At 29.6% G+C, this 72,089-nt stretch overlaps 1 long non-coding RNA gene and 1 other non-coding gene across 5 annotated transcripts; both read left to right on the top strand.

Moving 5' to 3' along the window:
- The first annotated feature begins 16,730 nt into the window (after positions 1–16,730).
- On the top strand, positions 16,731–19,760 carry LOC129316204 (uncharacterized). 4 transcript variants are annotated; one of them, XR_008594705.1, is made up of 7 exons: positions 16,731–17,033; positions 17,261–17,395; positions 18,175–18,250; positions 18,394–18,543; positions 18,708–18,833; positions 18,927–18,983; positions 19,286–19,760. It is a non-coding gene; the product is annotated as an uncharacterized LOC129316204 (long non-coding RNA). The 4 variants fall into 4 exon arrangements; XR_008594703.1 differs by lacking the exon at positions 18,927–18,983 and having other exon boundaries at positions 16,731–16,949; XR_008594704.1 differs by lacking the exon at positions 18,927–18,983 and having other exon boundaries at positions 18,404–18,543.
- An 11,847-nt stretch (positions 19,761–31,607) lies between these two features.
- LOC129316905 (small nucleolar RNA R71) lies at positions 31,608–31,712 on the top strand. Its single transcript, XR_008594832.1, has one exon. It is a non-coding gene; the product is annotated as a small nucleolar RNA R71 (small nucleolar RNA).
- Positions 31,713–72,089: the final 40,377 nt, after the last annotated feature.

Here is a 72,089-nt window from a genome sequence, read left to right as displayed (position 1 = left end):
TAAAAGGGCGGGTGGAAGAAAAGAAGCTAGGTCCGACAAGCTAGGTCTAGATCAAATATTTTAATTTTAATTTTAATTTTATATTTATTAAAGTAAAAAATTATAAAATATTTTATTAAATTTGATCAATAATCTTGACTGTCATATTTTGTATACAAAGTCTAAATTTAATATTAAAATTTTTTATAATTTTAATATTAAATTTGTATTTTTCATAGTATATCAGGATAATTAATTTATAAAAATTATGAAAATAATTAGTATATCTAATCACTAGTATGTATAATCCATATTTAATATAAACAATTCAAATTTAATATTAAAATTTTTTATAATTTTAATATTAAATCTGTACTATCTAGTATTTATCTAGATAGTCAATTTATATAACTTATGAAAAATTTGAATATTAAATTTGGATAACTCATATTAAATTTAGACTATTTAAATTATTGATCAAACTTAATAAAAAAATTATAATTTTTTATTTTAATAAATATAAATATAAAAATTAAATTAAATTAAACTAAATCATTTCATCGGACCGTTTAAATTATACGAATTTAACAAGGATGGGAGGAGAGTGGGTGACTCCCAAGGAACTTGTTCAAGTTTCTCCAACTTGGCTTCCCTCCTCCTACCCTTCTTCCCATCCCCTAGTAAATATAGTTCATTTAGATTTAATATAGTACATTCTTGATGATTTATTATTTTAATTCCTTTTTATATTATAAATTTGATAAGATAAAGATAAACATAGAAAATATTAAAGTATCCTATAAATAAGATTAAAATTAATTTTCTTTATTTATTCTAAGAGGAGTATGAGAAATTCTTACTCATTTCCTCAGATTATAGATGATAGGGGATTTGAAAACAGTATTATATTATTGAAATACTTTTTTCATTTTATAATTTTTTAAACTCTTATACAAAGTCAGACGTTTGGATGTACTCTCTCTGTCTCTATATATAAGAAGTTTTTTAAAAAAGTTATTTCTAAATATAAGAGGTTATAAGTATATTTTTAATAAATGAATCATTATACTTTTATTACATTGGAAAGGAAAAGAGATAAGTATTCATAAATTTTCTTTAAAAAAAGAAATTTATTTTCTATTTACAATATTGAGGGATAAAATTGAAATATTATTATGTTTTTAAGTAGATAATTAATTTTTATTGATTCATGTAATTTGGTTAAAAATATTTTATATATAAGGATGAAAGGAGTATGTGCCTGTTTGGATTGCTTCACTAATCTATTTTTGAGGCCAAAAATTGATTAATAAAAAAAGTTATCCAAACACCAAGTTTTGTGATTAATCAATTTTTGGGGGAAAATTGATTTTTTCCAGAAGCTGCCAATCCGAGCTTTTATCGGAAATCTTATCAAAAGGTGTTAGGAAAAAATTATAAAGAAAGGCTCAAGAAAAAATTATAAAAAAGTACATAATTTAATAAAAATAAAATCAAACTCTCTTCTCTTCTCTTTTTCTTTTGATAAAATTCAAAATTTTTATCCTCGAAAAAATTGCTAGCATAAGTTCCTGTTAACTATCACCCTCCACTCAGCACTTACTATAAAACTAATTCAAATAAAATGGTAATTGATGGAGAAAAATTAATTTAAAATTTAGAGTCATGACAAATATTATTGCAAAGATCTAGAGAGAGAGATTTTGTATCATTTGTGACATTGCTATATTTTCTATGTTACCAAAATTTTAAGAATTAATCATATATGTAATTTAAATAATATATTTTATTTCTTAAATAAAATTTAACAAATTTAATAATATTTGATACAAATATATTAATAATTTAATTTGAAAAGTAATGTTCTTTGTAGTAATTTATATAGCTAAAATTAATTTTAATTAAATTATCCAAACATCTTAAATTCTATTAAAATTAATTTTAAAAAATGATATCCAAACAAATTACGTTGTAATATAATTAATTATAATTATAATTTATTATTTAATTAATTATTTTTATAATCTATTATGTTCAACTAAAATCAAACAGCACTATGTTCTTTTGCATAATTTAAATAGTAGTCCCTCCAGGTGTTGACGTCTCCACTTTAATTTGAAGAATGTGAAGACCGGGTCCCACAAAAATTGCTCATTCTTTCCTACTACTTTCAAAAAGCTAATGAACAAGGTTAAAGGTAGGAAAGAATGAGATTATACAATTTAGTGTACCTCAAGTCTTAAATTTTTTACTCATTCATTTACTCCATATAACAATTTTTGAGATAATTGTAATATAAAGGGCGCTATATAGTGGAATATAAAAAAAGTGTCTGAAACACATGTCATATATAATAATAATGCATAATATAAATTTTTTTAATATTTTTATATATAGTAATGATGCATAATATAAATTTTTTTAATATTTTTAAAAGCAAGAAACTAAAAGGTATGTTATATGACAAGTGCTTTAAACACCCGTTATCTATATTAATATTAATTTATATTTTTATGAAGGTGCCTAATTTAAAGTGTTATATGATGGGTTTGTTAATACCCTTCATATGTTCTTAACTAAATAAATGATGGGGGTTTTAAACACCCATCATTTATTTTATAAGCATCACCCAACCTCTCAAATATATATTTTAATCATTTTTCTTAGTATCATATATATAGATTTTTGTAGTGATGTTTACATGTTAAATTATCTAACATTACGTGGTAACTTGTAACTCAATTAGGTACTTGTTAAAAGCATATAGTTGCTTGTTAGTATATATACTTTACATGTAATTTACTAACATTGCTTGATAACTGTTAACTCAATTACTATATTTGTTAAATGTGTAATGCTTATTAATTTCCTATAGTTACTTGTTAAAATATTTACCTTACATGTTAATAAGGTTATTTTAGTCATTTTGCCTTACATTTTAATTTCAGTTGATGTTTAAATTCCTACGGTAAAATTTTGGATTAATTTGAGCTTCATTTTTAGTAATGTCACATCTATGGTCTTCTAAATGAAATTTTGCCAATAATCTAATTCTGAAGAAATATTTCACAAAACTTCGAAGAATTTTCTTAAAAATGAAACCATGTTGTATGTGATGCAATGTGAAAAGTGCTAATTGAAAGAAAGATAGAAAGGATGAATTATAATGGCAGGCTTTATATGGAGAGCCTCAAAAAAGTCTTTCATTATTGTGAAAATGTCCCCACGAGTGAAAAGGGTCAAATATTTGACCATAAATTTTCAATGTTGATATAAAACTTGTAGTAGCTATGAGCTTGGAAAGACAATCTATATCTCATCAGCAAAAATACTAAAATACTCCTCTTCATTTTGCACTCATCATCCTTAGAATATAAATTATTAAAGATTCATGTATGATTTTTGAATTGCAATACATTTTGGTCCTTGTGACCAATTTTTCCAAAATTACTTACAATAATAACATACTTTATATGGATTATTAGTTATTACTTTTTTTATCGACAAGTATCCTCTTATTATTGGAGGCAATGCTGTTCAAGGTACTATCAAGCACAAAATGTTGGCATGTCTCCTAGTGAAAATTCAAACTTTTATTCATCATGTTGTAAAGAACTAACTTCTTCAAGTAGATCCAACCCCATTAATCCTTATTGTTTTAGATTAGCATGTTTTGGAATGATGGAATGGATAATAAGTATTAATGAGGATGCATGATTGGAAATGGATGAATTATAAGAATGAAAAAAGATATAATAATGAAAATATCATGCCGTTCTTAATAACAAGCTTGGGTATTTTAGAAAAAAAAATATGATAGATATTTTTTTTGGGGGATTAATTGCCCTTAAAAATCCAAGCATATTTGAAAAAAAAGGAGTTTGGATACATTTATACCTAGTGACAACAACAGGAGTACTATTTATGGGACAAAAGTTTACAACTAAAATAATATTTACAATTATTTACCACTCAAACAACTTAAATTTAATTATAAGTAGAATTATGAGTATTTATCATTAGGAATAAATAATTTTAAAATTTGGTCCTTAAAATGTTCATGACAAATATAATCATTAAATTTTATTAATTTAAAGTTAATAATTATCATTAACATGAATTTCAAATTTTTAATAATAACTTTTTTAAGATAAGTACATTAATTTTTTAGGGCTTTAAAAAAATAAGAAATTTCAAGCCATCAACCATGTGAACCAGCTGGATGCACCAACGCTATTATGTGACTTTATATCTGGCATTGGCAATAATTTTTTCTATTTTTTGAAGAAAAATTATAAGAATTTTTTCTAAACCATGCATTTTGTTTTGAAAAGATTATCAGAAAGCATCACTTTTTTTTTGGGATAAAGCATACATTAGTCAGAAGCAATTACAAAACAGAATCATCATTTGAATTTACATTTTCATCCACCACCGCCTCCTGTGAAATAGCATCACTTTTTTGACTCCAACATTTTGCAGCACTTCATACGGAAGCCCCAGTGAAGACAGGCATATACCACGAGAAGCACTTTAAAGATTGTAATTGATCTCTTTGTCTAGTTAATTTTAGTTATTTTTAATCACATATTGTATATTTTTATATGAAATATAATTAGATAAGTCTATTACTCTTTATATTAGGTAAGTATTGTTAGAAATTTATGTGTGGGCTTACATTATTTATTTTATGATTTGTTTAAAATGACTAAAATGTGCGTGGACCATTAACCTTACTAAAGCCTATAGTGGGTGGGCCCAGTAAGGATTATTAAATAGGCTAAGTCCATTCTCTAACCCATGTGTGCTTCCCGTACAGAAAGAAAGACCTAGGTCGATAAACTCATGTGACTTAGAGATTATCACTACAAAAAGAAAAAAAGACTTTTAGCGGTGATAAATCCAAAAGTTACTAGTAAAGGTTTTTAGTGGCGACTTTTTGTTGTCAAAAGGCTACAATTAAAACTTTCATTGCTAACAGTTTTTTGTGATAATAAAAATAGCCGTTGCTAAAAGTAAAGTTTTTCTTTTAGCAATGACAAAAGTTTATTTTAGAAAAAAAAAAGAACCATATCTTGTCATGTCACCTACCAAGTGTGCACCTCCTCATGTCACATCACCTGACACTTCCAAAGCCAAAGCCAAAATTTGAGCCCTTAACCTGTACCTCTAAAGCCTTAAGTCTTTCTTCTTTAGTAGTTGAGTTGAAATGCACCTATAATTATTATATACAAAATTACATATATGTGATTTAACTATATACACACATATCAAATAATGTACTATTAAAAAGATATACATATATTTTATTTTATTTTCAATTATTAATATGGTAATTTATAAGGAAATTGCTAATAAAAGGCTGGCCAAATTTAAATTTGCTGAGAAGGACTTGGATGTGATTCCAAATTGAGGTCCTTTATTGGCATTAATTTGAAATGTCAAATAACTATAATGCCTTGACTAAATTCTCTTCTCTCCCAATCTCTCCTCTCCGCATCCATGGCAATTTCAATATGTAATGTATACCACTAGGCCAAGCATCAAGTACGTAATTTATCAAGTAGTTTGTTATGCCAGTTGCATCTTGCCACATTTGTACAACTTTAATATTCTAATGCCTTTTATGTATTTGCATGTAAGTAAATATTTATGTATAATTTAGCTAAATTATAATTGAAAGTAATTAACCATTAAGATTTAAATTATATCCTATTAAAATACTAGCCTAATAATATGAATTTTTCATAACCATGCATTTTGTTTTGAAAACATTATTGTAAAGCATCACTTTTTTTGACTTCACCATGCTTTTCTAATGGACCACACATAAAGCATGGCCCACGTAAGGAGAAAGAGGTCGTACTTAAGGCCCAAGAGGAGCTAGTAGGTGTGCCAAGCCTAGAGGTAGTCCAAGAGTTTAAGTCTAATGTGCCTAAGGATCCATTACAAAGCATAGGAGGCCCAATAATTAAAACCCGAACCAAAGCTATGAAGGAGGCCCTAACTTGTCTCATTAAAGAAGACCAAAAGCTTGAGCCCATGTTCTTTAATGAGTTACATATGTCCAACAAGCCCAATGAAGAAGGTCAATACTTGCTCAATATCTTAAAGATCTAAGTCCATGAAAATGCAAGCCCAATTGGTAAAGACTAAAGCCCATTTAATTCACTATGTGCTAGCTTGAGGGCTATTTTAGACAAGAGGAGCATGCCATCTATGATTAGATTCAAAGAGAGAGAAGGCCTGATTCTCATCATCTTCAAGCTTTCAATGCGAATTTGAATTGTTTCTTACTTTAACTTGAGTTTGAATTTCAAGACTCAATTAGTTTTCATTTTTATTTTTAGCTTTAATGCCGATTCCTTTTCATTATTGTGGCTTTTATTAGATGATTTTACTTAGCAATAAAGACTTTAGTTATTAGGAAATTTTTTGAATTCTTTCATCTAGCTTTTTTTACTGAATCTCCAAGAGTTAGGGAATCTTCCTAATTTGTAAAGAGGAAGCGCCACTTTTGGAGGGAGTCATCTAGGGTTAGGGTTTCTAGAGTCTTCTATTCTCTTACCTATAAATAGGCTTCCTTATGTACTCTTCCAACTTGTTATGAATAAGAATTTTCTCTTGAGTTTGGTAAAACTCTTTGTGCAAGTTGTGTTTACTTGTGGGAATCCTTAGGTGAATATGGACATGATCAAGAGTTTGATCAACTCTTGTGGTGTCTTGAAGGCTAAGATTCCTAAAAGCAAGTGTTCTAATTATCTTTTTCCCTGATCCTTATCTTCCTTTGTCATTCCATTTATCTTTACTTTCATCCCTTATCATATTTTCATCTCTATATTTCTTTGTTTCAATTTTATTTCTTATTCCTGTTTTGAGTTTTGTCTCGAACTAGCACAATTTCATTTCCACCCACGTATCAGTCGATGAGAGAGTGGATGAATAAGGGGGTGAGGTTGAGGGTGAAATAGAGGAGAGGGGAATTAGGGATTGGTTGGAGTGAGCAAAACCAAACACAAACTGAAAATAAAATAGAATCAAATTGAGCTTGGGCTAATTACTCAAATAAGAAACCAGTTGAATCAAACATTTTATTTTTTAATTCATATTTCTAAAATATAATTTATACATATTTATATCTAATAAATATTATGAAATGAAAAAAATGCAAAAAATATGTATGAATTATGTATATATGTATATATTTTAAAATTATAAATTATAAATTATGAAATAATTATATATTTTTTGGATGAAAATGATGTAATATTGATGGATATTATCTTTTTTATTGTATATTATTTTGTTTGCAACTTAAATATTCATTATTCTTACTATATGTGATTATTTCTTTTTACTTTAAACATATAGTATTTAAAATATATTAATTTATTTATAACCGGTTGGACCATGATTTAGATTGCAGTCTGACCATTGAATGGTGAATTGATACCTTGACTGATTCAATAACTTGTCTAGTTTTCATAATATTGCTTAGAAGAGTATATGAGATTTTAAACTTATTTTTTATAGTACCCTTCAAATTTCTTTCTTTCTTCTTCTTCTTCTTCTTTTTTTTTGGGGCCAAATTCCCATTCAACTTTCTAAAATACAATTTTAACTAGCTACTTTAATCATTTACCATTAACTTCAAATGATATATTTGTTTTAATAATATCTTATTAAAATATTAATCATTATATATAAAATAATAATGTAAATATTATTATTATTTACAAATTTTTGCACACAATGTATAAGTTAACTTTTGAGAATAATGGCATTTTGACGATCACCTGGTAACTAGTCAAAATTGAATTATAATCAGTGTAACTTTTTATATGGTGCATTATTTGTAATTTTTAAGTCATTTTTTAGAATTTTTTTGTTAACTAATCATCAAAGTTAACAGTTATTAATAGTTCATGTGATATTACACTATTTTCAAAAGTTATAAAAAAACATGGTACCAAAAATGTGTTTAGTGTTTTAGATGCTCCTAGACCTATAATTTAGAAATAAAATTACCCACTAACAAATAAAAAATAAAAAGAAAGGGGAAAATTAAGTCAAGTTGAAAGAGATTATTTTTTATAAAAAAAGTTAAAATCTTTAGGGTAAGAGGTAAATATTAACTTGTTAACTTGATCGTTTCAAAAAAAAAAAATATTTTTATACATTTTGCTAGAGAATGATTAAAATACTAATTTGTCTCAGAACTTTTCTTTGCATAAGAGCAGTGTAACTTAAAGTAGATGTAATTTCACCCTTCAAGCATTAAACAATGGACCAGTATTGTTACTCCATTAAATATCTGCTAATTTAATAATTAGTTGAGCAAAAAAATTATAAAAAATGATCTAAAATATTTTAGAGAAGAACACAAAAAATTACAAAAAAGAACCGTATAAGAAAATGAATACTACTGATTAAGTTACTTAAATTATAAATAAATTTTAATAGACTAATGTTATTTCTTACCCATTTAAAATTTGAAAATAAATCAACCACTGTGACTTACTAGTAGGTGATTATCAGATTTTTTTTTTCACTTTATTTTTTATTTTTGTTATTTAAATGTTTCAAAAAAAATTTAAAAAGAAAGGCAAGCATGTGATGAACTAATCGGAAGCTTGAAGGAAAAAGAAAATTTGGTCATAGTGGCCATTTCACCTAAATAATTTGTTGCAATTCCTTGGTTTCCTCAAATTTCAAACCGTAACTATTCCCTGGACAAATTGTTAATTGCCTCTTGAATCCTACTCAACTTGTTGTGACTAGCTACTACACAATTCCAGCCGTGCCTTAGTTGCTTCTATGTCAGCTGAAAGAAGGATCACTTAATAAAATAAGTTAGTTTACGGTACATAAGTTTGCAAGAATTCTAAAGTAAAGAGGTTGAAGAGTTTTAAATTAGTTTACTATACTAGATATTTATATTAAATGTTAGTCTACTTAAATTAAATTATTTAGAAGCAATGATTAATAAATTGAGCGTTTACATGACTATAGCATTATAGCGTTTCAAATCATCAATATATAATGGTATAAAACAGATATTGGAAATATTAAGATACTTAATTTTTTTTGGGTGAAAAAGATACTTAAATTTAACCATGAGATACGATTTTTCCTTAAAATTAATATATCAGATATATAATTACACGCTATATGTTTTTAGTTCCTTAAGATATATATTCGTAACATTATACATAATTATCTTTTAATTATATTTTTAAATTATAAAATTATTTCTTAAAAAATAATTATGATAACTATTAAGAAATGTATATATATTTCTAATTGTTGTATGGGGTATTGCTATTGTAACATGAATCCTCCTTTTTAGTTTTGTCAGATACCAGAAAATTAAACTCTGACATTCATATTGCTACCTTATTTCACTTACATAATGTGAGGCAATATTTTATGACTTGAAAGAATTTTTTGACAAATAAAAAAGCAGCAACACCAAGGAAAGTATGAAATCGCATGTGATGCATTTGTGGAATGTGTTTATTGAAAGATAAAAAGGAGGGTCTACTTTACATCTATTGCATTGGCACGTCTCACACTGTCTCATTGCAGTCCAACTTTTTCCGGCATAGCATTTTCTGGGAAGCCATGTTTTGGGGCTTTTCCAGTAAAAAATATGGAAAAAATTCCAACATTTTATTCCTTCAATAAATTAATTAATAAAAAAGAGTTAAACAATAATTCTATCCTTAAACTATTTGTTGGGTGTCTAAAATTTTAAACTTATTTTTGATGTAAAGTTTCATTTCAACCTCCCAAAATACAATTTTAACTAGCTGCATTAATCGGCTACCATTTAAAAAAAAATTATATTTGTTCTAATTAGATTTATTAAAATATTAATAATTTAATTATATATATTATATAATTATTTAAATATTATCATTATTTACCAATCTTCACACACAATTTACAAGTCAATTTTTGAGATAATAGTGATCTAATAATCCCCCGCTAACTAGTCAAAAATAAATTTTATTTGGTATACTTTTTTATATGGTACATTATTTATAATTTTTTGGATCATTTTTTATAATTTTTGATCAATCAAGGATCAAAGTTAATGCTTTTTTTTTCAATGGTAGAAGTGAGATTGTACTATTTGTAAAAGTTGTAAAGGAATATTATATTAAAAATAATTTTAATATTCTAAATGCTTGTGAACTTATAGTTTAAGAGTAAAATTACACTTTAGCTAATCAAAAAAAATGAAAGAAACTCACATAGGGCCTGTTAGCACAAAGTTTTGCATTTAAGGCCTAATACAATATGGAAACTCTGTGCAAGCCCAAGGGCCTAAAGTGAAAATAATTTTTAACAAAAAAGGACGCATTTAACCTTGGATATTTTGTTGTCAATTAGAGGACATTATGTTAAAAATTTATAAATATTATATTATACATTCATGAATATTTTATTGTTATTTCATCTTGGTTAACTTATACATTTCAAATTAAACCATGTTCATTAGACCAATTATATATCATAGGACATTGTGTTGAGATTTTATGGATATGTTGTGTATTTATGGACATTTGTTGTCCTTTCATTTTGCACAACTTATGCATTTCAAATTAACCCATTTCCACTAGACCAATTATACATTATAGGATATTATATTAAGAATTTATGGATATTATATTGTACATTCATAGAGAAAGGAAGGGCAAATATATCTTTTCTCATTAAAATATATTTCTTCTACTTATGGCCCTTTGACCTGTAGAGAGTTTCAAATTGTATTAGGTTTCACATACAAACTATTTTTGCTTCGTGGGCCTTAAGAGAGATTCTCCCCATAAAAATAGAAAATAAGTTAAAATGTTTTACGAAAGTTTATTATCTTTTGTTTATATGAAAATATCACAATTATCTTCTATCATATTTTAAATGAGCTAAAATACTAGATTAAAGTTTCCTTGATTAAGACTTAAGGGATGTATATTGTATATATATCCCGTGCCAGTCACTCCCATATTACGAGACGTGACACAAGTATTCTTTAAAAAGTTCAATCATTTACCCCCTTTCAAAATTATCTACCATTTTTAGCTCTTTCTTATCTTCAATAGTCCCCATGTTTATTATCTCAATTATTTCTTCATGTGGGGAGATTCGTTTTTCGTCTGACTCCATGATTTTTGTGTATGCTTAGATTATATCATCGTTATCATACTCATAATTATACATGTCAGAGGTGATTAATGAACCAACATTTAAGAGCTTCAAAACTTACACATTGGGCAAGTGTTCTAAGGAATTTGGTTTCCTGGAATAAAGTCAAACTTGTCATCAATCTCCCAATTTTCCAATGTAATTTTAGGAGTGCCATTGAGATCCATGCGTGAGCCCTTTCATCAACTAGAGCGGTTATTGCAATGATTGGCTTATTTAGGATTTTAGTTAGTGTTAAGAAAGTATTTCTAAGTTGAGGGATTTCTTGACCTTCAACCTTCTTTTTCCTTACCAAGCTTACTTGTTTCCTTAGTTGTTCTTCTAAAGGAGGTTCATACCCTAATCCTTGACATTTATGATTCTCAAGTAATTTGATCGGGGATTTGATGCCTTGGAGGTGTGCACCTAATTCTTTCCCTTGCTCAAAACCACTCCTTTCCATTATCTTTATTGCAATGGAGTTGACATTCTTATTACCCTCCATTTTTCCACTTCAAATGCCTAGAATGATTCACAAATTATATTTTTTTCACTCCTTGTTTTTTTGTTTTATAAAGTATTTCCCCCCCCCCAACGGACCCTTATTGTATCTCGTAGGAATGGAATAAAACCATAAATCTTGGGTGACTAGGCCACTCTATGATTAGGGATAAAAAAAATCTATGTTAACTACTCCAAGCCCATTATTAATTATTTTGGTGATATACAAAAATATTAATAATGTGCATAAAAAGATTTAGTGTACTTTATATAATATGATAGTCCAATAGGGTTAAGAACCCTTCAACTTGAGGAAAGGTACTAGTCCAAATACCTTCATTGTGGCACATTTTAGATGTAATGATATTAAAAAGGCCACCATGGTTTATAGTTTGTTACTCCTAATTTAAGAATTTTAATGTAACAAAAATAATGCATGAAGAAAAGTATATTCTCTTTTGTGCCTTATAGGAGGCATGTCTAAAGGTAGGATATCATGTATTGGCTCTTATGGTGGCTACTAGATTCATGTAACGTGCAAAGTTCTTAGGGTAGATTTAATATATCCTAAACAAGGCCCCCAAGCCACTTCCATAAGAGAGATGAAAAATCTACTTAACTATTATAACCCTATGAGAGTTTAATAACCCTTCAAGGATTAAATTTGTAAAATAAATATCGATTTAGGTGAAGTATTCACGATGCCTTCAAGGGACTTTAAAGTCCCTCAGGGAAATCGTTACTAACTTTTATTAACTTAGGATACTCTCAAACCCAGGTATAAGGCCTAACATGTGTGTGAGGTTGGATGTGTGAGTGCTCAATGTGTGTGGAGAACGTATAAATTTGTTAACCAAGAAACTACAAGATATCACGAAAGTTAAATAATCTAATCAAGAGAGTAAAGAATACAAAAAAGTTTAAATAAAAAAATAAAAAAAGGATAATTAAAATAAAAAAAGGCCAAATAAATTCACACAGTTAACTTGAATAGGCTTGACTTTTTTATGTAAGTCCCCAGTGGAGTCGCCAAATTGTCACGCTCGATCTGGAATTTCTTGAGAAGGAAAATTGAATAAACATATAAATATTTTAGGAGTTGCCATCAAAATTTTACAAGTAATTTTGGAACCCTTTTTAACGCGTGGTCTACGTATAGGGAAAAGGGTAAGGAAGTCGATTGTATGTAGGGAAAGTGTTAAGAACCCCACAATATCCATTCATGTGAATGGTTACCTTAAGTTAACCATATAAATTTAAGTGGCCTTAAAAATATTAATTATCCTTAAAAATAAGATTAAAAAATAATAAAATTAAAAAGGAAAAATTTTATTTATTTATAAGTTGGACTTGACTTAAGATGAAACCTTAAGGCCTATGTACCCTTTTGAAAGATCAAAGTTTATGTAGTTTGGGATAAAAATGCATGTCTCTTGGTTGAGATTTTTTAGGAAAAATATTAATTTGTTATAAAATAATTTTTAATGTTGGTTTTTAGTTTTTTATTTATGAAAAATATTTTATTTCTTTATTTGTGACAAAATATTAAGGGATAATTTTGTGAAAAATATTTTAATAAGATTTAAGAAAAGCTTCATACTTTCACCTTTCAAAAAAATATTTTATTTTATTTTATTTTTTTTTAGGAAAATATTTTTTACTTAAGGATAAAATGTTTTAAAATGTACTTGTGATAATTTATCACTGTGTAGGATAAATTATTTAATTTATAAATCTACGGGGATTCTGAAAGTCTCACACAATTGATAATTTTAAAATTATGTACATGCAATAATTTATCGTTATGCATTAAATAGATATAAATTTGGAAGGCTACCAAAATATTAATAAAAATTATTGATGAAATAAAATTGAATATGTGTAGATGCCCATGCCTTATTCACCAAGAGAGTGAATAATTTTATCTAGTTATGGGATCATGCACATGAAGACAAAGGAATAGGATTCAAGATCAGATGAGAAAAAGAAAAGAAATACATAGGGATTATAACAAGTTCACATCATGTTATCATTAGGAGAGAAAAGAATTCCAATACACATAGTAGTTAGCAGAGATTAAAATCAAGCTTGTAAGCAAAGGTTTAAATTCCTAAAGTGCTAAGGCCTAATGGAAGGTAAGCTTACATCTATGAATCTCAGTTGACTTGAATCTTTATCGTTTCCTCTTTCCTTCCTTGAGTTTCTCTCTCACTCCCATATGCTCTACCGTTTCTTTCCTTTATATAGACCCATTCATCTAGGGTTTTTCTCATATCTCAATCCTATCGTGATCAATATTAGTATTTTATATATTATTATTATTATTATTTAGAGATTGAATATTAATTGTTATCTTTCCTATTATTATATCTTGATTATTATCTTGTTTTGAAATCTTCTAATCTTAATATTAGATATTAAGTTATCTTGAAATCTTCAAATTATAATATCATATTATATTATATTCTGATTATTTCAATTATTATATTGTGATCTAGCTTGAATATTTTTTTTATCTTTATACCCAACTTATATATATATATATATTTTCTTGTTGTTAAATATTATTTTTTATTCTTATTATTTTCATTTTTATTTATTTTACTATGGATATTATCTTATTTATTTATTAGGACTCGAACAAAATATGGTATTCACAATAATAATATAACTGTCAAATATATACTAAATACTTGACAATTGTTTTGAAACAACAATCAAGTATTTAACACTTTTTTATTTGTCATTTTTAACTTATAACTGTCAGATATATGACATCATATTTAACTTATTCTGTTATAATGAGTTTTCACTTGACCTCCCATTAAACTTAAGTTCACCACTTGTGTTGCTCGTCTCTAACTCTCGAGCTCAACCTCTCCAATCCACTCTCCTCTTATTGTCACTTATCAACACTCTCATCACCAACATTACAATATGAAGTTGAAGATTGAAGCTAAAGGCTTGACTCTGCCCTACTAGTGACTCTTCTCCCTCTCCCTTGTGCCATGATCTCCTTCCACTCCAAATCCAAAGTTGAGGCTAGCAGAGTTGTCATCACCATTGCCTCAAACTCAAGAAGCCCCAATCATTGCCTCTGCTTCTCTTTGCATGCTACTTTTCCAAGTAAATTCTTAAAATTTGCATGTAATTTTTTTATATTTCTTTGTTAAAACATTAATCATATTTTGTTCTCCTTAAAGGATCAAGTTCCATTATAATAATAAAATCACATCATGATTCTACATGGAAGGGGTAAATATATAGCATTGTTAAAAAAATAGAGAATAACATATAAGACCTCTTGCAAAAAAGAGAAAAACTAAACAATTTATTGTCCTTGAAAGTTAAAACTTGTTAACCTCCAGAATTTTATGGCATTTCATCACATTTTTCTTAGATTCTGATATATTTTATCTTATTTGTATATATTTTAATTATCCAAATTAAAAAAATGTGCATCTTGTTTTGGGTTTACACACTTGGCTTTAATTCGAAACTTTGGAGTTAAGTTTATGTTATTTTGGTTTAAAGTTTAATTAGATATATTTTTGGACATTTGTTGATGCCTTTGAAAGGCTTTTGGATGAAGAAATCAATTGCTTAAAGGTTAAGTTTCATTAACAGTGAAAACAATGCAAAATTGCAAAGTCGTCCTAATGTTGTGATTTTCGTTCGTGACTTTTACCTCTATTAGTAAAACGCTCCATTTTATTTATCTGAAAATGCTTGGGTAGGATGCATGTATATTGAGAGCTCAACCCAAAATGTATTCTACACACTTGAAGACACTTTGGGAGCTTAGTTGTGCTAGGATTTAAGATTTGGATAAGTTGAGTCCAAGGGTTGAAGCTTTAAAAATATTTGAAGCTTCATTTCTTTGATTCCTATATTTCTTCTCCATTTCTCTCCTTGTAATCTAATATGGCTGTGAATATTTTCTATATTTATAGCTTTTTGATATTTATGATTAGCTAAACTTTTTGATTTAGGATTATTTTAAACCTTTATATGAATTAATACTAAGTTCCTCCTTTCTTTTTGTGATTAATGATATATATGTATTTATTTTACTTCTTCATTAATGCTTATAAGCATTTAGCCACCATTTAGATATTTGGTTAAATTGATTGATACTTGAGAGGATTAGGTCAAGTATAGAACTTGAGTAAAATAGTACAAGAACTTAATATTGGCATGTTAAATGGATAGTTTTGCTAGTAAGATAGAGATATATTTGCTAATATTGCATAGCCGTGTTAGGGTTGGTGTTTAAAATTGGGTTTTCTTGATTGCAACAAGAGATCGAGCAATTAATTTAACTAAATACTTGTTCATGACTTGAGAGAGCTTGTTCGAGTGTTTTTAGAATCCTAGGTTAGCATTTATTTTCATTTAAAACATTTATGAGAGGAGGTAATTTTGGAGTAATGAAATGTAAGCGAGATAAATAATCTTATGTCCCAATTTATTCTTAAAATTTGTGAATCATTCTGTTTTCTTTATTTTCTAGTGTAAATTAATTTGAAAATAAACTTCACCTAATTATATTTTGCTCAATATAAATGTACCATTAAACATGATAATGATATAAAGCAATCCAAAATTCATCACTTATCAAGCAAGCAGGAAAATATGTTTCAATGAATTCTATTAAAAAAGAAGAGCAAAAAACAATCTCTAAAAAGAAATGTCAATGTGTTTACTACTAAAAAAATAGGTTATGAGAGTGCCCATACAAGAACATTTTAAAGATAAAACGTTCTTAAAACATGAGGCGGAACATACCAGAGTATTTCTAAATAAAAAAGCTCTAACAGACTATTGTCTTCGAGAGCATTTACGGGTTGAAAAGCACTTGTAGGTGTTTTTAAATTTTTTTTTTGGACAAGCTTATAAGAGCTTTTTGGATAAAAAATGCCCTTGTAGATCAAAGCTTATGGGAGCGTTTTTTTAGTTTAAACGCTCCCATAAGCCCAATATGTTTTTTAATTTCAGATTTTTTTAACATTTTGATGCTTCAGTTTTTACCCCAGTGCCCGCTCTATTCGAAACCCTTATTCAACTTCACTTCAGTAATTTCCTCGCTATTCTTCTCGTCCTTTGCTGCTCAAGCTCGATGCCTTCCCCCAAACTAGATCTGCGACCCAAACCAGATCTACTGCACTAAGCTCGCCATCGGTCGTCTTCCTTTAGCTCGATGTTGCTGCTGCTCGTCGAAGACTTGCCATCGTGTCGCTACCGTGTTCTGCTGAAGCTTGTCTCTGATGCCATTTCTGGTGAAGCTCTTCTTCCCTAGCTCGTAGAACACCTGTCATGTAGCTCTTCTTCCAAATTCGGTCATCTATTCACCATTTCTTCAGGTTCAGATTTAGTCACCGTGCTCTTTTTTGTCTTCTCTTCTACTTGCCTTGGCCCTCAGAATTTGTAAGGACCTAAGGATTGGTTGAAAGAGCAAAAGAAAAACGTAAGAAAAAAAATTATAGCCATAGCTTAGCAGAAAGAGTAAGAACCCGAAAATGACCGATCCTTTTCTTTGTGGGCTTTTCTTCCGGTAATTAAACAATGCAAGCTCTGTTTCGTCTTGCAGGTTAGAAGGGAAAAGATTAGAGAGAGAATGAAATACTTGCAAGGTTTAGTACCAGATTGTAACAAAATCACAGGAAAAGCAGGCATGCTCAATGAAATCATCAATTATGTTCAATCTCTTCAATGACAAGTAGAGGTTAGACATTACCCACTTCATCATTTTCCGTTAGGTTGAAGCTACAAGCAAAGACACTACACAGATCCAAAGGGCATGTGACTCATTATTCTGGATCTCGTTTCATTTTTTAACTTTATTTCCTAGAACATTCTTTTTTTATTGACTGACTTCCTAGAACATTCATTGGCTAGTTTCCCATGAAATTTCGTTAGACAATTTATTTTCTTGTTTGCTTCCAAGCTTAAAAATGTGTGCATGCTGTGTTACTTTTGTAAATGAGCCGTTTTTTTTTTTTTTTTGTGAGAAAGGACCTGTTGATCATGAGATATGCCTTTCATGCTCATTGATAGATACCGACTTCTCAATTGATAGTAAATAGATTTTGACATGGGATTTTATATGGAACATTGCTTTATCAAAACTTGGTGGCTTCATCTGATTAAAGGTGGACGATGTTCTTCATTTTAATTTCTATGAATAGAGAGGGTTAAGACCATGTAGATGTAAGAGTGATTTTCTGCTTAAAATATGCCCTTTTCTGTAATGGCAGGAAATGATGAAACATTGAACTTTTTGAACAAATGTTGTTGGATCATGTTGCTTCTATAGTTGAGTTTTCCTACTTAGGTGTAGTCGCCAGAAAGCTTTTGTTTTCGCATTTTGTTTGTGAAAAATGCCCTTGTTTGTAGTTACTCTTGCATTGCTATATTCAAGTGACCACCTCTTCCCCTTTAGCGTTGTTGGCTATTCATGAGGTGCTCATTTCAATTAAATTTATTGGGTATACTTTCATGCAGGAATTTCACCAAAAGACAATTGACATGGTTTCAAAATGAACATATATACCACTAGCTTAATGCTTCTAAACCACTGGTATATTCATTTAATTTTAGTTTATTGCCATTTTGCTTTTTCTCTTATAGTTGCGGGACAAACAATAAACTATCATGATAAAATCTTTCATCTTATTTATCTCAGAGATTTACAAAACTGGTTCATAATCTTGTATTGAATAGCTTATTGCAGGACACTATTGTAGACTTTATCTATGAATCTTACCATGATAAGAGTGGAACTCTCATTGTTCCTGAACAGTTGAGAATGTCTAGAGATGTTTCTAATGGTCGAGAAGCTAATGACCTCAAGGTCCACTGCTCCAAAAATAGGTATATTTTTAAGAAGATGAAATGATGACGACGTCCCCTTGCCTTGACTCCTCTGATCTTGACATTGAATTTGTTGCGTAGGCTTTTGAATAATGAAGATTGCTTTATTCAAGAAAAGCTTATACATTTTCAACCCATTCTCATTGAATTTGTATGGATTGCAGCAAATTCTTCCATTTTCATTATGTAAAGCTGATTTGCTGAACCTGTACAATGTGGCTTTTGATCAAGCCAGAACAACCCTGACGTCCTTTCCTTCTCAACCATTAACAAGTAGCTACAAAATTCATGTACTGTCAAATCACTTTTTTCCCTCTATAACCTGATATCTTAGAACTTGAAAGTAAATATAAAGTAGGAAGGATTTTTTAATGTTGTGACAGAGACATGAGACTAAGAGCGGAGAGCCCTCCACTGATATTGATGAGTGCATATGAATTGTGAGACCTTTTTTTAATCTTTCTGACTCTTCTTTCCCTTTCCCACTTCTTTCTCTCATAGAAATAGCAAGTAAAGGTGGTGTAGACTTTTTGACCCAATGCACGCAGTATTTAATGCTTCTTGGTGTTTTTGCATAGCATGACAAAAGATATACTTAGCATATGAATATCACATTAATTAATAATTTTTCAATACATCATAATCATGGGGTTAGGATTAAGCATCTGGAATAGAAAATTGATCTTTGACTTGCTTAACATAGACTTGTTTCTGAATGTCTTGTCATGGTATATACGTGCAGGCGTAATTGAAGCTAGCAATCTAAAGATGGAGATGTGAAAAAGCTGATGTTATGCTCCAGCTTGTTGGATGAGATAAGTGAATCTGAATTTAGTCCTAGCCTTCACAAAAAGGATGTTTTTTGCATCTTTGAGAAAAAAATACAGGCTCAAAGTAATATGCCTAATGTTATACATTTTTTTTGAAAAAATTTATCTCAATGGGACATGAACAGAGAGGTATGGACTTTGAATGATGTGTTTTATTCATAATTAATATGATATTTATGGTTTAACTAATTTATTTTTCTTTATATTTTGCAGATAGAATGTGAACGAGTACTTTGCAATTAAGTAAGAATAGTGTTAGATGTATTTATTTGTACCATGTAAGCATGAGAGTATTGCAAATGTTTTTAATTTCATAGGTTGTAATCTACATTATAATATTGTGTATATTATAGTATTGGAAATTAGTTAGTTGAACTTTTGTATATAATGAAATTGCTTGTATATTTATATTAATTTTATAAATAATTTTTTTTATATTAGTCATGATGTACAATGCATGAAGAGAATAAAAGATGAGTTCAATATTTTTTTAGAAAAATAAACCTATGGGAGCATTTCCTAGAAGAAAAGCTCCAATAGGGATCTATATGAGAGCATTTATGGGCATAAAAGCTCTCATATGGTCAACCTACGTGAGCGTTTATAAAATGGAAAAGCTCCCGTGGGATACCTGTGGGAGCTTCCACAGGAGATTTTCCTACTTGGAACGCTCCCACAGGTTTTCCCTACAGAAACGTTTGAAAAATGCCCTTGTATATACAAGAGCTCCTGTTTTCGGAGCGTTTCCAAGATGCTCCGATAGTATAAAAAGAAACACTCCAAGAAGCTTTTTTTGTTGTAGTGGTTCAACCTATTGGAAACCTTCGAAGGGTGTTGCAATTGTATAAGTTGAAGGATTAGAATGGGCTTGAAGGCATTCAATTTTTTTTTAATGATTTTAAAAATAGTAGTTACAATCATTGACCATAGAGTTTGATAGTCCTCCTAAGAAATGGATAATTTCCCACAGTTTCAAATTTATTCGAACCATATAACAATCATAGCAATATTAATATAGTTCTCCATCAAGAAACTATTCCAGCTAGGTTAGCTACTTCAAACATAAAAAAGTATTTAAAATTAAATGCAAACAGTTTTTTCCCCAACGATTACAAACTTGTCCATCTATTATCAACATGATTCTTCAAAATTGCTTACCTCACTGACATGAAGGCAGAGTCTAGATGTAGAGTGAATATCTCATAGCTAGCTGCATATTAGAAATGAAAATGAAGGGGTGAGTCAAGGAGATTATATTAGTGAATATGCATCAATAGAGTAATATCACACACACACACACACACACGTTTCTTACATATTATTTGACCCTAGTATGACCCTAAAATTGAACTTATTTAAATTATCTTTCACACACCCACAACATTTAATAATTTATCTAAATGAATCATCAGGAAAAGTTCAATTGGTGCAGAGTTTGGTTCTTGTATCCAAGATTTGCAAAAATAATTATGTTAGTTAAAAATTGCACATATCCATTAAGGGAAATGCTTCATTATTATATTTTTTTCTAATAATAAAAAATACCTGTGATAAATTGACGATGTCATTTCTCATTTATGCTATCATTGTAGACTACAATCTCCTTTCCTTTAGCTTTTCTATCATCTTCTGAACCTCCTGAGATTTCGTCCCCATTGATGAGATTCATATTTTGTTGTTGTTGGCATTCTGACATCCGAACGCAAATTAAGATGAATTTGTCTTAACTTTCATTTGTTCAACTTACATTAATATAGTGAAATATTTATAGTTCCATGAAATCTATAGGTCTATTACTTGTTGGAATTGCTTGTTCCAGATCAATCGAGTTCATATTCAAACCGCAGAATCAATTGCAACCAATTATAAACTTGAATGTAATTTCATATCAATTCAGAGGAATAGAATAGAATGTGAAAGCATACCTGAACAGATAAATCCATAGTCACAAGATTCCACGTGTTGATGGATTGGCGTACTGTGATCTTCCAAATTATAAACATTGCAAACTTCCTTATGGTTCTCTGGAAGAAGTCAAAGAATTAGTTTCTTCTCATGCTCAATCTGAGGATCACAACCTCTATTTATAGACTTAAGTTTGTGTTATCTATGGTTTGGCCTTCAACAAATTATAAATATCACTTTGGTCTCTATACATTAATTCCATAATAATTACACCTCCTTAAGCCTTAAAACTTTTTCAAGTAGACCACTTTATTTAGGCTAAATTATAATAATGGCCACACAGTACATTTTTTATTTTTACATGTGTGGCCTCATATATTAATTTTGTTCCAACATTACCTTGTTGACTAGTTGGACCCTTGGGCAATGGTGTCTCCCAGCAAGAACGCAATGAGAGCTACTTGTTTTCTTCAAAAGTGTGACCTCTTATAGTTACATTATTCTTTTTAAGAAATCTGCATATATACTATTGAGTATACTTGTTGATATTACCATATCATATATGCATGTACCTTGGTGTCATCACCACCATGCTTTGTAAATGGTAACACTGGTAATGAAGTATCATTTGCATTCAGATTGTCAAACATTGCTTCAATAGAAAAATTTAAGGAGAGCCACTTATATCCATTGTTTATATCATTTTCTGTCACACAACAGTATATTTGTTGTGCTTAGATAGAGTTTTGAAGCACCTTTGAGTTATTAAGTTGAATAATGAATACAACTATGTAGGCCAATTATAATAGTACATGTAACCTATCTTGGTTGGCTATGGCATTAGCATATACCTAAAAGTCATGAAGGATTAGGACAAGTAAATTAGGTTTTTACTGCTATTATATTCTCCTTTATAGTCTTTTACATAAGATGCCAGTGGAACTTGAAATGCATGAAATGGTAAATAGAAAGGATAAAATTATAACATAAGGAAATATGTAATATATAAAAAGTTGTATTCATATAGAAATTGTTAAAAATGTAGTTTAATATTGAAGCCATTGGCTTGAATTTGTACCTTGATTATTAATTATTTCACTAGCAGCATCGGCAAATTGGATTTCAGGTGTGATTTTGTCAATCTCATTATGATTGATTGAGCAATTTCTTCCTCTCTTTGTGCATCCACGGGTACCTGAACTCTGCAAGTAAAATGTCATAAATTGAAACTCAATTAACAAGAAAGTCCAAAGTTATATGAAGTGTTAACATAACACAAAAAATATATGAGCTTACTGAGGCAATATTGTCATCCCCCATCAACATCCGTTTCTTGCCAAGTGCTAGTTCTTCCTCATTCATCCTTGTACCGAATTGTTCTATTGAAAGACAATTATTTTGTTCAAATTACATCGATTAGTGCTTTACAATAGAGACTGAGAATAAAATTTTCTTAGCAGTTAATTTGCCTACGTTCCTTTAACTGTTATGACATACATATTTAGTTTTAACTGAAATATTTCTTGATATATTTCAAACTATAATTATCTGCCTAAGTCACACACATGATTTTGTCTTGACATTGCTAATTGGACATTATGAATTATGATCAAGAGAACTTTAAATAAATAAAATCATGCATATATCAAAATTATGTGTGAACATACAAAATTCAGCAACAATGGGCTTGTTTGTTTTCAGATTTTAAAAACTGTTTTTTTATTTTTAAAAATAAAAATTTTAAAAAACCTGTTTGAATAAGTATTATCAATCTAATTGTTTTGAAAACTAATTTTTTTTGTTTTTTATTTTTTTAAAATAGAAATACCGTCAAGTTGTTTTTATTTTATTTTTCTTATTTTCAAAGCTCATTCTATTTGATTATTAAAAATTATAGTTACCTTGACCAATTTCTATAATAAATTACTATCATTAACAACTTATAACAATTACTATCAACCTATTTTTTAATTGTAAAACTGCTTTTTAAATAACATAACTAAATATTTTATTTTGTTTTCAAAAACATTTAAAAATTATATTACAAAAGAGTTTTTTAAAACAAAAAATAGAAACAGAAACCAAACGGGCCCAATGTCTCTATTACGAGACATTTTTTTCTGGTGAATAAATAAATGAATGAGGTATATATAGTTATTTCTAGCAATTATTGCTCATACTTTTCTATATATTCAATGTCAAAAACAACCTGTTTCTTGGGCAAAAATGGATCTTTATAAGTTTAAATGGTCAGATAACAAAATAAAGAGGAAAATAATAAACATGGAGACGTTAAGTAATTGTCTGGCTTCTATTTTTAAAAAACAAAAACTTGTTTAGATAAGCATTTTGAATTTAATTGTTTCCAAAAATGTTCTCATGAAAATAAAAAATAGAAACATTTTAAAACTATTTTCATTTTATTTTTCTCATTTTCAAAATACATTACATTTTATTAATGAAAATTACAATTATCATGACCAATAATTATCATAAGCCACCATCTAAGAAAGCCCTAACAAAAGATATAAGTTAAGGTTCAGCTTTTAATAATAATAATTGATGTTTTCACAAGATAATATCCCTTGAGAGGGCTTGAACATCATTCCCCCTATTTATTTGATAGTTATCATGTTCTAGACTAACCTTTGCTCCAAAAAAATCTCTCAAGTATCATACAAATGAATGCATATGTGCGCGCATGGTGATTTAAATTATTAAATCCATGACCTTTGAATTGGTATTAATTGCTTTTATGTTATATGATTGACACTACTGTCGAATAGCACCAAAATTAATAAAAACTAGATTTTGCAGTAAAGTGCAACCTAGGTCGTCTCCCTAAGAGTCAATAGAGTAACTATTTAAATTATGATTATGAAAAGGTAAATAATGGGGGGGTTTTTTTATGATGAAATTAAAAACTAAATTATAAATAAATAAATAGAGGAAATTCAATTAAGAAAATTACCGACAACAAGCAGCGCAATCAATCACAACCCAATCACCTAAATTTAACCTTCCTCGTCTACAAAATAAATTAATTTTATTCAACTTTATTATTTTGGTTTCATTATAATATTTCTCAAATTATCATTCAAGAATTAAACAAGAAGTTAAGTTATAGATTAATTGAAATCTCCTTTAACCCACAACCTAACAATTGTTTTATAGCCACACCAAAAACAAAGCATGGATAATCACCCAAGCCAAGCCAAATTACTCTTACAATGCTATATCAATCGATTATAGCAATTAAAACCTCAGATAAAATTTATAACTCAAAAATTATGCAATAAAGCTACTCTAATCAGTAATAGTAATTAAAGCATAAAATTTAGAGGTAGAGAGAAGAAGAGAAAATTGGAATAAAGCTAAAATAAAATCTTTCCTGAATATTAAAGACTCTGATTAAAATTTAGGATCATGGTTTGTGATTGATCACACCAAAAAAAAATTAGCTCTCCATAGAATTAAAAATCAAACAACATGAAATGAAAAATTGAGAAGCCATCACCCAAGAAATTGGAAGAAGGAAAGACGAATGGCGATCGCTGCTCTGTTTCCCTTCTTTCCTTTTTTTTTCCCAGATCGTGCTTCCTCTCCGTCCCCCATCTATTCATATATATATATATATATGAAAAGTGGACCCTAATTAAAAATTACACTAAATAATCCAAAATAAATTCAAATAAAATTTTAAAGATTTGATTCTTGATTTGATCTCCAAGCATGCCCATATTCTTCTTATCCAAAATATTCTTCATCAATATCTTTCAAATTGAATCTAGAAAATCTGCACAAATAAAATAAAATTAAATAGCACCTGTGCAAAAATATTAAAGATATTATTTATATTTTAAAATCAAAGATTTAGTTAGTTAAAATTCCAAAACTGAATATTAGCTAATAAAATCAAATAATATCTAATTAAACTCAATTAGCCTTAAATAAATAATTAAAAGTCTAAATTAAAAGAATAAAAATATATAAAATTATCATTTATCAATTCCCCCACACTTAGACTTTTGCACTCCTGGGCAAAACTTAAATCTCAAATTTCAAGAAAAGAACTGTGGAAGCAACAAAGAATAAGAAATAATTATAGCTCTTCAACATTTTAACACTTTAATCAATATCTCTTATATTGAGAATAACAAGTATCATGGCAATTTCATTTGGTAAGAATAAATTAAGCAATAGCCCCTCACAAAGGTCAAGTGTTTAACTCTCAACTCTCAAATGTATATAGGTAAGTGTTTCACTCAAGTTCCCCTATTAAAACCTCACTACCATAGGCTTGTTTATCATCTAGGTCTCCACTATTTATGTCATATGCAATGTAAGAATCAATAGGACTTTAGTTTAGGTTGTAATGGGGCTTAGGTAAAGGTATGATATAGGAAAATGAAGGTTAATAAACTTTAGGATAATGAAAAGTATATTTGAAACGAAATATATAGAATGAAAGAAACAAAATAAATTGATTTGGGTTTATTTTTCTCTCTTTATTTTGTTTTCCTTTCCTTTGCTTCATGCACCTTTTTTTTTTTTTGTTGTGTTATGACTTTTATGCTCTTTCTTTTCTTTTCTTTTCTTTTCTTCCTTTCTTTCTTTGCTTTTTTTTTTCTCTCGTTTTTTTTTCAAAATAACCCAAATCTCTCTTCAAGCATATTCTTTCATTCCAACAAATATTATAATACACTTTTCATCACCTAAAGTGGGGTGAGAAGAATGAAAGGAAAATATTTTTATAGGTTATGTTTTCAATTGGCTAAAATTTTAAAGAAAAGGTTTAGGCTCAAAGGGGCTAACAAGGGATAAATTACATGGGATGGCTATTTGGCTAAGTAGGCTAAAAGAATGCCTAAATCATCTTCATGCAAAGCATATGCAATTATAGTCTCAACTAAGAATCAAGACAAGTTCTAGAGTGGGAGTAGTGATAGCAGAATACACACAAAAAGAGAATAATATTAGGCTCAAATCTTTACAAGCTAAAGGCTATCACATTAATTCATTGAAACCAAACTCATGCCACTTAACTTAAATTCTAAACATAAGATCAATTACTTATCATGCTCAAATGCATTCAAACTAAAATTGTCTTAAATTTGCAACTTCGCACAAATTATTTTTTTTTATTTTTTTATTTTGAAAACAAGAACACAAAAATAAAAAAAATGAAAACAAGAAAAAAAATTAGAAACAGCAAAAAACCTCCCCCCACACTTAAAATCTACAATGTCCTCAATGTAGAACATAGTTCGAAAGATGTATAGGAAAATGTAAATTAAAAGTGAAGAGAAATGATACAACCTGATCGATTAAGTATTATCTTGGAGGGAAGACTCCTCCACAATGTGTGTCTCAAATCCATCATAAAAATGCTTTAACCGATGCCCGTTAACTTTAAACTTTGCTCCAGTAGATTCTGCCATAATCTCTACTCCACCATAAGAAAACACTTTAGTAACTATAAAAGGACCTTCCCATCTAGAACGAAGTTTTCCTGGCATAAGTTTCAATCTGGCATTATAGAGTAACACTTTTTGTCCCACCTTGAACTCTTTTCTAACTATCAGCTTATCATGTATTAACTTGGTCTTTTCCTTGTAGATTCTTGAATTTTCATATGCTTCCAAGCGAAATTCTTCAAGCTCTTGCAATTGATATTTTCTTTGGGCTCCTGCTTTAGTTAAATCCATATTGCACTGCTTTACTGCCCAATAAGCTTTATGCTCAATCTCCACAGGTAAGTGACAAGCTTTCCCAAAAACAAGCCGATAAGGAGACATTCCGATTGGAGTCTTGTAGGCAGTTCTGTATGCCCACAATGCATCATCAAGTCTCTTACTCCAGTCTTTCCTATTAGGTTGCACTGTTTTTTCAAGAATCTGCTTTATCTCTCGATTCGAGACTTCAGCTTGCCCATTAGTTTGGGGGTGATAAGGGGTAGCCATCTTATGCACGACCCCATACTTACCCAATAAACTCTGCATGCTCCGATTACGAAAATGGGTGCCTTGGTCACTGATAATGGCCTTTGGAATACCAAACCTGCAAAAGATATGTGATCTAACAAAATCTACAACAGCAATAGAGTCATCAGTTCTGGTGGCTTTAGCTTCCACCCACTTAGAAACATAATCCACAGCTAGTAAAATGTAAGCAAATCCAAATGAAACAGGAAAAGGTCCCATGAAATCAATACCCCATACATCAAATATTTCACAGAAAAGTAAAGGTTGTTGAGGCATCTCATTTCTACGGGAGATATTTCCTGTATGCTGACATCTAGCACAATGTTTACAAAATGTATATGCATCACGAAATAGAGTAGGCCAGTACAATCCAGAATCAAGAACCTTTCTAGCAGTGCGTTGTGGACCAAAGTGTCCTCCACAAGCAAGTGTGTGACAAAAATGCAATATGGATTCAAACTCAATGTCAGGAATACATCTCCTAATAATCTGGTCACTACATATGCGCCAAAGGTATGGATCATCCCATATGTAATATCTAGCTTCCCTCTTGAACTTATCTAATTGATGTTTCTTTAAATGCACAGGCAATGCAGAGGCAGCTAAGTAATTAACTAAGTCAGCATACCAAGGAGTAACATCATGCATAGCATATAAGCATTCATCAGGAAAATTATCATCAATAGGAATAGAAGGAACCATAGGAGATTCAATGCGACTCAAATGGTCTGCGACAAAATTCTCAGCTCCACTCTTATCCTTTATCTCTAAGTTAAACTCCTGTAGCAAGAGCATCCATCTGACTAATCGTGGCTTTGCATTTGGCTTCCTTAAGAGATACTTTAATGCTGCATGATCAGAAAACACAACAACTTTTGCATTCAAAAGATATGATCTAAACTTATCTAATGCAAAAACAATAGCTAAAAGCTCCTTTTCAGTGGTAGTATAATTGGCTTGGGCTGCATCTAAAGTTCTGGAAGCATAAGCTATGACATGTGATTTCTTATCAACTTTTTGTGAAAGTACTGCGCCAAGAGCATAATTAGAAGCATCACATAATAATTCAAAAGGTAAATCCCAATTTGGCGGTTGAATGATTGGTGGAGTGGTCAATCTCTTCTTTAACTCATCAAATGCTTGCTCACAAGCTTTATCAAATTTGAAATCCACATCTTTCTGCAGCAATCTTGAGAGTGGTAAGGCTATCTTGCTAAAATCCTGTATAAACCTCCTGTAAAATCCTGCATGTCCAAGGAAAGAACGGACCTCTCTAACACTAGTAGGATAAGGTAAAGAAGTAATCACATCTACCTTAGCCTTATCAACTTCTATCCCCCTCTCAGAAACAACATGACCCAATACAATACCTTGTCTAACCATGAAATGACACTTTTCAAAGTTTAATACAAGATTTTTCTCAATACATCGCTCAAGTACTTTATCTAAATTTACTAGACACTCATCAAATGAATCTCCATATACAGTAAAATCATCCATAAAAACCTCTATGCAATAGTCTAGCAAATCTGCAAAAATACTCATCATGCATCTCTGGAATGTGGCTGGGGCATTGCATAATCCAAATGGCATCCTCCTATAAGCAAATGTGCCAAATGGACATGTGAATGTTGTCTTCTCTTGGTCCTCTGGAGCTATGCAAATCTGAAAATAACCTGAAAAACCATCTAGAAAACAGTAGTGAGATTTGCCTGCTAATTTCTCTAGCATTTGATCAATAAAAGGTAAAGGGAAGTGATCCTTCCTGGTTGCATTATTTAGCTTCCTGTAGTCGATGCACATCCTCCAGCTATTTTGCACTCTCATAGGAATCAACTCGTTCTTTTCATTCTTTACAACTGTGATCCCGCTCTTCTTTGGCACTACCTGTACTGGACTCACCCACTGGCTATCAGAAATAGGGTAAATGATACCTGCAGAAAGAAGTTTTGTTACCTCCTTTTTGACCACATCAATGATAAGTGGGTTAAGCCTCCTTTGAGGTTGCCTACATGGCTTTGCACCGTCTTCCATTAAGATCCTATGCATGCATATATCTGGACTGATGCCTGGAATGTCAGCTAGTGTCCATCCTATAGCTTTCTTGTGCTTTCTCAGTACCTCTAACAATTTTACCTCTTGGCAAGGATCAGAATCCTTTGCTATAATAATCGGTAATTTCTTACCTTCATCTAAGAATGCATATTTCAAATGTTCTGGTAGATCTTTCAATTCAAGTATAGGTGGCTGCTGAATAGAGGGAACTAGCTTATCGATAGTTAGCTCATCAACTCCACAAACCTGCATTCCATCAAAAGAAGCAGCAGTATCTTGTTCTAGAATACTAGAATTATCATTATTAATAGAATTACATGACATAGAGTTGATAGCAAAGTCTATAGTTCTTTCAGAGTCAGAAGCAATCATATCAGAGTCACTAGAAGTTTCAATGCCAATATCATGCATGGATTTGAATAACTCAACAATATCATCAGAACCAGAACAGTCAGAAGAATCTTCATAAATAATAGAGTCAGAACAATGTGTATTGCTATCTAAATCAACAATCTCAAGAGAACTAGAAACCATCTCATTGTAAAGCTCATCATATGTATCATCAATTAACATATCAAGCATGCTCACATTAATAACAGAATGATCCTCTATAGGATGTTTCATAGCCTCTAAAAGATTAAATTGAACAACACGTCCTGCAAATTCCATGGAAAGAGTACTATCTTTAACATTAATGATAGTATTAGCTGTCTTAAGAAATGGCCTACCCAAAATCAGTGGTGGTGGCCCATGACTATCATTTTTACCCATATCCAAAATATAAAAATCAGCAGGAAAGACTAAATCTTTTACCTTAACTAGAATGTCTTCAAGCATACCACTAGGATAGGCAAGTCTCCTGTCTGCTAATTGGACAATAATCCCGGCTGGCTTCATCTCACAACCCTGCAAAGAAGAAAATAGAGACTTGGGCATAACATTTATCGCTGCACCAAGATCAATCAAAGCGTTAGAAAATTCTAAATTTCCTATAGTACAGGGTATAGTGAAACTCCCTGGATCTTTGCATTTTAAGGGCATAGGGGGTTGGCACTGCATTCCTTCATGAAATAAAGCTGATACACTTCTTCCTAGATTGACCTTCTCGTTAGCTTTGAATCTTCTCTTGTTCGTGCATAGGTCTTTCAAGAACTTTGCATATTTAGGAATTTGCTTTACTGCCTCCAAAAGGGGAATATTGACTTCAACCTTCTTGAAAACATCAAGCACTTCTTTCTCCAATTCAGCTTCCTTTAACTTCTTGCTTTGAGTCTCCCTATTTGGAAATGGAAGGATCTTCCTTGGTTCCTTTTCTTCATTAGCCTCCTCAAGTGTGACTTGTGTTGCTGCAGCCGACTTATTCTTGATAGATGTTGTGGAGGGCTCTGGAAGCTCCTTTCCACTTCTAAGAGTGATAGCACTAACATTACTACAATTAGGATTTACAACTGTTTGAGAAGGCAACTTTCCAGAACCTTGACTCTTCAATTCATTAACGGAGGTGGACAACTGCCCAATTTGATTCTCCAATTTTTGGATTACTGTCTCAGTGCGTTGTTGAAATTGAATGTTATTAGTTGCCATTTGCTTCATTAACTCTTCTAGACTTGGTCCATCATTTTTAGACCCTGAAATAGGAGTAGATTGCCTCATTGGTTGCATAGGCTGTGAATTTTGACCTGTAGCATTATATTGTTGTTGTTGGCTTCCTCCATATCTGAAATTAGGGTGATCTCTCCACCCTGGATTATAAGTGTTAGAGAAAGGATCATATTTTTGGCCCTGTTGCATAGATCTAGTTGGAAAAATCCCAGCACAATTCTCAACTCTATCATCCAACTGTGGGCATTGATCAGTAGTGTGTGTGGCTAAAAAACAGATGCCACATAGAGGCCCAACTAAGGCAGAAGATGTGGTAGCTTGCTGAGGATTATAAAATTGAGGTTGTGCACACGTCTGTGAGGGATACGCCTGTGGAAAAGTTGGCACTGCTGGTGAATTCATTAATTTTTGTTGTGTTAAGGCAATGTGCCGAACCATGCTAGAGAGCTCCTCCATCTTGTTCTCAAATTTAGGATCATATTGTGGTGTTGGAATCTCATTCACCCCCTTAACTGCTTGGTTAGCTCGTGTCCCAAATTGTTGAGAATTTTGTGCCATCTTAGAAATGAGATTCATGGCATCAGTTGGAGTAAGTTCTACCAAAGCACCACCAGCTGCGGCATCAACAAACCACCTATCTGTTGGTAAGAGACCTTCATAAAAATGTTGAACCAGCTGCTGATCAGGTATTTGATGGTGAGGGCAGCTGGCACATAATTTCTTAAATCTCTCCCAATATTCATGAAATGTCTCCCCAGTCATCTGACGAATCCCACAAATATCCTTTTTAATTGCAGCTGTGCGAGAGGCAGGGAAGAATTTTTCTAAGAATAACTGTGTCATTTGATCCCAAGATGTAATGGCACCTGGTTGCAAGTAATACAACCAATCTTTTGCCACTCCATCCAATGAAAAAGGAAAAGCCCTCAATTTGATTTGCTCTTCTGAAACTCCTTGAGGCTTCATGGTGGAGCACACAATATGAAATTCCTTCAAGTGCCTATTCGGGTCCTCTCCTGTAAGACCATGAAATTTAGGTAGCAAATGTACTAAACCAGATTTCAATTCAAAACTAGCATTTGCATCTAAATTAGGATATTGAATGCATAAATTTTGATAGTGTGCATTAGGAGCAGCCAATTCTTTAATTGTTCTATTACCATTATTATTTTCAGCCATATTTTCCAACTTAACTGTAGAGTCTAAGTCAGATTTAGAATCATAATAATGCTATCAATCAATTCAGACAAAATTTCAGAGATCACACTATCCCTAATTTTACGGTGCTTTTGATTTTTACGGTTAGTACGACAAGTTCTCTCAATCTCAGAGTTCAAATCAATTAATTTATCTTGTAAAGATCTTGTCATGCACTAATAAACTGGAAAAACAATGAAAAACACCTAAAACAAGTAAAGACAAAAAATAATAATAAATCTTGAAAAAAATAAAAAATACTAGAGAAAAAAAAATAAAAAAAATAAAAATAATGAGAAAGAAAAAAAAAAACTAATAACCAAACTCAAAAAGTTAACACCTTTGACTCCCCGGCGACGGCGCCAAAATTTTGACACTACTGTCGAATAGCACCAAAATTAATAAAAACTAGATTTTGCAGTAAAGTGCAACCTAGGTCGTCTCCCTAAGAGTCAATAGAGTAACTATTTAAATTATGATTATGAAAAGGTAAATAATGGGGGGGTTTTTTTATGATGAAATTAAAAACTAAATTATAAATAAATAAATAGAGGAAATTCAATTAAGAAAATTACCGACAACAAGCAGCGCAATCAATCACAACCCAATCACCTAAATTTAACCTTCCTCGTCTACAAAATAAATTAATTTTATTCAACTTTATTATTCTGGTTTCATTATAATATTTCTCAAATTATCATTCAAGAATTAAACAAGAAGTTAAGTTATAGATTAATTGAAATCTCCTTTAACCCACAACCTAACAATTGTTTTATAGCCACACCAAAAACAAAGCATGGATAATCACCCAAGCCAAGCCAAATTACTCTTACAATGCTATATCAATCGATTATAGCAATTAAAACCTCAGATAAAATTTATAACTCAAAAATTATGCAATAAAGCTACTCTAATCAGTAATAGTAATTAAAGCATAAAATTTAGAGGTAGAGAGAAGAAGAGAAAATTGGAATAAAGCTAAAATAAAATCTTTCCTGAATATTAAAGACTCTGATTAAAATTTAGGATCATGGTTTGTGATTGATCACACCAAAAAAAAATTAGCTCTCCATAGAATTAAAAATCAAACAACATGAAATGAAAAATTGAGAAGCCATCACCCAAGAAATTGGAAGAAGGAAAGACGAATGGCGATCGCTGCTCTGTTTCCCTTCTTTCCTTTTTTTTTTCCCAGATCGTGCTTCCTCTCCGTCCCCCATCTATTCATATATATATATATATATGAAAAGTGGACCCTAATTAAAAATTACACTAAATAATCCAAAATAAATTCAAATAAAATTTTAAAGATTTGATTCTTGATTTGATCTCCAAGCATGCCCATATTCTTCTTATCCAAAATATTCTTCATCAATATCTTTCAAATTGAATCTAGAAAATCTGCACAAATAAAATAAAATTAAATAGCACCTGTGCAAAAATATTAAAGATATTATTTATATTTTAAAATCAAAGATTTAGTTAGTTAAAATTCCAAAACTGAATATTAGCTAATAAAATCAAATAATATCTAATTAAACTCAATTAGCCTTAAATAAATAATTAAAAGTCTAAATTAAAAGAATAAAAATATATAAAATTATCATTTATCAATGATCCTTTTTACCATTCCCTACACTTTGTCAATTTGCTTAAATCCACTCATTACTGAACTATATAACCTACTGAGCACTTTAATTACTCGGGGTGTGAAAGCATGGAAATATATGCATGAAGTACATTGTACATCCCCGTATTTCAAGAACTCTGCAGAATATTCAAAGAATATTCTTTATGAAAATTAAAATGAGTTTTCTCTTCATAACTTTGCCTTAAAAGATATGTAAGAACAATAATCTGCCCCTGTAAGGCAAGCAATATATTATATATTGCATTAAAGAACAAAACAAAAAAAATTAAAAGAGATATAAATAATTAAAAAAGCATAGTCACATGAAATTCACAAGAATAGGGACAAGAGAGCATTATTACCTTGGTCTCCCCTAGTTGAATCCGATCTTTCATATGGATTTGCGAATCTGATATCTTCTGTCTCACAAAGTTGTTTCATTAAATAGACTCCGAACTCTTCTACTCCCTTTGGGATCAGATTGAATGAACATGGAATATGTACATGATTCCAGCAATTTTTTCGAAAAGCTTGTTTCTTTTGATCATCCTCAATATTGAAACTCTCCACAACTATGTGATCAGCATCACTTCGTTGACTCGAAATCCTCAAGCGACACACAAATACTAGTTCATTATTGATGTAAACGCACGGTGCCGCAGTATCAACATTTGGTTTAAGAAGATGAGCAGAAAGGTACAGACGTGGGAAGCAGTTACGAAACCAAAAAGAAATGGATTCTCCTTTGCTACGAATATCAAACCACTTTGGAATGCTTGTCCCTGGCACTTCAAAATGGACATAGGAAGAGTGTTTGTGTGGAGCCGCAAGTAATTCCTGTGAATCAAAACAAACGTTGAGCAACATGCACAACAAACTGAAGAGCTATGAATATCATAAAATCATAGAGAGATATTGACCTCACTCAATAACAATCTTCTCGATTCTAAACTCAACGAAAAGCAATTTGCCGCTCTAAGATCTGTTAAGTTTGGCGGAATCCCTTCAACCTCTTTCAAATGCTTGCATTCGTCCAACCAAAGATCCCTTAACTGATGACATTCTTTTATACATGCGGGCAAAACTGTGAAACTGCTGCCGCTCAAGTCTAGCCGTTCCACATTAATAAATCGAGCAAGACTAATTCTAAGGACGTCATTTGATATATTAGAACCCCGATACTTGAAAGTGGTCATGTTTGGACATTTCTTTGACCACAACTCTTGTTCTTGGGCTTCCTCATGATTATATGGCAACAAATTTTCACAATCATAAACATGTAACGCTTCTAGTTTCGGGACTAGAGAAATGCTATCTGGGAGCTCAATTCCCTTATGCTGTCCGATATGTAAACGTTCAAGCTGAGTAAGCTTGCAAATCGACCAAGGCAATTTTTCTATTCCAGTACCTTCTATAAATAGATCATTCATCACTTCCATTTCTTCAAGTATTTCTGGAAAGTACTTTAGACTTGAGCAAAAGTCAAGATTGATATCTTCAAGAGAGGGTAACTTGAGGTAACGTGGAAACGTCTTGAGCCGGACACACTGGTATGCATTCAAGATTTTAAGTTTTGCTAGATTGCCAATCGAATCATGAATTTCAACTAAATTCTTGCAATCTTTAAGGATTAATTCCTTCATATTTCTGAGATTGGATAGATCTGGTATCACTGTAATGTATTGACAACCTTGAAGATTCAAAACACTCAAATTGTCTGAATTCTGCAATAACCAGAGCCATCCATAAAGCTTTAAAAAAATAGAGAAATTATTAAATACAATTTAGCTAACAAGAAATGCTTATAAGATAGGGTTATTTTAATTACCTCGACTATTTCCAGGGAACTCAAATGGCTATACCCAATGTTGAATTCAACAAGCTTTTTTGGACAAAAATCAGCGGGCAAACTTGAAGAAGGATACCCTTGCCACTTGAGCACTTTCAAGCTATTAGGAAGATATTTGGGACTTTTTGAGCATTTCACATTGTTAAAAATCAGAACTTTGAGATTTTTCATACTCTTGAAGGCTTCTCCATCCCAATCTACTTCCATGCATTTTAGCCAATTATCTTGAATTATAATATTGACTTCATTTGTGCCCTTTCAAGCCAATAATAAATGCAAATAATGAGATATTAAAAGTTTGATGCGGTATTTTTAAATAAAAAAAATCAAAGACATACAGAAACTACCCCAAGACCCACCTTAAAAAAAAAAACCATTAACCCAGCTTAAAAAGAAAAAAAAAACCATTAACCCAGCCCTTAAACCAACCAACGAACGGCTCCTTTTTAAGAGGCTATTCAAATGAAATTCAAACAATAGCATAAAAGTAAATATAATTTTCCTATTTATTTATTCATATATAATCTTAATTGTTCTTCGTTTGTTTAAAAGGAATTTATGTATTTATTTGTTTTGTATAAAAATTTAAAATATCTATCTAACAAATTATCTAGACAATTCTAAATCTACTGAAAATGTACACTATCATCATTTTATTAGGTAATTGAAAATTGAACCTTTTACGCTTTTTAAAATTTTTGAATTTTTTCTTATGATTGATTTACTGATTATGTATTTATTTGTGTACGTTTGTGAAGTTTTTCTACAATTTTAAATCATTATATTTGATTTGTTATTCAAGGATTTTTCTTCTATAATATATCACTCTTTTGTCAAAAATGATACCAAAAATAAAAACTTGAATACTTAAAATAACAGGCATACATAATTGAATGCGAATAAGTATCATTAGACAAGAAGAGAAAATAAAATGTTGTCCATCTATTGAAACCAACACATGACTTTAGAAAGAACAAGTATACAAAATAGTCCTATAAATCCATCTTGTCATTCATAGTTAACTAAAGCCCTTTTCTTTTCTTTTTCCTATTTGAAAACAATCTTCTAAGGAGTACTATTCCATTAAACCCATTAATTCATTAAATTATGTGCATTTGATATATAGGACAAAAGCATGAGAGAATAACTTCAAATAACAAGCAAAAAAATATAAATATTCACCAATAAAATGATATTTCACTGAGGAATTATGAAAGAAGAATAAACTTAGAAGGAAATATAATGAAAAGTAGATAATCTAAATTAGTGTTACTTACTGTATTGGCTTCCAAAACATGAACAATATCTTGATGAAGCCATAATCTACTACGTTTTCCTGGTTCTTTTGGTGATTCCTGACGAACAATTTCTCTCCCCATGTCTCGTATTAAATCATGCATTTTAACATGAGAATATTCAATCTTTATGAGGCATTTGTTCACCAACACTCTAATACCATGACTTGGATCAAAATCATAAACATGTTTCAACATGTTTTTGACATCTTCAATATTTTGTCCTCTGAAGAAGCAAGCAATATCAAGAAAAATTTCTTTTTCAAAATCATTTAAACCATCATAGCTTACTTTCAATATTTGTTGAATATCTTTATCAGGACTTCTTTTATATTTTTCCAATAAAGATTCCCACTCATTTATTGTCATACCATACAATTGGGTGCCAATTACTGCAAGGGCTAGTGGAAGACCTTGTGCATAAGATATAGCACTTGACATAACCTTCTTGTAACTTGATCCAATTTGGTTATCTTTAAAGGCATTCCAACCCAACAATTCAAGAGATTCTTGGACATTGAATAACTCCATGTCATATATTCTTTCAACCCCATGTCTTTGAAGTAAATGTCTATCCCTTGTCACTATAATGATCCTACTCCCATCACCAAACCAGTTGCAATAACCAGCTAATTTTCGTAATTGCTCATCTTTGTCAACATCATCAAGAATCAAAAGGAGTTTCTTTTGTTTGAGTCTCATTTTTATGAGTTCAACTCCTCTGTCGGAATTTTGTATTTTGATCTTTTCTCCAAGAATTTCCAAAAGCATTGTCTCCTGCAATCCTTGTAAGCCTTGTTTCATTGAGTTTTCTCTAATATCATTGAGAAAGCACGTGCCTTCAAAACCATCAGCAATTGAATTATATACAGCCTTTGCTATTGTTGTTTTACCCAATCCTCCAATTCCACAAATTCCTACCACGTTGACATTGTCATCTAACCCAATCTGTAATAGAGAGTTTACTTTTGACACTCGAGAGTCTAATCCAACAGGGTGTTCAACAACATATAGAGGAACCCTTTCAATTTTATGAGAAATCTCTTTCACAATCCTCCCAATGAACTTGTATTCATACTCATGTCTGCTGAAATTTTTATTAAAAAAAAGTTATGTCAATGCTAATTTTAAGTTCATCCTATTCATTATCATATAGAAGAGATTTGTCTTTATCAACTTGTAACTAAAGATATGAAGTTGGATGGAAGAAAAAAGAAGAGAAAAGGGGGTAAAAGTTGCAATTTACCTGGAATCATAATGGAAGCCTGAAATATTAGCTATTTCATGTAACGCAAGCCTCCAATTTCGTGTCTTCTCCTCATCAGTATGCAAAACTAATGCTTGTTCATAAGGACCCTTTTGATGCCGCACTTCTGAAGGTTCAACATCATAAAAAATCGGCAAAACCATCCGATTCTTTGCCTTAACACACTGATGTATCTTAACAAGTTCATCGAGGCAAAATATTGAGGAAGCATAGTTTTTAGAAAATATGGTAATGGCCATTCTAGAATTTTCGATTGCTTCGAGAAGTGATGGTTTAATTTCATTCCCTTTTCTTAGTTCCTCATCATCAATGAAAGTGCGAACTCCTGCGTTCTTTAGAGCATCATTCAGATATCCAGTAAAACCATGACGAGTATCTTCGCCTCTAAAATTGATAAAGACATCATAGGTCCATTGGCAGTGGAAGGAAGAAGAGGTTGGTGCTAACCCTGTCATGATGGCTTCCTACTAAAAAAAAGCAATGAAATCATTGTTAATTTACCTTAAAAAATAATGGGCATATATGATGATTACCTGGAGAAGATAATTAAGGAAATATTAAAGATCTGAATGAATTTATTACTTGCCAGGAAAACTAAAGCTGCTGGTGACAAAGTAGTCGCAGGGCATACAGTAAAGCAATGGAACTAACAAATATAAAGGATTTAATTGTATTTATCAAGCTAAAATAAACAGGAAAATATAAATGTTGAGTTTGATGCGATGGCTTGGCTAAGAAATAAGCCCCCAAGAAAAGAGTGCCAGTCTTTCATCTTTTTTTTTTTAATTCAATTTTTAAGAAGAGATTAAACAGTATCTTGTACATTTTTCGGTGAATTAAAGAATTAGTATTTGCATGTATATAGAAAATAATAGCAAAAAAAATCAAATAATTTTTATATAATATACTCCCACTGATCCCGTCTATAATATAAAATATTTTTAAAAAACTTTATTTAGTTCAAAATATAAGGCATTAGATAGTCTTATAACTTTTTTTAAATATACCCCTACTTCATCTATTATTTTTTTGTAAAAAAGAATTTATTAAAAATTTAATTATCATTATTAAGATACTTATATAAAACATTTAATAAGAGTATTACTTGAAAAGATATACAATTTTATAATAGATAAAGGTCAACTAATTTTTTAAAAAAATTGTGAAGTAATTAACACTGACTTATATTATTTTACTTATAAAAAACAATAAAACATATGATAGTTTTCTTTTATAATAAAAAAATAGAGGAAGTAAGAAATAGTGGAAAATATTAATTTCATTTTTTAATAGATTATAAACGTTTGGACGGCACCCTGCTCAATTCTCACCTGAACTAATATAAGTTGCAATTGTAATTTCATATTAAGCTTCTGGATTAAGAGTATATTAGATAACAAATTAAAGTTCCCTATATAGGTAGCACGGAAATTAATTAGGAGTGTTTGAATGAGGGATAGAAATCAAAGGTCCACACAAGAAACATATTTCATTAATCTAAAATTTTCCAAACCGAAGCCCATAATCTAAATATATTGATGAAGCTACCTTTTCCATTGAAGGCTTTTAGAACGATCTCCGGAATTTAAAATTACAGAGGTAGAAAGAAAGTCGAAGAAATTTCCACAAAGATTGAGGCTAGAACCACAGCAAGGTTGAGATGACGAAGGACTTTGCCTGCTCCAACTCAATCAAAAGCAAGAGATTGACGCAATGAGACGACTCTCAAATGAGTGTTGGTCTTTTTTTCTTATACATTCAATTTAAAATTCATAATCTAAATGAATTTTCTCAGAAACAGGTATAGGAAACCACCAAGAAAATCATGAAGAAGCTTGGCAGGAAGATGATGGGAATGATAAGAAAATTCTCAAAATAAAAATGAATGATAGTTAAGCTTTTAACAAAATTTTCTAAAATGTGAATTATAAATATTAATTAAGACAAATGTAAAAAAATTTCAACTTAAAATTAGATCGAGTTTCATTTAGAATTTAAATGTATTATTTGTAATCAAAACTTCTTAATCTATAATTATTATATAAATTGATATTTGTAATTTATTTTTTAAAAAACTACTGAGAATATGATTGTAATTAATTGTCTCTCTTTTTGAGGCTTAACTATCTTTCTTATTTATATTTTTGTTATATCAGGAACAGTCTAAATTATCGTTTGTGAAGTTTGTGGTTTATAAGATAACCCTGCTAATTATTTTCTCAAATTTTTAATGGTGGCGGATTTGACCAAAAAAAAAAATAAAGGTGTTATTAAAACACCCAATTTTTCATTATATAATTTTTTTAATCTCTTCTAACTACAAAATCAAACTTTTGAATGTGAAGACCAAGACCCATCAGAATTGCCCATCCTTTTTCAACAATTTTTAGAAAGCTAATAAATATGATCAAGACTTCTTCAAAGTCATTGCTTGACAGGGACGGATGCAAAGGCTGGTCACCCACGGAACCCCTGTAATTTTCACCTTCCTTTAAAATTTATTTAATTTTTCTTTATAAAAATTGCTAAAATTGATTCTAATCCCTATATTTTTCCTTATTTAAAATTTTTCCCCCCATATCTTGCACTTTGGATCTGTCCCTGTTGATTGGAGACGAAAAAATTTAAATGAAAAAAAAATTGTTAGTCCTGGCAGTAAAAATTCATTTAAAACTCAGTTCTCAAAATACTTATCTCATTTTAATTACTTCCAACATGTTTTATGAAAATAAAACAACTATAAAATATGTTAACTTTATTAAAAAATTTAATAAGTTTTTAATTTTATATTAAATATATATATTTTTAATTTATACTCCTTCCATTCAAAAATGTAAGACATTTTTTGAAAAGTTAAATTTTAAAATGTACAGTATTTTTAGTTTTTTAAAATGTAATTGTTACTTTTTTAAAAATATCCCTATTGATAATAACTTTATATTTATTATATAATGTTTAATAAGTGTAAATATAAAAAATTAGTGTTAATTTAAAAATAAATCACTACTTTATTTGAGAAGTCATATTCAATTAAAAATATTTTTATAAACGGAATGAGTAACATATTTTCTTTCACTAAGTCTAATAAAAATTTAATGGTAAGACTTTTTAATAAAACAAAATATCTTCTCTCCATGTTTTATAAATTGGATTAGTTTGCGCATGATTGAGTGTTCAAAATTTAGTCTTTTGTATTTTCTTAAAAAATTTGTCTTCATCATTTATAAATTAGTCGTGACACATAAGTCACTAACTCAGCCATCGTGGGAGTTAAAAAATGTTATTACCACTGTCAACAATTTGTTGTCATTGCTGTCAAGTCAGGTCATTGCATTGTCATTTCGGAAGATGATAGGAAGGACCCTCGAAGACTATTTACAATATCAGAGAGGTAGGTTGCACATGAAAGCCTCAATGCAAAGCCTCGCCTTGCGTATCTTGTTTTTAATTTACTATTTTACCTTTTTTATGTTTAAAAGTTTTTGACAAGAAAACTGCCTAAGTAAAAATTCATCATAGTTATTATAAATATTATATGATTATATAAGTAGAAGTATATAACTCTTAATACTTAAGATTCTTTATCTCTTATAACCTCTCAATGAATGACTTAAAAATAGTTTCTTTAGATTAATGATTTATAACCTCCAAATATTACATACTATACTATTATATTTTTCTTTATTCATTGTGTAATATTAAGGTTAAGCTTTAATGATTTAAGATCTATAAATAAAAGTTACATATAAAAATTGTGCACTCAAGTGAATAAAATATATTCACTTTTCTTTTTTTCAATTCTTCTTTCCTTTGCTATTCTCTTTTCCTTCTTTCTTTCACCTTATTTTCACAACAATCGTTAAGTTTTTGACAATTTTTTTAAATAAGTTATAAATATTTCATATGATTGCAAATAAAAATTTCAAGTTCAAATTAGAATTGCATCTAAAACTTTTGAATTTACAATTATTTAAACAATTAGATATTTGCAATTTAGTTTTTAAAAGATTTTATTGATAACTTAATTATCATTAATTATTTCTTTTGAGACTTGTAAAGAAAAATGATGACTTATAATAATAAGTTGTAAAAATACACTATGCCTAATTTGAAATATCATTGTCAAGTTATAAATATATAGGATTTAAGATTTAGGAGTATTTTGTAAATTTTATGATATTTTTTAATGATAAATTTTCTTATATGAAATTTAAATATAACTTTTTATTTTTTTTATTGGTTCAAATATCTATCGTTATCATTTACAACTCAGTCCAGGTCATAATTCAGTGATCGTACGAGTAAAAGTATTGGAGCGTGAGGGTTAGCGTGTTGCCGTGTTCATTGCGCGTCATAACAATGTATTCATGTGCTCTCTAAATTTGAAGGACCACTTGCAGCTTCGATTGTTGGCGTGTGAGTTGGGTCTTTGAATTGTTTAAAGTTATAGGGAAAAATATGTTCTCTACTTTCAGAATATAATAATTAAAATTAATGTTTTGGGAATTGGTTTTTAGCTTGCTTCAATTTGGCAGGAACTGAAAAAATTGCATAAAGAAAGGACTGAGAAAGCTTTTTGAAGTTGCAGCCTACCATTACTTGCTAACACTTTCATGACAAAAAATTGAACTTGAACTTTAATATCCTCATTCATATTCATGCCTACTTTCACTCTCATAATACAATTGTACGCAATATTTTATAGCAAAGAATTTTCTGAGAAATAGCAAAGCAAGAGCACCAATGAAAGTATGATCAACCGTGTGCGATATAGAGTGGCTATTTTACACATATTATATTGGCAGGCCTCACATGGAATGTCTCAGAGCAGTTCAAAATATTTTGATGATTTGAAAATTAAATTAAAAATTTTAAAAATCTTTTGTTTCAATTCTTATAATATTTTTATTTATTATACTGTTATCTCTTTAAAGTATTATTACTATTTTTATTTCATATTGTTCTCTCTTCTCTTTTTTCTCGCCTCCCTCCAGTGCTATATATATATATATATAATCATTGAATTTTTTGCAAAAAAAAAAAATCAAATAGATGATTTTGATATATTTATTTAATTTTCAAACCTTCTATAATTTGTTTTGGGCAATTTTTATATATGGTATTGTTATATGTTTACTGTACACGTAATTGAAAATTAGTCTGCTGTACGGATGTATGTGTGTAAAAAAGAAGAGCCATTATTGAGATCTCACCAGTGTTTTTTGTTTTCTTCGTCTCCCTGTTAACCTTGCTTCGCTTTTGTTACTAGCTCAGCTTTAATATTTGGGAGAATCGCATCCAAGATCACCAAAATGAAAATATATATATATATATATATATGGTACTTAAGACTCACTACATTTTAAATTGTTTTTGCAGGCTCTAAATATAAATATGTTTCTTCAAAGATATATTTACTTGACCATTCAGTTTTTTTTATGGTTTCTTAAAAAATATTATCCATAACCATTCACTGGGGAATTCAAATAGTCTTCCTAAGAAATGGATAACATTTTCATATTTATTCCAGCCATGCAAATATCAGAGTAATATTAATATAATTTCCCATCTATATAAATTATTCAAGATAGGTTAGCTGCTTCAACAAAATTAAAATTAAAGGCCTCTACCAAAGGATTATCAAGGGCTCTGCTAAAAAGTAAAAAAATTTAAGATTAAAGGCAAATTTTTTTTCTAGAAATTACATATTTGTCCGTCTATTGTTAACATGATTTTTCAAATTTGCTTGCCGAGTCCAGATGTTAAGTGATTATCCCATAGCTGCAATTTAAAAATGAAGATGAAGAGGCGAGTCAGAGAGATTATCAGTGAATATGTACCTTCAATAGAAAAATCACTCACATATATATATGTTTCCAATTAAATCAACACATGTATATTTACTATAGATTATTTATTATATAATAAATTCTTGTTATTAATATTTTTAACATATTAAAATTTATATATTTTGATTTGATTAGATGAAGGTATATTAAATATATAATGGTAACCATACAAATCTTGTCTTTTTTTTTAATCCATTTTATTCCATTCATTTATAGTAACCAAACTACCTTACTCATTTTCTCAAATTCTTAATAATGAGGGATTTGAAAAAAAGTATCATTGAAACACAGATTTTTTTTTTCATTAAATAAATTTTTAATTATCTTAATGTGAATGTAAAAACCAAGACCCACGAAAATTGCCGAAAATTGCCCATTCTTTGCTACAATTTTCAGAAAGCTAATAAATAAGATCAAGTACATCTTTGAAGTCATTTACTGGAGATGAAAAAATTTAAATAAAAAATAATTTTAGTCCTTGTAATAACAATTCATTTAAATATCAGTTCTCAAATTATTCTTCTCATCTTATATACAAATAATTTCTAACAGATTTCATGAAAATTAAAAAAACTATAAAATGCATTAACTTTATCAAAAAATTTATAAGTTTTTAATTTTATCCCTAATAAATATATATTTTCTTTTAATTTATAACATATTTTCTTTTATCAATGTTTTAAAAAAGGGGTAAAAATTTTAAAATAAAAATTTAATAATATAACTTTTAAATAGGTGTCGTCAGCATTATTAAGAACTTTACACGCTCCAACCCAAATAAAATCAACAGCAATAAGAAAATTAGCTATTAGATTTTTTCCCTTATAAGTACTTATTTTTTCCTGTTAATGTTTCTGTTTTAATGTGAATTTGAAGACCAAGACTACAAAAATTGCCCATTCTTTCCTGCGATTTTCAACAAATTAATCAACATGGTTAAGACTTAAGTCTGCGAAGTCTTTGGTTGAAGAAAACATAATTTAAAAAGAAAAATTAATTGTTTAAGCTTTAATAATTCACTCATAACTCAATTTTAAAAATACTCTTCCAATTTTATTTGTAATACTATCAACATATTTTATTTAAAAAAAAAAGTTTCAAGTGATTGGCGGGGCTAGCGTTGACGAATATAGAAGAAACCAAAGAGCCAATCATATATTATCTCAATAAGAATAATTAAATTAAGTCATTCTGAGGCAGAGTCAAGATTTAAAAATAAAGAGAGTCAAAATTAAAAAATATATATATTACAAAGTTTTTATAAATTTTTGGAGGAGCTGAAAGTATGTAACCTATATAATACAAATAAAATTTTATAAAATTGAAAGGCCACAGCTCCTGCTGATTCCCTCTTCCTCCACTACTGGTGGCTCCACTTTTTGCCTCTCCATTTCCCATTCATTTGCTTAAAATGGTACAATTTAAATTATTAAAAAATATAGAAAATAATAAAAAAATCTAAAATAAAAAGAATTATCATCCTGTCATTTCTCTTTCTATCCTCCCCCGTTTAAAAGATTTTTGTATGTTTCTTAAAAATTATAAAAATGTTAATAAAATGTTTTATAATTAATTTGGGTAGTCAAGATTTAATATGAGTAGTCCAAATTTAATATTATTATTTTTTATAAATTGACCTTCAAAATGTACTTTGGAATAGTACAGATTTAATATTAAAATGATAAAAATGTTTAATATTAAATTTGGACTATTAATATTGAATTTAGATTATTCAAACTAGTGACTAAACTTAATAATTTTTATAAACTAACTTTCCTAATATAGTCTGGAGGGAGAAAGTTTAATATTAAAATTATAAATTTTTTAATATTAAATTTAAACAATTAATATTAAATGTAAACTGTCCAAACTAATAATTAGATTTAATATATTTTTTAAATATTATAAATTGATTATCTATATATAATCTGTACGATGTAAACTTAGCATTAAAATTATAAAAAATTTAATATTATGAACCGTTCAAATTGTTAATCTATTATAATAAAAATGTTTATATTTTTTTACTTTAATAAGTTTTAAATGAAAATGAAAATAAAAATATTTAATCGGAACCGTGTGTGCAGGGTTGGGTGGAAGAAAAGACGTTAGGTCCGACAAGACGAGGGTGCTTTCCTTTTAAATGCCTTTTATTATTTTTTATATTTTTTTACTGATCGAAACTGTACCGTTTTGGGAAATGAAGGGAGAATGGAGGGTGCATTTAGACCTCTTAGTGTAGCTTTAATAAATATCAACGGCTGGCGGGATTAGCTTCCCTCCTCCGTACCGTTCCCTTCTCTCATCCTCTTTTAGATCTGTTTGTCCAAATCAAATATTTTAATTTTAGTTTTAATTTTAATTTTAACTTTATATTTATTAAATAAAAATTTAAATTTTTTTAATTAAATTTCATCAATAATCAGGACGGTCAGATTTAGTATATATAGTCTAAATTTAATAATAAATTTTTTATAATTTTAATATTAAATATGTATTTTTTATAGTATATCTAGATAATCAATTTAAAAAGATTATACAAATAATTAATATATCTAATCACTAGTTTGTAAAGTACATATTTAATATAAATGATTCAAATTTAATATTTATAATTTTACCATTAAATATGTATTCTAGTGTATATCTAGATAGTCAATTTATAAATTATGAAAAAATTTAATATTAAATTTAGACTATTCAAATTAAATCTAAACTATCTAAATTGTTGATTAGATTTAATAAAAAATTTATAATTTTTTATTTTAATAAATATAAATATAAAATTAAATCATTTCATCATGACTGTTTAAATTATACAAATTTAACAAGGATGGGAGGAGAGTGGGGGAAGGAGATTGGGATACTTACAAGGAAATTGTCCAAATCTGTCAAACTTCGCTTCCCTCTTCCTTCCCCCATCCCGTATTAAGTATGAACGGACCGTTTAGATTTAATAGAATGCATTCTTAATGATTTATCATTTCAACCTTTTTTTATACTATTCATTTGATAAGATATAGATAAACCTAGAAAATAATAAAGTGCTTTTTAAATAAGACTAAAATTATTCTTCTTTATTTATCCTATAAACATGATCAGAGGAGTATAATAAACTCTTGCTTATTTTCTTGAATTATTGATGATGGGGATTTGAAAACAATATTATACTATTTAAACACTTTTTTCATCGTATAATTATTTAAATTCTTGCACAAATTCAGACTTTTGGATGTGCTCCCTCCATCCTTTTATATAAGAAATTTTTTAAAATTTTTTTTATCTCTAAATATTTTTAATAAATAGATCATTATATCCTTATTACATTGAAAAAAGAAAGAGATAAGTATTCATAAATTTATTTTAAATAAAATTATTTTTTTATTTACAATATTTAGAGGTAAAATTAGAATATTGTTGTTTTTTAAGTAGATAACTAATTTTTATTAATTTTTGTGATTTGAATAAAAATATCTTATGTATAAAAGTGGAAGGAGTATTTTCTTTGCATAATTTAAATAGGTGTTGATGTCTCTGCTTTAATGTGAATGCGAAGACTAAGACCCACGAAAATTGCTCATTCTTTCCTACAATTTTCAAAAAGCTAATGAATAAGGTCAAGTGTACATCTTTAAAGTCATTGATTGGAGATGGAATAATTTAGATGAAAAAAATAATTGTTTAATCTTACAATTCACTTAAAAGTCAATTCTTACAATATTTTTCTAATTTTTTTATAAATTACTTTTAATATATTTTATTAAAAATAAAAAATCTTAAAATTTATTAAATTTATTTAAAAATTTAATAATTTTTTAATTTTATCCCATTAAATATATATATACTTTACTAATATATTTTATCCTACCAACATTTAATGGAAGGTAAAAAAAAAATTTATAATAAAATTTTAATAATGTGAGTAATGAATAAGATAAAAAAGATATTCTCTTTCTGTCTTCTAAATTGGATTGGAGGGAGTATAATTTAGTGCAGCTTAAGTCTTGAATTTTTACTCATTCATTTATAAAATGATTCTTAAGATAACCGTAATACAGAGGGTGCTATATTAACCTTTTTTTTTTTGGTTTTGCATCATCACTACTTAATAATCTTTGTCCTTATCATTTATAAGTTACTCCATGTCATAACTCAGTGATCCTACAACTAAAAAATTGTTATTAGCACCGTCAATAATTGTTGTTATGGCTGTCAAGTCAGGTCATGTGGAATTTATATGAAATTTAAAAAAATAGAGAGAATAACAATAAAGTCCTCAAATGATAAATTAATGAAAGTTAAGTTTCCAACAAAATTTGTTATAAATAAAGAAAAAATTAATTTTTTAGTCCTTCAACTTTTAACTCACTTATAACTCAGTCCCTCAGCTATGACTCGCTGCGACTCAGTCCCTCAACTTTTGATTTACCTATAACTCGGTCCTTATTTTTAAATTTTTTTTAAATTTTTTTATCAAATAAGAGAGATAAAAAAATGCTCATATATTATTTTAAAATACCCTCTTCTTATTCATTAATGTGAGATATAAGCTAACATGAAAAAAAAAATTAACAAAGGTTAAGGGACTAATTTGTAAGTGATTCAAAAGTTGAGGGACTGAGTCATAAACAAGTCATAGTTGAGGGATTGAGTTACAGCGAGTCATAGTTGAGGGACTGAGTTACAAGTGACTTAAAAGTTGGAGGACTAAAAGATTAATTTTTTCTAAAATAAATTATAAATATTAATTCAAATATTTATAAACAGAAATCAAGATTGCAAATTAATTGTTATATTTAAATTTAAATCTCATATTTGTAGTTAAAACTTTTAAATTTGTAATTGTTTGAATCAATATTTATAATTAATTTTTCAAAAAAGATTATCAAAAACCTAATTATCATTAATTTTTTCTTTTCAAACTTATCTGTCATTTTTCTAAAAAACTATATTGGAGTACAAGGTCGGGCATGTTCATAGTAGCAAGGTACGTAAAACTGAACCGGTCATTGAACCGATCACGACATTGGGTCACAGGTTAGTGGTTCAACCGGGGGTTAAACTGGTGACAAATCAGTCATGATTAAAATAATACAATTTAAATAAAAAGATATTAATTATAAAAAAAGTCAACCAAATTCAACCACTCAAAAATCCAACAATAATAAAATACAACACTTTAAATATCAATCCTTAATTCCTTACAATTACAACCCTTCAATCATTAAAAAGTCTAAAAGTCTAAAACTAATATTCACCAACACCAAAATCATCATTAACTTCATTCAAATTTTCAGGCATTGGGACATCAGGAGTTGAATGAGAAAAACCAGAACCACTAGTAACATCAGGCAAAGGTGGGGACTCTAGAACGTTCATATATTCATCACCTACAAGAAATAAAAATTAATACTAATGAATGGCATTTTAAGAAAGAAATTCATATACTTGTATCGGACATGATAGTATATTTAATAAACCTTCATAATCCCTCTTAAGGGTTGATGGAGCAGTTGTGGTTTCATTGTGAATGGCACTTTCAAGATTTGCAACATCTTGAGAATCAAACTCAGGATCTGGCTCTTCCTCTTCTTCAGCTACCTAAAAGTCAACTTTGTCAATTGATTCATAATCAATGGGATTATAAACTCCTTAAAAAAAAAATAAAGCAATTAAATATGATAAACAATAATAAAAATACAACATCATTAAAAGTTGCTTTAGATTAGGTAAAAGTTGCATGAAACTAAGACGTGCGCAAAACATATGAATATGTACATGCACATGTAATCCCTTCCCCATGCATCATGCATTTTGAATTTGTTATGCTGCCCATCTCCCCATAATAGCACATAAAACCACATATTAAATTTTAAGATAATAATAATCTATCCATGCCATTAAAAATAAACAGTCAGCTTTTTTTTATGAAATGTTTAGAGGATGCTTAATTACATCAATCAACGTGGTTGAAATGGAGAGGGAAGAAGCAAAAAATGACTATCACGTGAACATAAGCATTATCTAACAACATCAATAACTTAATGTTCAAATCCTCTAAATATCATATGAAAGTAAGCATTTTGAGTGATAGATGGAGGGGAAAAAAATGCCTAGATATAGCATCAAACTTCCACCCTTTCACTGCAACAAATATCACATATAAGTGAGCACTTTTGATGGTGTAGAGGAAAAACTAATAAGAAGAAAAGAAAAGAAACATCACATGTAAAAGCATTTCCATTCAAAACTCAAATTTTTACCTATTATTCAATCTCAAATTATAATTTGTAAAAACCAAATCATTCAATCTTTGATGTTGTAATCTATTTCGTCTTTTGGTATGGATGCGTTCAAACAAACTCTAATTTCTTTCACAGCCAGAAGAAAAAGAAGTTTGGCTAAGAATGCGCATTGCAAGAGTTTGTAATTCTGGAATAGAACCTCCATAGAATGACCACCATTCATCTGCAAATAAAAAACATTTAGTTAGGTGTTAATCATATAATAACTAGAATTACCATAGACATGTTAAATAATAAATATGAATACTCACAAGGATCTAATTTATAGGCTGCTCTCTGACATGAAGTTTTGTTAAAAGACTCTTTACGATCACGATACAAACTCAATTGCTTCATCATCACAATATAATCAATTTCTTCACTTTCATTGGACTCAAACACATCAAGCATTGCATCCATTAACCTTCTTTTGTAAACAAAGTTCTCATCATACAAGAATGCAGGATTCAACAAATACGCTGTTGCATGAAGATTTGTCTTAAAGTGCTTATCCCATCGAGCTTGAATAATGTTTGTGTAAGGCTTGTAATAAATTTTCTTATTGTTGAATGTTGCCTTGATTGATTTTTTTGCCCTTTGCATGCCTTCATAAACATAAGGCAAAGAAGGCTTCTCATCTGAATCCACAATTCTCAACAACTTTATAAGAGGAGACACAACCTTCACAATTTCTAAGTAATCACCCCAAAAGCCATTATCTAATATGATGGTAGTAACAATTATTCTAGCTTGAGTCTTTGACAATTTATGATCTACAAAGTACTTATCAGTCACTAAAGCTTGCAAGTCATGCTTATGCATATATATGCTATGCAACGTGATAAATGTAGTAGCAAATCTTGTTGCACCAGGACACACAATTTCTTTCCAACCCGGTCTTTTCCAAAGCCATGACAAGAAGATCACATGATTATAAATAAAAACAGTTATCTTTGATGCCTTAGTTGCAAGTGCTGACATATTGTCTAAGCTTTCTATATCTTTTAAAGTAAGGTTCAAACAATGAGCAGCACAAGGTGACCAATAGATATTCTTATATTTTTCCTTAATCAACTTGCCCATGCTACATAATTTGTAGCATTATCAGTCACTACGTGAACAATGTTCTTGGGACCAACCTACTCAATCACTTCACAGAACAACAAGAACAAAGTCCTAGCATCTTTTACCAAATCTGAAGCATCAATAGATTTCACAAAAACCGTTCCACATGTAGAATAGACTAAGAAATTAATCAAAGTTTGCTGCCTCACATCTGTCCAACCATCAACCATGAGTGTACATCCAGTGTTTTTCCATTTAGCTCAATGACTCTCAATAAGTAATTGACATTCCTTTTTCCAATCTGTCAACAAATTGATTTTAAATTCATAAGCATTAGGGGCTTTGAACCCTGGCCTAATTGAAGCAATAGCATCTATGGCTTTTTGAAATAAAGGACAGTTTAATGCATTAAATGGAATACAATTGACGATAGCCCATTCAGTAATAGTCATTTTTGCATTGTATTGTGCTTCTTTTGTTGCAAGCACACTCTTGATGCTAGGTTGGGAACTAGGAGTTGACCTGGGGGCAAAATAATTCTCAACTGAAGCATTAGAAGCTTGCCTCTTATTAGCACTTCTCTCAGGGACTGTCTTAATTGGAGTAGGGGTAATTGGATCATTAGTTTCGAGGTCCCCAATGTCTACTTGTTCTTGTTCTTATTCTTTTCTATCATCAACCTTCCTTTTTCTCCCACCTTTCAAAGACTTAACCATCCTGTGACGTACATCATGAGAAACTTTCTTACAAGAAGCTACTTGACCACTCACACCAGTAAGATGTTGCTTCATTCTATTAATCCTACCTCCTCCATAACTTGATGCACAATAAAGACAAATATATATATATATATATATATATTTCTTGCCCTCTTTTCTTAAGGCAACATGTGCCCAAGCAGGGTTAGTTTTTCCACGCACAGATAGGGCCTCATATGTTGAGTCATTACCACTAGGAGGGGGATCATTGGAATTGTAGGTAAGATTATTCTTATTTCTATCACTAAGACTACTTCCAATATCCATAATCAATACAATGACTATATTTTATTTTGCAAGCTAAAGACAAAGCTTCAATTTTATTTTTTAACATAAATGCAAAATACAAATAATAAATTAGCAATAAAGCTGAATCAAGAAACAACTAGGCACGAGAAGAGGCAAGCTGAATCATATCTAAAAATAACAATAACAAAAAGAGACAACAGTCACGAGCAAAGTCAATTAAACAATCATCTTCTCCAGAAATAAAAATAATCAGTAGCTTACTTAGCAATAAGCAATCAACTACCGAAAGCAATATAGTTCAAGAAAGCAATTAGCTTACTTAGCAGCAAAAGCAATATAGTTCAAGAAACAACAATCAGGCAAAGAAACAATAATCACGAGCTGAAGTAAGAAATAAAAACAAAGTCCAGCACGAGATATAGTGAAACTGACCTGATGCTAAAAGTCGAGCATGAGCTGCCAAATCACTCTGTCACAATAGGCTGAAGCTGACTGCTGTCAAGAAGAAGTGAAGAACTACAGATTGAGATGATGAAGTGTATCTCTTGTGCATCCTCTACCTCTGATTTCAAATCAATTAGAGAAGAGGAGAACTAGAGAAGAGACGGAGGTCGAAAACAGTGCGTGAGGCCGATTAGGTTAGGGTGACTGGACGAGAGAGAAGAGACGACACAGCTAACTGAGTGATCTGATATTCTGAGTCAGCAAAGTGGCGAAGGCAACTGAATGATACTGATCTGATATGATGCTCGTGTCGTGATACTGATCTGAATCTTTGATACTGATTGAAGACAGTGTTTGCAAAGTGGCGAAGGCGAATCCTAGCTGGACTGGATCGAATTTTAGTTCTGTTCAACTACTCCTCATTTAGGCTTTAGGGCTTGAAAAAAAATAAAAAATCCCCTAAAACAACATCGTTTTGGGGGTTCAGCTTGAAAAAAAATCAACCCGGTTAATTTAGTCAACCTATCTGGTTATCCGAGTTACACCAGGTTGAACCTGGGTTGACCGGGTTACACTAGGTCAGACTCATACTGGTTTAGTCATGAACCCAAACCGGAAAAAGGACTGGGTCATTGGGTTTCGGGTTAACCTGGCCGGTCCGGGTTTCCAAAACATGCATTGTAGTGTATATGTACAAAATTAGCGGGCTGAGATACTCTAAATCATAATTAGAAAATGTTATTATCTGATGTATAGTTTATGCTATTGCATAAGTTGGCCCACAAATGAAAGAATCTTGTAATCGAAAACAAGAAACTAATAGGAAAAAAAAATACAACACTGAAAAAAGAAATAGAAGGCTTGAATATGAATGGCCCAAGAATACTAAGCCTAAAATAAAGCCTAAACCTAACAACAACAATATAAAGTATGTCCCACTATTTTATATTTACTACACCCCCCTCAAGCTAGAGTTGAAAATATTCAAGGTTCCAAGCTTGTCCAGAAACTTTTCATCACTTGCTTTTCCTAAAGCCATAGTTAGAATGTCAGCTTGATGTTCTTTCAAAAAGATGTGTTGTAATGAGATTAGGTCTTCTTGTAATTTTTCTTACATGAAGTGGCAATCTATTTTGATATGCTTCATGCGCTCGTGGAAGACTAGATTAGAGGTTATTTGTATTATTTAAGCAATTTCTTTTTTGAGGATATGTTTCATACAGACTTGATTAGATATATGGATTAGGTGTTGAAAATAGTTATTTTAATGTTCATTAAAGGTTTTATCATGGGTTGATTCTTGCTTGCGGCTGTAAGAACAATGCTAGATTATATAATCTGTTCATATGATTCATTTGCCTTGCTGTGTGGTGGATAAAATTTAGTCTCAAATTATGCTTTTGATTATGACTGAAGTTGGTTTCACAGTCTAATAGCTAGCATTTTGTTGAGGATCTTCCACAATTTTGATTATGTAACCACATTTACGTGCATCCTACTTCTGTCAAGATTAAAGTGTTATTTAGAGTTGCTTTGTGATATATAAGCTTGAGCTAGTGTGTGCTTGTATGTGTGGTCCAGAGGAAATCAATTTTTGGGTTTTAGATGTCGTGTTTAGCTTTATATTGCAATATGTAGCTTGACAAAAATTTTATTGCTCTTTTTTTGAAAATAAATTTGAACAGCCCCTTTTGTTTCAGTTTGATGAATTTTTTTGTAGGACTATAACATAGGCTAATCTTGATGATGGTGAGAATTATGTGTGATTGTTTGAATAATTGAGATTTAGAGTTATCAAAGGTTTGGCTTTGTTTCAAGATCTTGTTTGGGGTTGTTGATAAGTTTGGAAATTGAAAGCAAAAATATCTAACTTATTTCTCTATGAATAGAACCTAGGCACCATAGTTATATCATTGTGTTTTCTTCCTCCAAGTTGTGTTATGTAATTAATACTTTATTTCAACATCTTAAATATGCTCCAACACATGTTTATTTGCTTCCACAAATGAGATTGATTTAGTTATGATACTTTTCCATAATGTTTTTGGTTTTGACATTTGGAAAATTGTTGAGATTGTTAGGCTAAGTGATAAGTTAGATTCAAGTTTGTCTTTTAGCATAAAGGAGAATTAATCAACCCAAGTCTAATTTCTATCTCTTTGTTTCTCAAAGTCATAACACTATTTTGCATTTAATTTCTATTTGAGATCAATTGAGTAATTGTTGAAGATAATTTTAATTTTAAATGACATCATTTTCATATGGAGATTTTAAATGTGTGGATGTTGCTACTATTTTTCTCCTCTTTTATTGTTCCCTTTTTTGAGTACTAATTCATATAGCGCATCCTCAAGATAAAATAGGAATAAAATATCCAAGTAGTTTGGTTCCCTTTCCTTTAGTGGATTTTCATGAACAAATTGTTTTACAAACATGTAATCATTTGTATCATAGTTGTTAATAATTTTCTGCGAGAATTTTTAAAACCTCATTTGACATAATCTCATCCCGTATAAATCAATAAGATTTTATAGGTGTGATAATCAATCTTGTTTATTAAATATGGGTTCCAATGGCCCATTGTTTAAATTAACAATTTTGTTCTTATCATTTCCCAAATATAATTATAATCAATTAAAACATTTGAATAGTATCATGAGAGATTTGAAGAATCTCTATAGATATTCAGCTTAATCGCCTTATCATGTACGATAATATGTCCTAGTAGATGTTGTGGTTATTAATTTATATAATAAGTACTCCCTCTGTTAAAAATATAAGGCATTTTTGATCAAATCTTATCTCCAAATAAAGTAGTTATCTACTTTTAAACTAACCCTATCTTTTTTTATTTATCTCCACTAAATACCCTATAATGAATATAAAGTCATTCATCAATAGAGACATTTTTAAAAAAAAGGCAATAATTATATTTTGAAAGATTAAAAATACCATACATTTTTTAACATCAAACTCATCAAAAAATATCTTATATTTTTAAACGGAGGGAGTAAATAAATGGATATTGTAAGTAATAATATAATAAATGTTTTTTTAAATTATTAATTAATTAAATTAATGTATTTAAATTATAACTATACTTTGATGGTTAGATCCTTTTGTCACATGAGATTTTAAAAATCTCTACAAATATTTAGGATAATCGTATTATCATGTGAGTCAATAAGACTCTGCGATATAATGATTAAGATTTTTTATCATATTTTTTGTCATGAATGATAAAAGTCTCCATTGGTACATTGAATAAATTTTCAATAAATAAAAAATGTTAAAATAAAATTTTTAGTAAATAATTTAAGATTTCATATTGTAAGGGAAACATAGAATTTAAAAGGCATTAAGGTCAATTGTATGTCCATGAGTGACAATAAGTCTCCGTAAGCACATTAAAAAAATTTTTAAAATTACTTTCCTATGTTGACAAAGTGAATCTTCAAAATAAGAGAAAGTATAATAACAAAAAAATTTTTCAAAATTTAAAATGGGAGTAAAAAGAAAATGATGATTTATCTTTACAAATTAAAGCACACCAACTCACATTTTAGAAAAAGTTTTTGTTTGCAATTGATAAATTATTTTCATTTAACTTTCTCTTTTCATGAAAATCATAAATTAAAAACCATTGACACTAATTTCCATATATTAAAATTATAAGACTTTAATTTACAAAGATATATAAAAGCTCTCTGCAATCTTGATTCTAACCTGTAAGAAAATTTTTTTTCTAAAAAATAATTTCTAGGATCGATAAATTAGAAATAAATATGATAGGAGAGTGATCAATAAAATCCTTTTTCAATGATCAAATTAAAACATTTATTGCAAAGGAAGCTGCTGAAAAGGAGAAAAATACTCAACATTGACGCCCGATCTTTGCTAAAGCACAAGTAACAGCCAGCTAGCTAATTACTTATTATGTATGAGTTTAATTTCTAGTTTGATACATTCTTCATTGATAAAAAAAAAAAAACATAACTTTAGGTCCCTACACATCACTTGAGTTTTGTTATAAATCCCTGCATTTTTTTAGTATTCTAAGCCTCTATACTTTTATTTTTTGGTGTTTTATGCAGGACCTATAGCAAAATTTGAGTCAAGTACAAAGACCAAAAGATATATTTTACCTTGATAAAATAATTAAAATCTATATTTTTTCAGGTTGGTTCTCATAAGTTATGAACAATTCCACTTAGTTACAGGAAAACGCGTCCAGTTTTTGTTGATAAACATTACTTAATACAAAATTCCTTCGTCACCAACTATTTAACTGCAGCTTCACCTGCATATATTTAATTCTAAGGGAAAATAAAAATAAAATCTCTCGAATTATATAAATAACAATTTGAATCTCAAAATGTGATAATTTCACTTAAGTTTTTAGGGACTTTCATGCCAATAAATTTTAAAGTGAAAAAAATTAGTTTACCCTTATTGAAAATAATGAGTCTCAATCATAACTTTTACTCAAAAAATAATAACTTTTATTTTGTAAATTGCAAGAATTGAATAAGAAATCACTTGTCAAATGTAATTTCTATCTAATAATAACAAGCTACAATCATAATTTTTACTTAAGAAATAACAATTGTTATTATGTGAATCACAAAAGTTAAACAAGAAATAAAAAATTATTAAGTGTAATTTCTATTATTAAAAAAAATAAGTTTTTAAAATAACAAGCTTCCAATAATAACTTTTGTTTAAAGGATAACAACTTTTATTTAAAAAATTGCAAGGATTGAATAAAAAATCACAACTTATCAATAAGAGTAAAAAGTTTTTTCAATTTAAAATTTATTGACAAAGAAGTCCTTAGGGACTTCAGTTGAATTATGACATTTGAGAGACTAAATTATCATTTATATAATTTGAGAAATTTTATTGTTATTTTTCCACATTCTAAACATTATCCAAACTCACATTGAAAATCAGGCGACTCAAACAAGATGACAACTATTAGTAATCAATCAAAAAATATATATCCAGCTTAAGTATTAGAGGATTTTATAGATGATGAATGTAAAATCCTACAATTTCATCAACAAATTTTAAACACAAATTAACTAGTTAATTAAAATCTTAAACTTCTTTTCAAATGGGATCGTAAGTTTTTACCATTAAATAAATAAACATTATTCAAAATATGACTAGATCAAAGTTATAGAGTATATCGAAGCATAAGATATCAATAATTTGAAAAACATTGCAAAAAAGGGGGCCAAAAATGTTATTTCACAAAATTACGAGTCATTCGCTGTAGCCAATGATGCATTTACTATGGCGGATCATGCCGAGACTAATTTGATTTACATAATAGTTAACGTTGTACACATAAATGGTGGGTATAATTTGCTCTAAATTTCAACGTTCAAAGTGTAGGATACTACTCGCGCAATAGTTTAGAGTCTGTAGTACTCATTAAAAATGACATGCCAGCAAGGGACTACCACATCAACATTTTGACTATGCCCCACTAAGTGAACAATAATAGCATTAATGCTGAGTTAATGGTGGGATTTAATTTGCTATGAATTTGAAAATTTAGGATCCATTTTTCATATTTTAAAAGTTCAGGGTCCAAGGCACTTTTCGTGCAATACTTCAGAGTCTAGAATGCTCAATAACCCTAATTAAAATATATAATATTGTATTTTAAGTGTATTTTTATTAATTGTAGAGCAAATTTAGCAAGAAGAAGAGTTGGTTTGATGGAGATTATGTAACCATTTAACTAATAGGTCCTAGGTTTGAATCCCTAGCTCGAAGGCCAAGAGTGAGATTTTTATTTTTAGCTTTAGCTTAGGGAAAAATTACTATACTGCCCTCTTATTAATAAAAAAAATTAAGAGAGGCAGAGATATAAAATGTGTAACCTCTTCTTCCCTCTCTACCATTATTTTTTTTTTTCTGGAGAGCTCCAGAAACTATAGAGAAAGAGAGCAAGCTTAGATCTTCCTTCGCCTCCTTGTTCAATCGACAACATCATTGGCGAGGGTGGCAAGAAATTCATTCTCCACCGTTCTTCCTCCTCTGCTTCTTTGGTGTATAGTTGCTCAAGCTTTCTATCACCATCCTGTCTATCTCTCCTATTTATGTATGTGCTGTAGGTTGTATGAGGAGTTAAGTCACCAGAAAAGTTCATGCTGCTGCTGTTAGAGGTTGCTGCCAGCATCTTCTTTTTTTTTTCTCTATCGCAACTGTGTTAGAATCCTCTCCTTCCGTGTTCAACGTTGTGTAACCCTCTTCTATTCTTCTCATTCTTGTCATTAGTGATGTTAAGGTGAGAAGCTTCAATCCTCCCTTCTAGTTGCTGTATATGTGTACTGTTAATTAAGTTTTGGAATTTCCCTTTTCTTTTTTCCCTCAATCGTATGAAATGTGAAATTAGGAATTGGGATTTTTTAGTCTTTGAGATTGATTTTACTATTAAGGAATACATAATTGGGAGGCTAAATGATCCAACTATCCTTCAAGTAAAATTTTGGGAGTTGGGATAGAATGAGGAGGAGTTTGGTTTGAGTTTAAGAATTAATGCACAAAAGGTTCTTGACAAAATGATTGTTAGAAGAAGTTTGCTTGATTTTGTATTTTTCCAAAATTTCATTAATTCTTGTGAGAAGCATGCTGAGCTTAGGTGTTATTGATCCATGAACTTAAATTGTATGGTTATTAAATTGTTGGACAAGAGATGGAAGATTATAAAATTTAAATAGAATGGTTGGAAATAATGCACCTAAGGTGTTTGATGAAAAGCCTAAGCAAGGATTATATCTCAAGTAAATGGGTTGACATGGCTAAAGTAATATGAAGGAAATTAGTGATATAAATGATAATACTTTGACAACCCTAAAGCATGAATTTAGGTCTTGGAATTTTAAATAAGGGTAGTTGATTGGGACTGTTTTATGAGTAGAAAGAAGTCTTTATAACTTATAATTTTTTTTAATTTCATTTATTTATATCCTTATAGGATGTGTGAAAGAAAAAGTACCTTGATAGGAATTGAAGAAAGAAAACTTTCAAAATTTGAGAATCCAACAGATCAGATAAGTGAATAACATTCCATTTAATTTATTATTAATAGTCTTTTACTAAAATATTTCAATTTATGTGGATCATTTTCAATTATTACAATAAGTAAGGTATGTTGTTAATTAAATTATCTTATCATGTGAAAATATAAAATTTGGGCAAAGAAAAATTAAGTTAAGCCATGTATATACACTTTTCCCTACGAGTTTTATTTTCAAGATTTATGAATTATGAAATTGTCTTTTAAAAAATTTGGTTATCCAATAAATGCAATAATAGACATTATTTATAAAATTTTATTTGGACAAATATTCAATTGATGCTTATAATAATTCATGCAAGTTTGGTATTGAGAAAGAAAATTTTATTTCAGTAATGATTATTTTTCTCACATGTTTGAAATGTGATTTTTTAGAGAACTATAAGCAGAACATTGGTTGCTAACAGTAGTTTCATTAGTCCTTGGTGTGCCATAGTTAATGACTAGCTAGTTCAATTTTTCATAAGCTCTATTCTCACATTTGTTATTCGTGGATTTTATACTTACACTTGATTTCGTGGCTTTAAGCTGCATTTAATTAGCATTATCCTCGTGAATTATGTGTTCATGTTTGCTTTGGTGGCTTCAACTGTGTTCATTTACTTATCCTTTTGGATTATGTATTTATGTTTGTCTTTATGGTATAAGACGTGTTTGATTATTTATTTTCATAGATTGTGTATCCACGTTTGTTACATGTTCTGATAAATCCTTAATTTTTAGATTTTTAATCATCTTGTGTATTTGTAATTTCAGTGATTTTAATAAGTATACTAGTTTTATTGATATATATAAATAATTTGTCTCCTTAAGCATAATAGAATAAAGAAATTTCAGTTCACTCTCATTTTATGATTATGAATAACATTTTCTAGATCTAATGAATTTATTACATTAAAGTATCCTCTTTTAATTGTTTTACATAATGGTTTAAGTTTACTGTTTTACACTTTAAAATTACTTGTAGGATGCTATTCACTAAAAGATGTTTTGATTTCAAATTCATTAACTAACGAAAATCTCTTACGGACCATTGAAAGGTTTATCACTAGCTGGGAAGTGGAGAAGCTATAAATTAAGCTACTTTTTTTTTTATATAAAATTTAAATTATGAAATTGTATTTTGGTAAATTAAATTCTAGGTGCTCCACATAAGTTAGCTAGGGTCTTTATTTTGATATATATATATATATATATATGCTAATTGAAATGAGCTGAACTCCTGATTGATATATTATTCTACTTGAATCATGGTGTTGTAGAATTTTTGGGATATCCTATTTATAAGGAAGATTTTGCTGAAATTTCCACAAAAGTATTAAAAATTTTGTTATTATATTTATTATTAAAGATACTATAATTTTAATATAAATCTAAGTACATTTTAGACATAAAAAAAATTCAATCTAAGGCTTAGGAAATGTATGATAGTTCATACCTCATGCCAATCACCCTCTATTTTTAGGGTGTGATAAGTTGGAAGCTAATAACATCATAATCTAAGACTATAGTGTTACAATATAAAGTCAATAAATGATTAAGAGAAAGAAAAATGTTATATAAATTGAAGTTCAAATGGGTTCATCAAGTCTACATCAACCTTTAGGAAGCAAGGAAACCTTAGGCTTCAAGTGACATTAAAGTCTTCATGAAATTCTCCAAATGGCCAAAATTCCACATAACTTCAACTTGAGTTTGAGATCTTGGATGGATTATCAAGTGGTGTAAATGAGAAGAAGATGATAAGAGGAGAAGAATGATGGTGGTTTAGTGAAGATACAATGGCTAGATGTGAAGATGTGAGTTAGGGTTTTAGAGAGAGAAATTGGAGAAAATAAAGAACAAGATGAACAAGAGAGAGAAAGTGAAAGATGAAAATGAGGAAGATGATTAATTGAAGTGTTTAACCTGAAAAATAAGGTGCATGGCATGCAGAGCAGGTTTGCTTCAACTCCTAATAAAATAAAATAAAATAAAATGCAAATGGACCCAATGACATGAAGAGATTTGCTAGGTATAAAAGTAAATTCAACCATTTATGAATTCCTGGCTTTATAACTAAATAAACATAATAAATAGAACAATATTTTTGGATAATTATTTGATTATCATCCATACTAGACTTAGTTAAAAATTAATAATAAACTAAAGTAAATATTTCCGTATGTAAGGGTTAAATAATATAAAAAGTTAAAGAAAAAAATTTCAAGAAAAAATAATATTTTACTCATAATTAAATGATTTTGTTTTATATAATGTAATAATGGCCATTTTTCTTATATTCTAAAAACAAAAAGTATAATTTACACAAAAATTATTAAAAACCTTGAATTAATTGGGTAATGATTTTAAGTTAGTGGTCTAATCATGATTGAATTGAGATCAACTTGTTTATAAATAAACTAATATAATTTAATTAAAATATATAAAATATTTATTTATGACCATGATAAGAGTAATATTCAAACAATTAAGATATTAATTTATAACAAAAGGAAATATTCATAAATAAATTACATATAATATAACAAAATAGTAATAAGCTATTTAAGTATAAAATTGATAATTGATAATTTATTATTTTATTTTTTAAATTTAAAATAATATTTTATGCTTAATAGAATTATTTAAAAATTAAAAATTGGTTCAAAAAATTAAGAAAAAAATAATTTAAAAAATTTTTGAGTATTCGAACCAGCTTGAATAAGCCCAAAGTCTGAAAGTACTAGGGCTAAGCTTGGTTATATGGGCTTTTTAGAAAAGATAGGATACTTTAAGTTTGATCCCCCTGAATTACTGTCTCTACTAAATTGCAAGAATCAGGATTCCGACATCCATATTAAAAAGATGGAGAATTAGTGAAGGTTTTTAGCCACTAGATATTCATAAAATAAAGAAACACTGTCCAAGAATAGCAATTACTTTGTCTTGTTTTATTTGTAAATAACTTTGGGTTAATGAGCAAATAGGACTCTAAGCTATTGCTTGAAAATCACTCTAGACCCTGAACTTTAAACTTTTAAATTCATAACAAAATAAATCCTTATCGTTAACTTTTTAACACCGTTACTGTGCACGTAGGTACTATTTAGGGTTTACTTTCCTATGAATTTAACCTTGACTATTATAGTACCTATGTGGACAGCGACGATGTTAAAAAAGTTAACGGTCAGGGTTTATTTTGCTATAAATTTAAAAGTTTAGGATTTATTTTTCATATTTTAAGTGTTCAGGATTCATAATGATTTTCGAGCAAGAGTTCAGGATCCTATTTGCTCATTAACCTAATTACTTTTAGCATTTTTATTGAAATAAATGAAAATCTTTAATAACATTAATTCGGTCAAAAATTCAATAGGTTACTAACTATATTATATATACATTAACAATAAAATACTCTAATATTTAATAACTTTTTTAACATTGAACAAGAAGAAAAGAGAAAAGATAAACACAATAATTGGTAAAGTATTTTAGAAATAGTGTTAAAATATATACACTCTTTATTCTACCAATATTACAAGAGCAGAAACCAAGAAGTTAATTAAAGAAATCATTTATGACTAATTAAACATGTTACTTAGTTTATTTATTTTATTTGTTTACCAATACTTGTTATTTAGTTCAACAAGGCATAATTGTGTCCCTACTCCTTAGTATATTTTGCTACATACAGGCTAATTATGTTTGTTTGGCACCATCAGCATTTTTTTTGGGATTAAAGAGTAAAAATATTTCTGATTTTTTTTAAAAGTATGTGTATCTTTATAGTAATATTACTCTGAAGTATAAAAAGTGGCTTGCCCACCTTTAAGGTTTGACTAACCATAAGGAATGATAGAGCGTATTAGGGCCTGTTTGGTTCAAGAGGAGGGAAGGGGAGGTGAGGGGAGAGGAGGGAAGGGAAGGGGAGGGGGAGGAGGGGGAAGGGAGGGGAGGGGAGCTCCCCCCTAATTTGGAGGGGAGGGGAGGGAAAATTTTAAAAATTTCCCCTCCCCTCCTCCTAACCAAAGGAGGGGAGGGGAGGGGAGGGGCTCCCCTCCTCCTAACCAAATGAAGGGAGGGGAGAGGAGCCCCTCCCCTCCCCTCCCCTCCATCCAAACACTCCCTTAGTGGAGGAAGAAGAGGGAGAACCGCAGTCCCAATAGGAATCTTGTCTTGAGGAGTGTGAGTGCGATTTATTTTTGGGATCTGGGTTCCAATTCCTACTTTTATTTGAGCTGGCGTAGTGATTAACGAAGCATCCTCACTTTCTCTCTTAACATCGCTAAATTTGAGGAGCATACGATTTATTTTCAGGATCTGGGTTTCAATTCCCTCTCCTCTTCTATCAAGTTCCCATGATTCAATCAATTTTTATAGGGCTATGGTGAACGCTAAGGATTCCGATGAGTTCTTGCTATTATTGAGAGCCCGGACTGGTCTGAAGAGGGAGTTTGCATTTGCCATGTAGGCTTAACCCGAGATCTGTGTATCTTTAGGACCCGTGCTAGCAAAAACAAAAATGGGGCTCAAGGTAGTCCTATCAACAACAGGTCCAAGAAATTCAGTTCCCATAGGGTTCAAAGAGACGAGCAGAATTGTGTGAAGCCGATGCCAGATGATCGATGTTGTCGAACCCATTGTTTTGGAAGAGATTAAGGGAAAGGAGGTAAAGGCTGTAAAATTAAAAACACGAAATTGGAGGGGTAAAATCATTTTTGAGCTTTGATATAGTTGATGATAGCATTTTGGTGAAATGTTATTAGGGAAGAAATGGGAAAAATTGCAATCACCGCACTAGCCAGCGGGATGATATTAAGCCCCCATTCTCTATAAATCCAACTTCTATTAACTTCTTCTTCTCTCTCTTTCTCCCTCTAACATGACACTCTTGTTTCCTACTTCCTTTACCGTAGCCTCCAAATAACAAGAACACTATTAAGATATCCTCTTTTGCTTTTAAATTTGCTCCATCTTATTGTATCTCTCAAAAACAGGGGCTATACTATGAATACAAATTCATTCTTTGGTAGATTCTAGATTCTTCTGGCATTGTTTGCTATTGTGGTTTCTTCATGCAACACAACTAACCATGAGTTGGTCTTAAAGGCCTTTCAATCTGTCTCTGGATTCAATACTTCCAGACGAGAAGCGAGGGTTCACTGTTAGTCAACGACAAGAATGATGGCAAATCTTTAGAGGTTATTTTTTTCTGTTAGTCAATGTTAGTAAGAAGTTAGAAAAAGGTGGTATTGTTTCACTTTTAACACTTCAGAACAACATTTCTAGAGTAAAAATATTTATAAAAAATTAATCTTTTAATCCTTCAACTTTTAACTAACTTGTAATTTAGTTCCTCAACTATGACTCACTACGACTCAATCCCTCAACTATAACTCGCCTATGACTTAGTCCCTCAACTTTTAACTCACTTTTAATCCAATATCTCGATTTTTGTTAGCTCTATTTTTTTATATTAGTTTAGATCCCACATCAAAGAGCAAGAGGAGGATATTTTAGAACAAAATATAAACATTTATTTTATTCCTTTTATTTGATAAGGAAATTTTTTTAAAAAATAACAAAAATAAGGAATGAGTTATAAGTGAGACAAAAGTTGAGAGACTGAATCGCAATGAGTTATAATTGAGAGACTGAGTTACAGCGAGTTATAATTGAGGGACTGCGTTATAGGTGAGTTAAAAATTGAATGACTAAAAGATTACTTTTTCCAAATATTTATAACTTCTCTCTTAACTTTCTTTTTTTAAATTTGACTTCACATTGTGCCATGACTTTTTAAGTTTTTTTAATATAATAAAATCTTGCTATTTTTAATCTACATTTTAAAATACATTAAACGAGCACATTAAATATATAATTAATACGTCATATGTTTTACAAGTCTTTAATTTATGTTCAATGTTAATATAATTTTAAATGTATAAATTTTTATTTTTCAGAATAAAAAATACAACTAATGTAAATATATCTTTTAGTTTTTAGATAATAAGTTCATTTTAGTACATAGTAATGGTATGTATATATTAAAATAAAGAATAAAATTGTCATAAAATAAATAGGATTAAAGAGAAAATCAACCCCTACAAAAATAATGAGCTAGAGAGAAAGAAAGAGACTTTTGTTTATGAGTTGATATAGTGAGTGGCCTCTCTGAATATATTTATAGGAGAAATGAAGGACTTTTGGGGAAAAAAACAGGGAGAGAAATGAAAGATAATGTGGAAGCAAATAAAGCCAACATAGCAGCAAGATAGACAAGAAGAAAGTGCAATATAGAATATGTAGATTAAATTAATTATAACTTAATATGCTTCACATCTTTATTAATAAATCTTATGTATTATGTTGACATGATGGGTTTATTTAGGATTAAAGTAGATTTTGAGGCTCATCTATTGTAGAGTTTCAAAAATATAGGTAATGGTAATATTATTCATGCGGCTTCCTATAATATATATATATATATATATATATATTAGTGGCGGACCTACATAGTGGTCAATGTGGGCAAATGCCCCTAAAAATAAAAAATTTACATGGATATATATGGTAAATTTTGCATCCTGCCCCCACTCATCTCTTTTTTTTGAACCTAGTGAAATTTAGTCCAAATCAAAGTAATAAACTTAGCCCAAATCCATTATTTGTAACAAAGCCCACAAAACAAACAATGAACAATCGATCCTCACTCAAGCAAAAGGGAATCAAAATGACAAAACCTTAGTCCTCAAGAATAATTATTTCAAATAATAAAATCTAAAAAAACTTAGCTTTTAGAAATCATGTCCTAACAGTCAACTGGCCCAATATGCAAGAGAAGCAGTGGCAGACTCACAAAGGAGGAGAACTGAAGAACTAGAATTTGGAGAACTATAGCTTCAAGCTTTAGCAAAAGAAAAATACGCCAAACTCAGGTACTTTCCAGTTTTTCTTGAATCTTCTCCTTGATTATGAATATAGAGCAAGCAGTTTAAGAGCTGTGAGTTGAAAAAACTTCACTTTCATATTTGGATCTGCCAATTTAGGGAAACGAAAAATATTGAATTGGAGAGTAAACTAAAAAGAGAAGCTCAGTAGTTGAGCCAGAAATGAGACTGAGAGATAATGGGATTGACTGAGGGAAAAGACGAAAAGGTTGTAGAAATAGTGAATTTGAGAAGGAAAAGTCATTGGAAAATGAGGGCTTGCACATGCATAGAAGACTATGGAAAGTTATTTATTAATTTTTAAATAATTATTTAATAGATTTACTTTTTAATAATGTTGGCTTGCAATAGAATTCTAAATAAATAAATATAATTAATTGTGAGTTGCTTTTGTTTGTACCTAGAAGCTATTTTGAATCTTGAGACAATAGATTTCAAGAATAATTGAATTATGAGATGCTTGTTTTTTAATTATAAAATTAATTTCTATTTTTAGTTAATTATTTGTTTATGATGAGATTTTTTTTAGTATATTGATTATATTATTTTGATTTACAATAAGTGTATCACAACTTATTTAAATTTTGAAAAGAAAATGGAAAGATTCTTAAAGAGAAAATTGCCATGTGAGGAGTATCAATCTTGATCCATACATCATCAGTCAAATCCTCACCACCACCAACAACAAGAGAATCAATCTTTAGAATCAATCCTCACCATCAAACCCAGGAAAATGAATTAAAATTTCATCCTATCATCTAATGAGAGGGATAAGATAAGAAGAGCTTATTTACAAAATGGACCATGTCAACCTATTCAACATAATTTTTTTCAAAGAAGAATTGGGAAGACTTTGAGAAGATTTTGTCTCTCTTGGTTTAATAAATTTGGCAATTGGTTAGAGTATAGCATAGAAAAAGATGCAGCATTTTACTTGTGTTGTTACCTTTTTAGACCTGATTTTGGTAAGCAATCTGGTGGTGATTCATTTGTTATGGTAGGATCTATAAATTTAAATAAAAAAGAAAGACTCTCATCTCATGTTAGAGGCCCTGATAATGCTCACCATAGGAATTAATGAAAGAAAAGCATTTGGGAAGAGACGGACAATTTTCTAGAAGAAGGTATTAAATTAAATTAATATACTTAATTCAGGATAACGATTAACTGGGACTTGACAACTAAGATAAAAGTATTTGAGATGTGATTTTCTTTATTAATTATTATTATTTTGATAAAATGAGATGTGATTTTATTATTGGCTAAAAGTGGTAGATAGGCACTGTTAAGTGTTTATTGTAGTCTATGTCTGTGTTTGGATTTTTTTTTCACTAAAAGTTAGTTTATCAAAAACTCATTTAATAAAAATTAATTCAGTAAAAAATTAATTGTTATAATAAAATTTATATTTAGATATATATTTTTAAAAGTTAATTTGGTAAACTGAAATTTATTTGAATTATACATCATGTTTATGATTTGTAATTTATGTTATAAAAATGTTTCATATTAAAAATATTTCAAAAATATATATTATAACAATGTCAAATAACATAAAATTTGATAGGTTAAATAATAAATTTTTAAAAATATAAAATTTGATGTATCAAAAATCAACACAACTAATTATTCATTATATAATTTATAATTTGATTTAAATTAGAGTACTATTTAAAAGTGAAATACACAAAATGACTGTTTTGATAAATTTTATACAGATTTTTTATTGGTTACAATTTATACACATAAATATATTGATATAAAAGGATGAATATAAATAAATACCCAGACAAATAAATATGAAATCATATATAAAATTATAAAGACTAGACATGACAAAATCACACGACCAAGTGATGACTCACACAAAAGTGTTCCTAAAAGCACGGTAGGGAAAAAACGGCCGACTAAAATCGTAAAAGGTGATGCAATATGACGTCAGAATGTGAGAAACCTAAACAGGCACTAAGCAGGTAATTGCTTGGATGTTCATAGTGGTGTCCGAATTTTTCGCTCTTTGGATCAGTTAAATTCACTTTGCACAGTTTTAATTAATAATTTTTAATTTACAATTTAAATAATAGATCAAATTTATTTTTTAATATAGTGATAATTAAAAAATTATCTTTATCTTTATTATGTATTTATTAAAATAAAAAAGTTTAACTGCCTCCAATAGAAAGATATATGTGAGCAATCAAAAATAAAAAAGGTTAAAGATCCAGTTTGCTTTGAAAATTTTTCATCCAGTGCAACTAGAATTTTTAATTTTTTTTATTGGCATAATGTTAATCTAAGAGTTTCAAAAATGATACATTATCTCTTTATAAAAACATTATACAAACATTGATCGTCAATTTGAAGGTTAAATTAAAGAACAATTTTAGCTTGTTTGTTTGGATGAACAATCAGTATCCTCAACTTTCAATTGGGAAGATATTTTGGAATAGTCAACTTTCAAATTAGAAGAAGGAACTAATAATATGTTAGAAACCTAAATTAAAAGAAGACTTTGGGTTGAATTACAGTAAACGCCTCCAAGTTAGAATATGAGCTAGTATTTATTGCCTACATACAAGTAGGCCTAAACAATTCTGTATTTGCTCATAATTAATTATGTCTACACAAGCTAAGATCTATTTAAAGACACCAATTTTTAGACTTTGCTCAAGAGAAAGCTCATGAAGCGCTTGTAGTAGAGTTGGTTTTGCACCTAATTAAGCAACACTAGGCAAGGTCTCTTATCAAAATCTGTAAATATGAACCATTTTTTAAACAATGATAAAGAGTTGTTAGATTTTTCTTATGATTTGAAAATTGATATATAAATCAAAAACATTGTGCTAATTAAAAAAATAGGATATCAATTGCTCACTCAGAAAAAACTTCTAGACTAAAATTGTCCTTTAACTTTGAGAATAAAGGTTGATCAAATGTTAACCTAGAGTGACATGATACCTTTCTGAATCTTTCAAAATAACATCACGCCAATCAAAAATTAAAGATACGCATTGATGAAAAATTTTCAAGAAAAATTTTCCTTGTATCCCAAATAAAAATTTATCTAAGACATAAAATAATTAATATTTAATCTCCACTATCACATTTTGGATGGTACAACTCAGAGCTAGCTAATAAAGAATTTCTCCCACTTGTTTGGCTCAATCCGAAGCGCAATGGAAGTTTACTGGTAGTCAAAAGAAATTAAATGTACTCGCTCTCTTTGAACTGACTCCCAGGACACGCACAACAAACACGTGTGTGTATATTGGGTGTGTGTGTGTGTGTGTGTGATGAACACATCAGCGATTACATTGCAGCAACCAAATCCAATCCATCATATATATGAATGCCGAGATAGTACAGCGAATGATGGAAGGTCTATCGCTGTTTCTGGCCATGATGTTGAACTCAGCGGTGGTTTTGGTGAACAATCACCGTACATGGTGGTCGCCGTCGCCATCTTCGGAGGGCGAGAACGAGAACGAGTACTCTCTGATATGGAGTTTAGCTGCTAAAGCCAACTACGTATACCTGTGTGTATGTATAAATAAGTTTCTCTGAGTTCTTTACCCTAACAAGGCACGTTTTGATCTGACCACTATAATCATCAATCGCATGACTTTATCTTTTGTCCTGTGTGTAGCAGACAAACGAAACTTCTTCTAATAGGAGCAGCCATAGCCACTGCTTCTGTTCGCAAAGGCGAATCCCTTGTGCTGTGTTCTTCTTCTTCTTGTTCAACGTCAACACCTTCAATTTCTTCCACGAAGCCTTTCCCTCCAACTTCGTCTTTGCTCCCCATTATTCCAATTCTTCTTGCCTTCCTTCAAATACGAAGTTCAGTCACGAATAGTACTCCACCATGCGAGCTTCATCCTGTCATTTTCATGGCTGCTGTATATGTTCCATATCATATTACTTCAGCTTTGCAGCTAAGTTCATGTTTCCTGGTTTTGATTCTCTGTTTGAAGTGCTCATGTCAGCGTCTGGCTCTCTGGCTGTTGCCACTTTGACTTGTTTGATTCTGCAGCTTCCATGGTGGTCCGTTTTCTTTTTCCTCTTATTTCTCGCAGGGTTGTTTAAGCTTCTCAAGAAACTTCATGGCATGCATGGCAACATACGATGTCGTCCACAAACACAGCCACTCCTTCCTCTATATAATGCTAGATTCAATCATTAGAGGATGAAGATGATGTTTAGTTTTACATTTGAGAGCCTCACAAGTGAAGTGGTTCTGACAGGTAAAGGGTGTAAAGTGCCGTGGCTGGACCTGTTACGTGGGATAGCTCTTGTCATATTTATAATTACACTTTACTTGTGAGGCTCTTTGACGACATGGTAAGATGTTAGAATTATCCAAATGACCAAATCTCTCGTTATACAACTTTATGCAGTTGAGAGGGATATAAACATATTTCTCCCTCTTTCTTACCTTAATTTAGGGCATTTTCATGTACTTTTCTTATCTTTAATTAATTTCTTTTTCTATTCAAATGTTCAGAATCTTCATCTTCTCTAACAGATTTTCTCAGCTAGTATCTGATATAGGGTTATATTTAAATTAAATTTTGATTTTGATAGCTTAGATTTAAAGTTTTATAAGTTTATTATTTTTAAATATTTAAATAATAAATATACTTTTATAAAGCGACAATTAAAAAATTGTTTCTTATTTTAAATTAAATTTTGCTTCTTCTGGCAAAAAGAATTAAATTTTGCTTGTAGACCTTCTATTGTTAATTTTGATATCCAAAATTGATAAATGATAAGTATCAAAACTCATTAGTTCAATTTCACAGCAATATCAATATTATATTTGATGCGGGCCTTTGATATTTTTTTATATTAAAAGTGCCTTTGATATTAATATTAATTAATAGAGTAAAAAATGTCATTTTAATATTAATATAATTTTTATCTTCGGTTTTATGTATTAATTTTTGGATATTAAAAGAATGGATATTGACTTTCATATTTTTGAACATTTCATTACAATCAAAGTCGGTGTTGACTCGGTTCTACTTCGCCATGTTCCAAATAAGTAATTATAAAGGTGTTGGGTGAAAGCTAAATTGACCTGCAATATCTTGTGACATATCTAAGAAATTTCTATTATTAATCTTTGATTTAAATGGTTGAAATCAAATATAAAGTTTATATATATTTTAAAAAAAATACTCTGGAGACTCGATTCATATAATTTATATATATATATATATATATATTTTGCTGCCTATGTATGTAACCTCCGAACC

The sequence above is a fragment of the Prosopis cineraria genome, unplaced genomic scaffold, assembly GCF_029017545.1.
Source record: "Prosopis cineraria cultivar Desert tree isolate PC_DT_omini unplaced genomic scaffold, ASM2901754v1 PC7, whole genome shotgun sequence".
Taxonomy (NCBI): domain Eukaryota; kingdom Viridiplantae; phylum Streptophyta; class Magnoliopsida; order Fabales; family Fabaceae; genus Prosopis; species Prosopis cineraria.
This window is presented reverse-complemented; position numbering and strand designations above follow the sequence as displayed.